The following is a 72,089-nucleotide window of genomic DNA, read 5'->3' as shown; positions in this document are numbered from 1 at the left end:
TGTTTTCCCAAAACCTCAATATATATTCACAAAATCCTGATAGAAGATAGACCTTCCATAAACTTAGTCAATTTTATCGAATCATATGCACCTCTCTCTCTGTCTTGATTCCAAAACAACTATTTCCACCCATACTCATCCCGATAGGACTTAATATGTCTAATATGCTGCATTAATACTCATTTAACACATCCACACCTAGTTCGAATTTGCAAAGTATTACATATACTAACGGCAAAAACTGATCCCACTGACCCCCGAAATCAATGACATGTGATCGTAACATGTCCTCCAATATCTTACTAGCATGATTGGACTGCCCATCCGTTTGGAGATGAAATGTCGTACTCAGCTCGACCTATGTGCCCAACTCATGTAGCACTACTCTCCAAAATTGCGATGTAAACTGAGTGCCTCGATCCGAGATAATTTACACAGGCATGCCATGAAGGCGAACAATCTCTAGAAGAAAAATCTGAGCTAGGTGCTCTCAAGTGTAGGTAGTCATGACTAGAATGAAGTGTGCAAACTTGGTCAGTCTATCCACGATGACCCAACCTTTTCAAATCTCCTTAAGGTTCGTGGCAGCCCAACCACAAAATCTATAGTGATATACTCCCACCTCCACTCTGGTATATCTAGCTTCGGAAGCAAACCACAAGGTCTCTAATTATCATAGTGAACCTACTAACAATTCAAACTCCGAGCAACATACTCCACAATATCCTTCTTCATCCTCCGCCACCAATAATGTGGCCTCAGATCCCGGTACATCATCGCGGCACCTGGATGAATGGAATACCACGAACTATGGGTCTCCTTAAGAATCAACTCTCTCAAGCTATCCACATTAGACTCACCAATCCGGCCCTAAGGCCTCAATACCCCATCATCACCTATAGTCACCTCTTTAGCATCGCCGTGTTGCACCATGTCCTTTAGGACAAGCAAGTGTGGATCATCACAGTGACGCACCTTCAAGCGCTCAAACAAGGATGACAGTGATACAACACAAGCAAGAACCTTGTTGGGCTCTAAAATATCCAACCTCGCAAACCCTTTGGCCAAATCCTGAACATCCAAAGCTAACGGTCTCTCCCCGGCTAGAATAAAAGCAAGACTCCCAATGCTCTCCGCCTTCCTACTCTAGGCATCGTCTACCATATTGGTCTTTCTCAGATGATAGATAATGGTGATATTATAGTCCTTCAGTAGTTCTAACCACCCCCGATGCCTCAAGTTCAAATCTGTTTGCCTGAATAGATGTTGGAGACTCATGCGGTCCTTGAACACCTCGCAAGACACACCATAAAGATAATGCCTCCAAATCTTGAGCGCGTGAATAATGGTTGCTAACTCAAAATTATGTACTGGGTAGTTCTTCTCAAGGGGCTTCCACTGACGTAAAGCATAAGCAATCACCCTACCATCTTGCATCAACACACACCCAATGACAACCTGTTAAGCATTAAAATAGACGGTATAAGAACCTGATCCCGAAGACAAAACAAGAACTAGAGTTGTAGTCAAGGCAGTCTTGAGCTTCTAAAAGCTCTCCTCACACTCATCAGACTACCTGAATAGGGCACCCTTTCCGTCAATCTAGTAAAAGGAACGGTGATATATGAAAACCCCTCCATAAAATAATGATAATACCCAGCCAACCCTAGGAAACTCCAGATCGTTGTAGCGGTAGAAGGTTTGGTCCAACTCTATACTACCTCGATCTTCTTCGGGTCCACCTTAATCCCCTCAACACCACGTGACCCAAGAACTCCACTGTGTCTAACTAGAATCACAATTGGAGAATTTAGCATATAGTTTCTTCTCCAACAAATTCTAGAGCACGATCCTAAAGTGTTGCTCATACTCCTCCCGGCTGTGAGAATACAACAATATATCATCAACAAATACAATAACGAAGAAATCTAGATAAGTCTGAAATATGTTGTTCATCATGTGCATGAAAGTTGTTGGGGTATTGGCCAACCCAAAGACATCACCAGGAACTCATAATGCTCATAACGGGTCCTGAAAGTAGCCTTGGGAATATTTGGAGCCCTGATGTTCAACTGATGGTATCCCAATCTCAAGTCAATCTTTGAGAATACCCTATCACCCTAAAGCAGGTTGAATAAATCATCGATACACAGTAATTGATACTTGTTCTTGATAGTAACCTTATTCAACTACCATTAGTCAATGCATATCCTCATAAAACCATATTTCTTCTTCACAAATAGTACCGGTGCACCCCAAGGTGACACACTAGGACTGATAAAACCCTTATCAAGCAATTCCTGTAACTATTCCTTCAACTCCATTGGTGCCATGCGATATGGTGGAATAGAGGTAGGTTGATTACCCGACACCAAATTCAATATCCCTGTTGAGTGGAATACCTAGAAGGTCTGCAAGAAATACATCTAAGAACTCCCTCACTATCAGAACTGACTCAACAGTAGGAGTATCAGCACTAACATCTCTCACAAAGGCCAAATACGCCAAATAAACCTTCTCAACCATCCGTTGAGCCTTCAAATATGAAATCACTCTACTGGGGGTGTGACATAGCAAACCTCTCCACTCTAGCCTCAGCAACCCCGGCATAGCCAGCATCACAATCTTAGCGTGACAATCACGAATAGCGTGGTATGGAGATAACCAATCCATACCCAAAATCACCTCACAATCAACCATACTGAGCAATAAAAGATCAACTCTAGTTGAATAACCCCTAATAGTAACCATACATGATCGATATACACGATCCACCATAATAGAATCACCCACTGGGGTAGCTACATAAACAAGAATATCAAGAGAATCATACGGCATATCCAAACAACGAGAAAAGTACAATGACATATAAGAATAAGAGGAACCGGGGTCACATAATACTCAAGAGTCCCTGTGACACATTAAAACAATTCTTGTGATCACGGTGTCGGAAGCAATTGCTTCTGGCCTAGCTGAAAATGCATAGCAAAGGGCATGTCTTCCATCTTACTGACCTCCCCTCTATTAAGTTTGGAATTTTAACAATGATCAATAATCCAAAAGAAGCTTTGACTAATGATATATTCTTGTATGCAGGAAAGAAGGAAACACTGTTGATAGAAGGAAAGAAGATCGTACTCAACAGCTATGTATTTTGAACTTGGCTCTTCATGGAAAATAAATCAATCAACCTAAGAACAAAGAAGGAAAGTCAATCAACTAGCATTTTCAAAGATTTTCAAATATGCAAGAATGGGAAGAGAGCTAATCACTGCCGGAGATCAAATCCAGAGGATTCTGCAAAAGCTCAAGTCAAGGAGAAATGAAGGAAGCAATTCGTCAAGATTATCTCAAATCAAGGGGGAATGAAGGAAGCAATTCTTTAAGAATAAAGATGAATCTAGCTATAATTTCAAGCTAGATTCATGAGGCTACCCTTGGGTCTTTCTCTTAGATGTATATGCCTCGCAAGTAAAGGACTACTAGAATTGTTGCAATATAATCCCAGAAGACAAGAAAGCAGAAGACTCAACAAGCTATAAAGGAAGAAGTAGAAAACCATTCAAAGGCATGCAACTACATCATCTATGTCTAAGCGTTTCTAGTTCTTAGTACAAATAATGTATTCTTAAGTCTACAAGTGTCACAAAAGATAGGAAGAGTTAGAACACAAGACGAGAGTTGTGTCAACATTGAAAATCATTGTTGTTGTATATCATTAGTGGTAAATGTACTAAAACCATCATTGTTGTAAAAATTTATCAAAGATCTAAGAGAACCCTTGTGACCCAAGGGAACTGGACGTAGGTACCACACCGGTATGGAACCAGTATAAAAACTGTTAGGTTTTCTTTACCTTTCTGTTCATTTAGTTCATTTACTCTGAAATCATTCGCGGTGCAAATTCTAGTCAACTAAACTTACACTTAGTCAACTAAGATTTTTAAAATCGGTTACAATTCACCCCCACCCCATGTACTTTCAATTGGTATCAGATCAAGGCTCGCGAACTTTGCTTAATGATAAGTGATGAAAGGATCATGGGATCAAATACAGTTGTTGGAGCATTATTTCAAGAAGGAACCTCTTAGGTACGACCCCCATACTTCAACGGCCATGTAACGACTCGGCCGGTCATTTTGAGAATTTAAGTCGCGTTCGGCGGCATAAGACCCTGAGCAACTTTGTATTATGTGTATTGACTTGCGTGCGTGGTCGAATTCAGTTACCGGATGATTCAGAGTGATTTGGGACACTTAGTCCCTAAAACGGAAGCTTAAGTCTTAGGATTTTTTTACCGTAGTTGGAACTGTAGGAAGATGACTTTGGAATGGAGTTTCGTTGATTCCGTTAGCTCCGTTAGGTAATTTTGTACTTAGGAGCATGTCCGAACTGTGAATTTGAGGTCCGTAGCTTATTTAGGCTTGAAATGGCGAAAGTTAATTTTTTTGGAGATTTGGATCGGTAGTGGAAATTTTGATATCGGGGTCGGATTCTAATTCCGGAAGTTGGAGTAGGCCCATAATGTTGAATATGTCTTTTGTGCAAAATTTGAGGTCATTCGGACGTGGTTTGATAGGTTTCGTCATCGGTTGTAGGAATATGAAGTTTCAAATTCTTTAAGCTTGAATTGGAGGGTGATTCGTGATTTTAGTGTTAGTTGACGTGATTTGCGGGCTCGACTAAGTTCGTATGGTATTTTAGGATTGGTTGGTATGTTTGGTTGAGGTCCCGGAGGTCTCGGGTGAGTTTTGGGTGCTTAACGGATCAAAAGTTAGATTTGTGTTGTTGCTGAAGTCTTCAGGCATCTGGTATTTTCGCACCTGCGGTGGAGAGACCGCAGGTGCGGGATCGCACGTGCGGAGAGGAAAGGGCAGAAGTAGAAAAGTGGAGGAGTGACATGGGTCGCAGGTGCGAGGTAAATCCCGCATCTGCGATGCCCACAGATGCGATGGAGCAATCGCAGGAGCGGTGAAGGACCGCAGAAGCGGACATGGGTCCGCAGGTGCGCACACGCGGGTGCGACCCTTGGATCGCAGAAGCGGACACTGATATTTGAGTGTAATCCGCACCTGTGATGGAAATTCCGCAGGTGCGGTGATGCATGTGCTAAAGCAGGTCCGCAAATGCGGTTTAACTAGGAGAAAAGGGGCCAAATCGAGGGTTTGATTCATTTCTTCATTCTTGGACTTGGGAGCTCGGGAATTGGCTATCTTTCAAGGGATTTTCATAGGAAGCTTTGGGTTAATGATTCCTAACTCATTTTTGGTTGTTTTCCCCATTTAATTTCAGATTTGGGTTGAGAAGTTGGGAAAATGGGGAAAAAGTTCTTCAATCGAATTTCTGAGTTTTGATTGGGATTTAGACATCGGATTTGGATAATTGTGGTACGAGTGAACTAGTGAGTGAATGGGTGTTCGTATTTTTTGACCTTTACCCGATTCCGAGACGTGGGCCGGGGTCGACTTTTTAGGGTGCATTTCAGGATTTTTGTTAAAGTATTGATTTCATTAATTAGCTGAGTCTATTATGGTTGTATTCATGATATGCAATTGTGTTTGGCTAGATTTGGATCATTCGGAGTCGGATAATTGAGAAAAGGGCATTCTTACGGCCTGATTGAGCTTGGTTCGAGGTAAGTATCTTGCCTAACCTTGTTGGGGGGGGGGGGTTTCCCACTTAGGATTTGAGTCTTCTATGTTGATTGTAGTCCATGTACGCGAGGTGACGAGTGCATGCTCGAACTTATTTGTAGAAAGTTGGCCTTTTAGGATTCTTAGGTCCTTATATTCACTGAGTATGAAGTTGTTCTTAATATGATTAAGTTCCTATTTACTAGTTTCACCTCTACATGCTTTAATTAGAATTAATTGCTTCAGGATTCACTCTTATTTGACTTAACTGAAGATTTTACCTCTTCTATTGCCATGCTATCTTTTAATATCTGCTTATCTTTATTTGGAATCATTATTATCTCATCCTATAATTGTTCAGTCTTAATTAAGGTTATGATTATCTTTACGCTACTTATCCTTAATTGAATTGTTGAATATCCTTCGTAATTTTTCAACCTTAAATGAAGTTTAGATATCCTATATCTTAGTCAACTTGTTTTATTTGGAATTATTTGACTCGTGTTAGCTTCTCTGTTGTTGAAATGTATATTGTGGGATCGTTGCTATATATTCGTTTTCCATTGTTGAGCTGATCTCTTTACGCCTAGCATTCTTTACTGTAGTTATTCCTTGCAAACTGGTTCTACCGTTTCTTGTGATTTAAAGTTCTTGAGTTGATTTACTTGTCGTACTTTGTATTATTTCCATTGTTGTTGTTGTACTTGTTGTTGTGATGCACGAAGTTTCTGTCGTGCGGTTGTAGTTATTGTGATGCACAGGGTTTCTGCCGTGCAGTTATTATTATGGGGTTGCACGAGGCTTCTGTCGTGCTAATGTTACTATTGATATTTGCACATGCGGCGTGACAAGGCGGGATATGTACGTGTGTGTATATATATATGGGGGGGTTGTGCATATGGCGAGACAAGGTGGGAACATTGTTATGCACGTGTGGCGAGACAAGGCGGGCACTTACTTTATTACTGCACACGCGGCGAGACAAGGTGGGCTGTGTCTGGGATTGAATTGTGATGATTTGTGGCCTGGGGGCATTCTTGTTGTTGATATTTGTGTAGTGGTATACGTACCTGTGTGAGCTTTATCTTGTGAAGGTTGTGAGAAAATATTCTACGTGATGTCCGTTCTTTTTCCTAATGCTTAATTTGCTGATATGGACTATGGTAGGACACTTGCACAAGCATACACGTAGTTAAGCACTCTTATTGGATAAGAGGTGTTCTTGACATTGTTGAGCATAGATGCTCACCCTTGTTTACTTGCCTTCTATGTGAGAATGGCTCTATTGGCACGTGAGTCGTCAGTGTGGTTATGAGGTATTATGAGGGCACAGGATGCCAAGTGTTAGGGTTCAGGTATTGAGACCCGTGAGTTTTGATTTGTCCGAGGTTCGGTACCTCGTGGAGTTGTTGACTAAAACCTGATGTAAAAGCAGTTGTAGTCGCTGAGTTATTACTTGTCCTTGCTGTATTTGTGATTCCGAATTTAGGTTGTGTTCCATTCACTTTGTTTGTGTCATTTTCATGATATTCCGCCGATACTTGTTGTTTCAATCCTTATTGCCACTACTGTATTGTGAGCCATATTGCATAGTCTTTATGTAGACACCATACTTCTATTGTTCATATACTTATATCAATTCAGTTTATTAGACCAGTGGGTATCTTGACTGTTCCTCGTCACTACTCCACCGAGGTTAGTCTTGATACTTACTGGGCACCGCTGTGGTGTGCTCATTCTACACTTCTGCATATTTTGTGCAGATCCAGGTACTTGTTCGTTAGCTAGTTGTGTGGACTGTTACTGTGGAGACTCAAGGTAAACCTGCTGCTGCGTTCGCAAGCTTTGGAGTCACCTTCAAGTTTTCATTTTGCACTGTTTATTCCTATTTCTGGACAGTTGTATTTAGAGGTTTTCTAGAAAATACTCTGTAGAGCTTATGATTTGTACTACCGATTTTGGAAATTGTAAGAGATTCTATTTAAATAATGTTGTTATTTCAATTAATGGTAGGCTTACCTAGTCCCTAAGACTAGGTGCCATCACGATACCCAAACGGAGGGGAAATTGGGTCGTAACAGGTCAGCATTTTTCTCACTGGAAAGTGCGCATGAAGACTTACACTATGTCATATGACATTAATGTTTCGCGCGTGATCAAAAAGGGAAATCTTCCAATTCCGCCAAAGAAAGATGACAATGGTTAAGTCATACTATTATCTGATCCTCTTGATTTAGATGATTACACTGAAGAACAATCAGTTGTTATAATAGTGAATTCTAAGGCAAAACATCTGTTGTACAATGCTATCAGTGGAGAAAAATATGAAAAGATATCAAGCTGTGAAACTGCAAAGGACATGTGGGATAAATTAGAGGTCACATATGAACGAACCAACAAAGTAAAAGAAACAACCATAAATCTCCTAGTTCGAGACTATGAACTATTTCAAAATAAGGATGGAGAATCAGTAGAGGAAATGTTCTCCAGGTTCAGCAAAATTCTTGGAGACTTAAAATCATTTGGTAGACCAATCAAAAGCGAAGAACAGGCTAGACAAATTCTGAGAAGTCTTCCCACAATTTGGCAACCCAAAGCCATTGCCTTGGAATGTCAGGATCTTGACAAAATATCCTATGATGAACTCAGAGGTAATCTAATTGCATTTGAGAAAACACACTTAAATAGGCAGATTCAACAAGAATACAGTTGCATTCAAAGAAACTGTGGCAGAACCAGAAAATGAGGAACAAGAGGAAGGAGGAGAACAAGATGAAAACATGGCTATGCTGTCCAAAGTTATGATAAGCATGATGAGGAAAACCAGAAATAGCAGCAGAGGTAAATCAAACTTCAGAAAATGTAAGATGAACAATGATAATGATAAAATGATGGAAGATGCTATGAATGTGGAAAACATGGACACATTCAAGCCGAATGCCTTGAACTGAAAAAGAAACTAAGCAAAAACTTTCAAAAGAAGAAGTCTTTTGGAGCTTGGAGTGATGAAGAAGAATCTGATCATGAAGAAACTGCAAATATATGTTTCATGGCCATAAAAGAAGACAGCAATGAGGACTCGGGTTAACTTGGGCTCATGGAAGACGAAGGAACCGGTGAGGAAGAGGACTCAGGTGAACTTGATCTTACGGCAGACGAAGGAACTAGTGAGGTACATCTTCCTACATGTCCTAATTGTTATAAACTCCAAGAATTTATTGATATTGCTCTTGAAAATATTGAGAGAGTTCTAAATAAACTTAGAAAAATCAAAAGAGAAAAGAAAGACTAGCTTTAAACTTGGAAGTATGTGAAATTGGGCGAGATATGCTTCAAGATGAAGTTAATGAACTTCAACTTCAACTGAATGGATTGCGAAAATCCACCAGTCATAGTTCTGTTAGATCTAATCAGACTGCTCCTCATACATCTTTGACTAGAACTAGAAACTTTACTGTATGTACTTATTGTGGTAAAATGGTCACAACACTAACCAATGCAGGATTAGAATCAGAGGAGAAAAAGGATCTGAAAATCCCAATAATCCCTCTTATTTTTATTGCGGAAAAATTGGCCACACTTCTAACCATTGCAGGTTCAAGAACAACAGCAAATGGGTCTGGCGACCTAAGTCTTCTAGTCAATCTAATACTCATATCTCTAATCATTCAGGACCCAAGTAGGATTGGGTACCTAAAAACAAGTAATCCTTTTTTGCAGGAACACCGCAAGAAGAATCAAAAAATGTTATCTTGACAACGCGTGTTTCAGACATATGACTGGTGACAAATAATTATTCAAAACGGTCACCAAACTAGATGGAGGAACACTCACCTTTGGAGATAAATCAAAAGGAAGTGTGATTGGAGTTGGAAGAGTTCCTCTCAGCTCAACATGTGATGTAGACGAAGTATATTTGGTTGATGAACTTGGTTATAATCTTATCAGTATCAGTCAACTATGTGACAATGACTATGAGGTTCATTTCAAAAAAATGGTTGGTTTATTGAAGATGAATCAGGTAAAGTTATTCTCTCTGGAAATAGGGACAGAAATGTCTATACTATCAGTAACTTAGATAGTTTTGGTAATCAAATCTGTTTGGATTCTATGATTGATGATCCTTGGGTATGTCATAGAAAACTTGGTCATGCCAGCATGCATACTATTCATAAACTTTCCAAAAATGATCTTGTCATTGGTCGTCCAAAACTAGATTTTTCAAAAGATCAAATTTGTGATGCATGTCAACTGGGAAAACAAGTCAGGTCCTCTTTTAAAGTCAAAAATATTGTTTCTACTAGAAAGCCTCTTCAAATCCTGCATATGGATCTTTTTGGTCCTACTAGAACTGCTAGCATATGTGGTAGAAAGTATGACTTCGTTATGGCAGATGATTTTTCTCGATTCACCTAGGTTATCTTTCTAAGTCATAAGGATGAGGCATTAAGGAATTTTGAAGTCTTTTGCAAGAGGTGCAGGGGGAAAGGGTTACTACATATCCTCCATAAGAAGTGATCATGGAGGGGAATTTGAAAGCAAAGCATTTGAGAACTTCTGCAATGATCAAAGGATCTCTCACAATTTTTCATCTCCAAGATCGCCACAACAAAATGGAGTGGTGGAACATAAAAACAGAACCTTGCAAGATATGGAAAGAACCATGATTGTGGAAAACTCTCTTCCACACCACTTTTGGGTAAAAGTTGTAAGCACAGCATGTCACATCATCAACAGATGCCTAATTCGACCTATTCTCAAGAAGACTCCATATGAACTATGGAGAGGAAAAAGACCAGCATCAGTTATTTTCATCTTTTTGGCTGCAAATGCTTTATACACAACAATGGAAAAGACACTCTTGGTAAGTTTGATCCCAAAAGCGATGAAGGTATTTTTCTTGGATACTCTCTCTCTAGTATAGCATATAGAGTTTTTAACAAGCGTACTTTATCTATTGAAGAATCTATACATGTTGTTTTTGTGGATACTAATCCTCACTTAAGGAATGAACAACTTCCTGAAGATGAGGAAATTTCCATAGTTCCAAAGTCTATCAATACAGGTGAAAACACTCATGATGAAATGGCTAATCAGCAAGATCAGTCGACTAATAGTCCTACAGAAAATCAGGGATCTTCTACGGCTGATCCAACAAATTCTGTTGAAAAGTAGCTAGCATTAGTTGTCCCAAATAAATGGAAAAGTGAGCCTGGATATCCACATAAGTACATCATTGGAGATCCTCAGGAGGGAATGAAAACAAGAAGATCTCTAAAGCAGACATTGAACATTGCTCTCATATCCCAGTTCAAACCAAAAAGGGTGGATGAGGCACTTGGGGGACAAAAGCTGGATAGCTACAATGAAGGATTAGCATGATTAATTTGAGAAAAATAAGGTATGGGAACTCATTCCTAAACCACCAAATGCATCCATTGTTGGAACAAAATGGGTATATAGAAATAAGTTGAATAAATCTGGACAAGTCGTGTGAAATAAAGCTAGACTAGTCGCACAAGGTTATTCACAACATGAGGGAATTGATTACGAGGAGACCTTTGCCCCCGTTGCCATGTTAGAATCAATTCACATTCTATTAGCTTGTGCTGCTCACAAATGTTTCAGACTATTTCAGATGGATATGAACAGTGCTTTTCTAAATGGATTCATCTCTGAGGAAGTTTTTGTTAAGCAACCTCCAGGATTTGTAAATGAATCCTTTCCAAATCATGTCTATAAATTGTCCAAAGCATTGTACGGCCTAAAGCAATCTCCTAGAGCTTGGTATGAAAGGCTGAGCTCATTTTTGGTCACATATGGATTCGACAGAGGTAATATTGATATCACTCTTTTTATCAAACGATCATCTTTAGGTAATTTAATTGTACAAATCTACGTAGATAATATTATTTTTGGTAGTACTAACCTTGTGTTGTGCAAGGACTTTTCAAACATCATGAAAGGAGAATTTTAAATGTGTATGATGGGGGAACTAACTTTCTTCCTTGGGCTTCAAATCAAGAAAGTACATAAAGGGATCTTCATTAGTCAAACAAAATACACAAAAGAACTCATCAAAAAGTTTGGCGTGTCTAATGCAAAGGCCATAGGAACACCTATGAGTCCATCAACTACCTTGGATAAATACAAAGGCAGTATGAGCGTTGATGAAACAATGTATCGAGGTATGATTGGCTCCCTACTCTATCTTATAGCTAGTCGACCAGATATTATGCTCAGCGTTTGCAAATGTGCAAGATACCAGTCAGCTCCTAAACAATCTTACTTGATTGTTGTTAAACGTATTATCATATATTTGATAGGGACAGTCGACTATGGTTTATGGTATGAAAGTTTAGAAAGTTTTGATCTCAAAGGCTTTTCAGATGCAGATTTTGTAGGAGATAAAATTGATAGAAAAAGCAAAAGTGGAACGTGCCAATTACTTGGAAAATCTCTTATATCCTGGCACAACAAGAAACAAAGTTGTGTAGCTCTATCTACCACTGAAGCGGAATATTTGGTAGTAGGCAATTGATGCACACAAGTACTATGGATTATGCATCAACTATTAGATTATGATTTATGTCTTAATTGTGTTCCTATTATGTGTAATAATACCAGTCCTATTTATCTATCAAAAAATTTAGTGCATCATTCTAGGGATAAGCATATTGAGATTAAGTATCATTTTATACGTGATCATGTTGCTAAAGTAGATATTGTGTTAGAATTTGTTAATACTGAAAATCAGTTAGCGGATATTTTTACAAAACCTTTACTTGAAAAAGGATTTTGTTTCCTTCGTAACAAAATTGGTATTTGTACAATTCCCGCATAACTGTGTTTAATGTTTTCCATAATTGTCTAAGTTTATTTTTTTACCATATATTTTCTTGTGATTTTCGCCCCAAAAATCTTTTAAGTACTTGATTAGTCTGTACATGCATTTATTGTGAGCCGACGGCAGGCTTGCATAAGGTAACTTTTCAGTTGTCCTTCACACGTCTCTCTGAGAATCGAGGCGACCTCTCTGATCCTTTTTAACCCATTTTCCCTCGATCATATTTTCCATTCTCTCAAAGAACCCAAATTCCTATCTCTTTGGTTTCTTCTACTCATGGCCAAAACCAAACCCTCTCCTTCTTCCTCCACACCCAGAAGAAGCCATCGCTTCAAGAAAATCAAAGATGAACATGTTGATATAGAATCCTCAGAAAGCACATATCATCTACTGGCCAAAGAAGATTCAAGTGACTCTCAAGAAAACATACTCATTTCCCAAAAGAGGGCAGGAAAACGACCAATGGAGTCAATCCCCAAACAATCTTCTCAGAAAAAGGGAAAAACTAAAAATGTAGAGTTTGGTCCCGAAGACAAGATGAACTTCTATGGCCGTGAGGAGAAGGCTAGGTTTGTTGCCTTCAAAATAAAGTCGATTGCTTTTGGACTCACTGTAAGTTTAATGTCTATGCAAAACTCTCACTGTGATGTTATGCCTGTTTTCAAAACTCAAAAACTTGTCTCTCTATTTGCTACTGTCAATGATGTTGTCAATGAAGAGCCTGTGAGTATGTTTTATGCAAATTTATTTGTGAATGATAAATATGATCTACAATCCATGGTCTTAGGAACTCGTATTATTCTTGACTCTTATCAGTTTGAGAAAATCTTTGCAACAAAGTTTGTTGGGTATAGTTTTTTTGTGCAATATTCCTGGCCAGATATTTTTGAAGTGTCGTTTGAGGAAGCCAAGAGTGTGTTGTATGAAAATCCCCCTGATATAGGACCAAAGAATTTGAAATTTGAACATCGTGTTCTAGCTCACATTATTGCGACTACTTTGCTACCCTATACTAGTTCACTAAGTACTCTGTCTCTCAGAGATGTATTTGTGCTGTAATTTTTTGTAAATGGTAAAGTTATCAACTGATTTGCTTGGGTACGTCAGTACATGCTTGAAAGTATCATGGAAGTTTCATCTTCTGCAAACATCTTTCCCTATGGTTTACTAATCTCTCACATATTGAAAGTTATGAAATTGGATCTGTCTCTCTATGCCCCTAAAACTATCTCCAGCACCTATGACAAGACTGCCTTTGCCATGATGGGGTATACCTTAATTGAGGGAACATGGCATAAGAAATATAAAGCACGGGAGTTCATTCCTACTGAGAGCACTAGGGGGATCAAATCTGAAGCCAACAAATCATCTTCCTCAAATTAGCTGATGTTAATGCAGCAAATATTGTAGGTATCAAGGAAATACTAACCTCTTTGCAGGAGCAGGTGGATAAAATCAGGGAAGTAACCAAGGAAACTAGAGCAGGCGTGGCTAAGCTAAGGATCAATCTCCAAGCGACAAGGAGGAAATGGATCACGGGCAAGCATGATGTCACTGAGAAGCTGGCCAAAGTCACCAAAGATATTAATGCCTCTTATGACAGCTTCTGCACTAAAGTGATCAATACCTCGAAGTACTTCCTTGGAAGGAATTAAGTGTCTGGGATGCTTAAGATAATCTTTTATTTTGTTTTGTATGGTGGTTTTAAGACTATTTCTTTTGGTTGTATTTTGGTTTAGCATGTTAGTGTAAATAATTTTTGCTTGCTTAGCTAGTTCTATTACTGCAAATTGTTTCTCTTGCTCTTTTTGATTGATGTCAAAGGGGGAGAAGAAAAAAAAATAGTACAGGTTCAAGATAGGGGGAGCACACTTGCAGGGGGGCACACTTGAAAAAGGCAAGTAACCATACAAGAACCAGCTTCAAGACAGGGGGATCACACTTGAAAAAGGGAAGTACCCATAAATTAGTCAACCCTTTTTAGATTATTGTCATGATAAAAAAGGGGGAGATTGTTAAGTTTAAAATTTTAATAATGATCAATAATCCAAAAGAAGCTTTGACTGGTGATATATTCTTGTGTGCTAAAAAGAAGGAAACAATGTTGATAGAAGGAAAGAAGATCCTACTCAACGGCTTTGTATTTTAAATTTGGCTCTACATGGAAAATAAATCAATCAGCCTAAGAACAAAGAAGGAAAGTCAATCAATTAGAATTTTCAAAGATTTTCAAATATGCAAGAATGGGAAGAGAGTTATCACGGCCGGAGATCAAATCCAGAAGATTCTGCAGAAGCTCAAGTCAAGGAGGAATGAAGGAAGCAATTCATCAAGATTAATCTTAAATCAAGGAGGAATGAAGGAAGCAATTCGTTAAGAATAAAGATGAATCTAGCTACCATTTCAAGCTAGATTCATGAGGGTACCCTTGGGTCTTTCTCTTAGATGTATATGCCTCACAAAGAAAGGACTCCTAGAATTGCTTCAATACAATCCCAGAAGACAAGGAAGCAGAAGACTCATCAAGCTATAAAGGAAGAAGTAGAAAAGCACTCAAAGACACACAACAAATCATCAATTTCTAAGCCTTTCTAGTTTTTAGTACAAACACTGTATTCTTGAGTCTAAAAGTGTCACAAAAGATAGGAAGAGTTAGAATACAAAACAAGAGTTATGTCAACATTAAAAATCACTGTTGTTGTATATCGTTGGTGGTGAACGTACTAAAACCATCACTGCTGTAAACATTTATTAAATATCTAAGAAAACCCTTGTGACCTAAGGGAACTGGACACAGGTACCTGGGCCAGTTCCCTTAGGTATATCTAAAAGGTATATTTGAACCCAAATTATAGCGGTAGGGGTATATTTGGACTCATAGTATAACGAAAGGTATATTTAAACTTTTTTCGAAAGTACAGGGATATATTTGGCCCTTTACCGTAAAATAAAAAGAAAAGAAATGTATGGTAAAATAAGAAAAACAAAATAAAAATATTAAATTGATGAAATAATATGAAAATTAATGTAAGGATATTTTTGTCTTGAATAAATTAAATTTTCTGACTCTGCTTCTGCTTCTTGGCAGAAGCTAGAATTTATAACTTCTCCCCAAAAACATAAAAACTACTTCTGTTTTTGCTCAAAAACACTTTTTCATTTTGGCCAAACATCTCAAATTTTCAACAAAATACTTTTTTTACCCAAAAAAATATACTTTTTACCTTGGCCAAACAGGCTCTTAATCAATGGTTTAATTTCGCATTCAAGCCTTGTGTGGAGTTCTCTTAAACATAGAGCATCAACACCCCAATAGTAAACTTTTCACAATGGAAATCGTATTAGGCGGACCAATAATTCCGAATGTAAGATTGTTCAAGAAAAAATGGCTACCCCTAGCAAGAAAGGTGAAAGTTCAGCTGATACGACCTTCCACGTGTGAAAGTGGACAAAACTAATATGCCATTTGGTACTTTGAAAGATCGATGAAAGATTTTGTTTCTGTGTTTGTTTGGGCAAGGGGAATAATCTCAGTAAACACTATAATGAGAAAAGTTGAAAAGCTAAAGTTGTGTCTTTCTTGTAATCCAAAATAAATAAAATCCAAGATACATGCCAGCTTAAAAGTGTTCAAATTTTGGGTGTGCATCTTCTCTCTGTTAATCCACTATCTTCTTCTTTAGCTTTAGCTTCATGTAATGTCTTGACAGCCCTTATTTTTTTCCTCTGCCCTATCTACCACGTCTTTCACATTATTCATGTTAGTTTGAATGCAACCATACAATCATGAGAGAGGTATGAAGTAGGTAGTTCTAGGTTGAAATGTTGGTTGAGGATATCTCAAATTATTAGATTTGAGAAACAATGGTAGTTAGTAGACAGAATAAACTCTCAACCGATGAGAGTTCGCCAACATAGTCTGTGACCGTGATGTCCAAGTCGAAATAAAGGAGGCGGATCGTTGTATGTTAACCGTCAACGTAAAATTAGTCAAATTATGACGAATCCTCTAAATATTGAAGTAACGCATTACCACCAAGGCAGCCAGAGGCGGATCCAGTATGAGAGTTACGGATTCAATTAAATCCATAACTTTCGATGCGGAGTAGAAATTTGGGAAACTACCAGCTATGTCCATTTATAAGTAGCTCGTTACAAAAATTGGCCAATTCATAAAATATTACTAATATTAGCCAAATATTACTAAGATTAGCCAATTAGCTATTTGTAATAAAAAAAATTAAATTTTTATTTTCTTTTGAGTGGGTGTTATTAGAATAGATTGGGTATATCTTAAAGAGCTTGAATCTCAGTTTTGGGATGATTTGGTGAAGTTTTGAGGTGGTTTGAATTAAAGATTCGAAGTAAAAACTGAACATGAAAAAAAAAAAATAGGTGTATTATACTATGTATCATTTGTGTATCACATATGTATCATATTTGTATCAATTGTGTATCACATGTATATCCATATATATCTGTGTGTGAGATACATGCGTGATACATGTTTGATACATGTGTTGTAGAAGAATTTTTTGAACTCGATTTAATTACGAATTTTGATACAAAACCAGCCCAAATCACCTCCAATCTTCCTCAAATTTTGTATATTGACTTATTTATATGTTTTCAATGAATTTCAACTATACCCACTGAAAAAGTTCCTTTTTTGCTTAGATTTTTGGAATATTGTATATATTTTTTTTTTGTATTTCATCACCTTATTTGCTACCTCATCCATGAAATTTCCTTTCCCTCTTGCATCTAATATTGCTAATCACGCTTAAAAATATGAAAGGAGATTTTTGCATTTGATTCTTTGAGAGAAAGAACCTTATTTATTTGGTTTTCAATTTTTATATGTGTTTGGCTAGTTTTTGTTATCCCCGCCAATATTGTTGTATTTGTAAATAATAATTCTGCAAAATAATAAGTTATCGTAATGAAACATTAAATAATTCGAGCCCACTGAATTCACAGTGTTTCCTTAAGGAATTTAATCCCCTCCTAGTACCCAAGGTAATGAATTATTTTCTCCCAGGATAGAACGAATCACACACTGGTGTAGCGGTACTTCAAACCCCAGTATTTCAGCGAACACAAAGTTCGGTAGCAAATCACACTTACAATTGCTTTGTTTGAAGTTAAAACAATGCAGAACGAAGGAGTAGAAACTCAGAAAATCGTATGGAAATACTGAGAGGAAGCAGTGCAATGTATAGCCAAATATGTTGAGCGATTTTCAGTTTGTTTCTTGTGCGTTGTATGTTGAGTGTCTTTCTTCAACATCTGCTGCACATATATATATATATATCAGCCAGTGTTGAAGAAGACCAAATGTCCACCCTCCATGGTGGAGCAAGCACATTCATGTTTGTGGAGCAAGCACATTCATGGTGGGAAGAGCATTAGGCGGCTGCCAAATGGTCAATACACGGATTGAAAAATATCTGTTACAAATGCGGATAATCTTACGTTAATATTTACTATTAACAAATAAATTTGGTCCAAAAAATTAATCAATCAATCATTTGACCAAAGCCGTAGCCGTAGCCGAAGCCGAGCCGAGCGAGCGACGACGACGACGGCACGAGGCTTGCTTTCTTCTTAACTCTTTAAGAGCTACAAGAAGAGCAATTATATATATACCCACCAAAAATCTCTTCCTCTTCCAATATGGGACAATGTCTCATTGTCAAGAGAGGGAAACTTAAAATTTTACTCAAAAATTTCATTTTCCCTCCATTTCCCATTCACCCTCATTTTAAGACTATTTCATCTTAAAAAATAAAAAACTCAATAGTTTTGGTAAGTCTATGACTAATGGCTAGAGGTTGGTAAGTTGAGACTTATTTGGGATATTTGTGTAAGTTTCCCTAGAAATTTATGTGTAAAAATCATTAAAATTACAAAAATAATAGATTTGAATCCATAATTTTAAATATATAATGGGTTCAATGATAAAAATCTTAAAAATTGAACTTATAGAATTTAAATTTTGGATCCGCCTCTAAAGACAGATCCATGTAGTCAGTTTAACTACTTAGAGTACCAGCAATCACTAAGATTGTATTACATACATTATCTATCATGGAACACAATGGTGTACTTGTACGTGTGTAGGTTTTTGAACGTCAATTAGAAAATATATATTGTAATATATAAATCTTATTTAATAGATCATAGATGCATTTAATTCATCATGTGTGGAAGAAGAGAGGAGTTTGTAGATGACCTTGTCGTTGTCTCATGGATTACGTAGTATAAAAAGCATTCACCATTTGAATTCCAATTTCCATAACCCTAACACGAAAACAATGATAATGATATATTAAACAGAGAAGAAAGCGGATTGAAGTAATATTTTTTCTTATAACAGTGGCAAGATTAGCTTGTGCCCACAGGGGCGGTGCTAGCCTTCTACTTACGGGTTCGGCAGAACCCAGTAGCTTTTGTGCAGACTCTGTATTTGTCTTGAAAAACTCATGAAATATGTATAAATTATTATTATAGAACTCAGTAACTTAAAAAAACTAGAATCCCGAACCCATAAGTTTCAAATCCTGGCTCCGCCTCTGTATGCCCACATGGATAATTTAATATGTAGTAACTTCCACTAACATAGGTATCAAGGAATTTTTTCTACCAAAATTTAGACACATGATAATAAATCACAGTAATGGTTGAATTGAAACCTTAATTTTTCACGATTTTAACCTATTTTATTGACAATCTGTTATGCCACGCCCTTGGACGTGGGAGTAACAACAATAAAACAAAAGAATAATAATAATAATAATAATAATAATAATAATAATAATAATAATAATAATAATAAAGGAGAAAGAGGTAGCAGCTAAAGTGATCTGAACTAGAACCATGCTCACCCACAAAAAAGAAAGAAAACGCTCGACTACCTGCTAGAGGCGGATCCAGGATTCGGAGGTTACGAGTGCCACTACTTTATGCATACAGTATATTCAGGGGCAGATATATATAACATCAAGCGGTGTCATGAGACACCGCTCCACCGATTTATTTTACTAGATATGTATATATAATAAATAAATAAAATAAAAATATTGAGTATAAATACAAAAATTAAAAAAATATTTCACTATAGTAATTTGTTTGGTTCACTTCTTCAAATATTGACACCACTCAGGAAAATTTATGCGTACACCACAAAGTATACCTACAACTAGCTATAAAGACCGAATAGGAAGAATTGGCCGATTCAGTTAGTTTATGGTAAACTCGAATAGGTCTTTCATTCACAAAGAAATAAGTTTGATTTAGATTCAGTATTTTTATACTTAATTTATATATATATATATATATATATATATATATATATATATATATATATATATATATATATTTGAAAAAATTACAAAAATAAAATAAAAAATCATGAAAGAGTGCCTCCCATTAAAAAATTTGCTTAAAGAGTAACTTAATACTATATATTCTTTGTTTTACTAGATTAATTTACCTTTATTATTCTTGGGTTAATTTTTTCATATTAATTGTCTAATATATATATGACAAATATTTTAAAGCAAAACCTTCAACGTTCAACCTATGATAATAAACTATTAATCAAGTTTTTTTTTCAAAAGCCAATAAAAAATACGGTTCAAATTACATTCTAATATATAAATTAATATTGTGTCATAAAAATAAGTTCAATGCTAACTAAATCAATTCAAATTACCTATCGCAAAAAGTTTCTCACGGTGTAAGGTATAAAGATAAAAAAATAGAAACAAAATGAGGATTGATATACAAAAGTTTAAAAAATAAAGAAGAAGAGAGAAATTAGCAAATATAAGGAAGAAACAAGGAAAAGAAAACGAAGAAAAAGAAAAGAGTGAAGCCTTAGGGCCCAACTGAGAATAAAGAAAAATCTTAAAAAGTTGGGAAAGGAATGAGGAAAAAAAGGTAAAAAGCAAAGATGCTGCTCCGAGAATCGAACTTGCATTCGTGAGAACACAACAAAAGGCTTAAGAATGGACGTTGAACCACGGGCACCCGCGTCAACTTTGGGTATTTTGGGTGCCACTACTTTTATATATCCCGTTTTTCACAGATATCTCACATAAATAGTAAGAATTTTAGTAAAGCGAGCGGGTGGCGTGGCACCCCTACCTAATTATGTTGTACCAAAATAATGGCTATTTTTCAATTACTTTAAAAACGCTGACTATTTTTCATGTCCTCAGTGAGTTGGAGATGTGTCATGTCCTCAGTGAGCTGGAGATGCGTCCTGTCCTGTCTAATCACCTCTCCCCAATTCTTATTCGGTCTACCCCTACCTCTCCTTGGACCAATCGCTGCCAACCTATCGCACATCCTCACTCGGACATCTATACTCATCTTATTCACATGCCCAAACCATCTCACTGGGACATATCAGTCTACCCCTACCTCTCCTTAGACCAATCACTGTCAACCTATCGCACATTCTCACGGGGACATCTATGTTCCTCTTCTTCACATGCCTAAACCATCTCAATGGGACATATCGGTCTACCCCTATCTCTCCTTAGATATATCACTAGTTAGAAACTTAAGTAAAAAATTATTTTTAAACCTATATTTTCCGGCTACAACAGTCGAAAGGTTTAATAAATAATATTTTTGTATATACCTTTCCGACTACCGTGGTCGGCATTATTTTTACAAATAAATTAATTTTAAATTAATATTCTGACTACGGTGGTCGAAATTGTTTTCAAAAATAAATAATTATTTAATTAATATTCTGACTACTTTAATCGGAAACACCAACCTTTTCGATCTTTGGCAAAATAAATTTTCTAACTACAGTAGTCGGACATGTTTTTCCAACGTACCATTTTTCGGCTACGTGAAACCAGTCGGAAAGTAGTCGGAATAGATACTTTTTCAACTACTCTCCAGCTATTTTGGTAGTCGAAAAGAAGCTATTTTCTTGTAATGAGTTTTCTGTATCTTGTCCACCACAAAAGTCACCCCCCACCTTGCCTCGTATATTTTAATTCCTAATCATATCTCTCTTGGACGTGGGAGTAAAAGAATAATATTACATACTAGTTTGAAACCGACATCAATCCAAATTGGAAAAAGGGCCAAATATACCCTTTTACTTTAAGATATTGTCTACATTTACCTACTGTTATACTATTGGGCCAAATTTACCCCTACTGTTATACTATGGGTCAAATTTACCCCTACAATTAGTAAACTTTTAAAAATTACTCATCGGTCTGTCAGGTAACCCAAAATCTCCCAAATCATTTTAATTAAGTTACTGATTCTGCTTCTTGGTCCACTATTTTCAAAATAATTGGCATTTACCTACAATCTGCATTGGAGAAAAAATAAGAGAAAAAAATATTAAATAATACAATCGTTAATAAACAAAGTATAGTTCTTTAAAAAATCTAAATTAGGTAGCTTGTCTAAATTCTAAAAGTATTTACAACATCCCAATTTTAATGAATTAGTCACACCAAATGGATGAGGAATGTGCAAGTATTAGTGATTGAAGTTGAAGTTACTAAGAGACTTTACATTGTCGAATTCAACTTTACTTTAATCATTTGCGCACTCTTAAGTTAGTCGATCGAATTATATACTAACCAGACAATGACAAAATATATTTGAATATAATACATGTACATACATGATGATCAGCTGTATATAATTCACAATAAATAGATCTACTAAATTTTACAGTGTGTATATGGCTGAAAAATAAATAAAAAAATAAACCAATTCCAAACCATTATTACAAGAAGTGGGTGCTTTGGTAATTAAAAATATTTATGAATAATTTGTATAGTCCAGTACCTTTAGCATTCACATCAATAGTAATTTCTAAAAATAGTGGAGCAAGAAGAACAACAAGTGATTTAAATAAAAGGAATTTTGGAGATTTTGAATTACTTAACACATCAAAGGATAATTTTTAAATGTTTGCTGATGATAGGGATAAATTTGGCCAGATAATATAACGGTAGGGATAAATTTGATCGGATAGTATAAAGAAGATTAAATGTAGACAATATTCAAAGGTAGATGGATTTATTTGCCCTTTTCCCATCCAAATTTATGGAATGATACCCAAGAGGGCACTAAGAGTTCAATCGACAACAGTGTTCAAGGCGCTTTAAGTTTCATGATTGGCGCATTATGCTCTGATATGTTCAATCATTTTCACTTTTGGCAGTCAGTGATAACCTTTTAGAATTGTCCTATGACCCATGCCTGTGTTCTTCCATGTGTTTTTCCCTTCTTCCAAGATCATTATACCAGGGATAAATCTTTGGTTCGTATTGTGGGAAGCAATACTCTTCAAGATTTTGAGCTGGCATCTAAGAATTATTTGTATCTGCCAAAGAACTATGACCTACATGTGTGCTTGTGGCCGATATATTTGAACTTTTTTCATCAATGACAAGGAGCAATGCATTTACTCTGGGATATATCTTTACATAGTTATAGAAAACATTTTGGTTGCTAGACACTCCATGAACTTTAGTAGAAGACTCGCAAATATAAGGCGGACCATTAAAGCAATAAGGTAATTATCCTCTCTTGGATTAAATATTCTCATTAAGCTATATAATTTCTACTAATTAAGAGAGAACATACGCATGATGCCTACCAGGAGTGTGTATAGATCGGGTTGGTTCGAATTTTCTAATTACCAAACCAAACCAATTGTATCGGGTTATTAAATCTAAATACCAAACCAAACCAATAAAAGTCGGTTTTTTCAATCTCAATTTTCTCTGATTTTTTGGGTTTACGGGTTTTCGTTTTTTTTTTCCATAAAGTCTCCATAGCACAAAACGTAAAATTTGTGCTCCAGATATTTCTTTAATCCTAGTAAGACAGAACTATATAAGGTATTTTTTAATAAAATAATATAAATATGAGATGAGTCATGGCAGTGTACTAAAATATTCAACAATAAAAATAATAAAATCGCATAAAATAAATATTATTAATAAGCCATAATGAAAACAAACATAATTTAAAATTATCACTAATAAGTACTATTGTTTACATGACTAACCACTAAAAGAAAAATAAAGTTATGCATTTCATCTAAACCATGAAAAAACTAAAAAATAGATATCCAACACTATTTTCATTCATAGTACAATTGAATATCTTTTATTAGTATTAGTATTGATTTAATTTTGGTTTAGGATTTATTTGAGTTACTAACATTTATGGACTATAAAACTTATTGGAGCATCCAAAAATTATAAGCTCAAACTTGAAATAATACGTTAAAGATAAAACTATGAAAAAACTTAAGAAATATTTATAAACTGCACGACAATATATTTTTATGTTTTGAAATATATTTAAAACTTCTATACATATAATGTCGGGTTGATTTGGTTTCGGTTTGATTTTTTTTAGTTAAAATCGAACCAAATATGGTCGGTTTCTTTTTTCAACACCAAACCAAATCAAACCAAACCATAGTCAGTTTTTTTTTTCTCGGTTTGACTCGAATTATCGGGTTGGTGCGGTTTATCGATTTCATTTGTACACCTCTACCTACCAGTGTTGGGAGGTCAGGGAACGATGTAACATTACTACCAAGACGTGCTAGGAAAGTAAACAATAATGCAATCATTAGTTTTTCTAATTCCTTAATGAAAAGTCACGAAAACAGCGGTAAAAGAAAGTCATAAGTCTCATGTGACAATTGAAGTGTCGAGGATCATAAACATCTGAAACTATGAACAAGAATGAATTAAGCCATCAATTATTAGGTTTTTTCTAATTCCATAATAAGAAGTCATAAAGCACGTGTGAAAAAATAGCTAAAGGTATCATGTGACACAATTGAAGTGTCATAATTACTCTAAATCTATACAGGGAAAAACACCAAATTTAATTACAAATATTGTTGGTTGTGACAAGAAGTCTTAAACGCTATCAGAAAACTTTAGACTTCACAATCAGATGCGCTTAACATTAACAACTGGAATCGGAGTAATAACGCTATAAAGTAAGGGAATGTACAAGAAAACTTTCTAAAGCAAATACTCAAAATGCTCCATGACTAATTCACACTCACTTTTGGTGCCATACTATCCTTAAAATGTGCGAATGAAACCCTAAATATATCCAGCAAAAAGGAATATGATATAATATTGAAAGTCATTTATTTTCTGTTTTTTATCGCAATATGATTATATGCTTGAGTAATGCACGTAAATTAAAGTAACGAGAATAGACTGTTCAAAGTCTACTAACTTTTCATATACAGAAACCACATATAAAATTAGGTTATGCAATGCACCCAAAACAAAAATTGAACAAAATAATAAAGTAAAGTAAAAAGTTCCCCCTCCTCCCACGGAGGGCTTGAGAAAAGGTAATACCCAGATGAGCTAGCATTTTTTTGAATGGCTTTTAGTGGGATGAAAGTGGAGCACACAGAAGGGCTTTCAATGTCAGGTAGTACAAAAGAAAGCAAAATATGAATCCACATTGAGGGCCCTCAGTTCAATTATCTGATAACATCCAACACACAGTAATCCAAAAGTGACGAATTTTAAATTCCATCATCATTGTTTTAGGAGTAAGACACATGTCTAACCCCACACCCTCAATCTCAACTTTTTAACTATATATTTGAGTACCACTCATTTCCTATTTTACTACACAAAAAATTAACAGAGAGAGGAAGAGAAAAAAGTGCAATGAAGGATAAAGAATTTAAAACAAGAATGAAGAGAGGATTTTGGAAACCTGAAGAGGACTTGATATTGAAAAATTGTGTGGAGACTCATGGAGAGGGAAACTGGGCCACCATTTCTGAGAAGTCAGGTATACTTGTAATCACTTAGCCTATAGCTAGTTGTAACTTAGTAATATTTGGGCAATGGTCTACTAGAATGCCGATATCAAAGAGTTTAACGTTTCAATATCTGTCGTAGGCTTAATGAGGAGTGGTAAGAGCTGCAGACTAAGGTGGAAAAATTACCTGAGGCCAAACATCAAGCGAGGAATGATGTCAGAAGATGAAAAGGACCTCATCATCAGACTCCATAAGCTTCTTGGCAACCGGTCGCTGCTTTCCCCTCTGCACCTGATTTCCTGTTATACAATAATATTGGTGAATTGATTCTTCTAGCTACACTTACTTACCTCAAATCTTCTTTGCTACAGATGGTCGCTCATTGCAGGTAGGCTTCCTGGAAGAACAGACAATGAAGTAAAGAACTTCTGGAACACACATTTGAACAAGAGGTCTTGCAGAGGCAAAAAGAAACATGTCAAGTCCAAGGAGGCGAACAATCGCAGCCCACTGGGCAAAGAGAGTCAAGAATTTCCTGCTGAGACAGTAAGCAATAAAGAAGTGGCGGCCAATTCAGTTTTAGATTCATGGATAGAAGAAATGCAGGATTTCAACTGCAGCTTACTATCACCTCTGTCAATGAATAACGTGCCATTCCTTGAAGACGAGCCTTTTATCCCCATACTGGATGACATTGTCTTGCTTGAAGCATTTACAAGCACTGGCAAAGAAGCGTGGAATGAGATTCAGCCATTCCTTTAGAAATTTGTGGTAGTTACTCTATTGCATCCTTCACATAAGAGCACAATTTCCAGTAGTGCCAAAACAAGGTAACAACTCCCATGCTAGGGGTTTCGGATCTGAGCTTGTGCTTCATCCTCTTGGAAAAGTGCATGAGCTTACTTGCGAAACCAATTTATGCATGTATCAAGAGTTCAAAACTATAAATCTCCCTTTTTCTAGGTATCAGCTTCCTCTACTACTGCCAATTCCAACAAGTGAAAGAAAAGTAATGAACTAGCTATAAGCATTCCTAATTCAAAAGATAGCTATCTGGTTTTCAATTCTTATTCGCATTGGTGAAGCAACAACACTTAAAAAAAGAAAAGAAATCAATTTAAAGAACCATGAAATAAGATTTCAATGTAAGGGTTTAAACATGGTGAAAAGGTGAGAGGAGCTAGTGAGTTCTAGCAAAAGAAATTTAATTCTGATTTTCTGAATCCATATATACTCTGTGGAAAGAATATCACACTGATAACCAAGGTCATATGTCAATCTAAGAAATTTGAATCCATAAGAAGCGGTTACAATACATCATCATCGTCCTGTTGGTAATACATTGAAGTACCCTCAAATGGAAATGAAGGTGGAGTTCCAGGAGGAATGCAAGCTTCACCATTTTCACCGGCGCATATAAACAAAGCCTCAGCTTCCCTGAGGGTAGCATCCAGGTCAATCTGACCACTTAACTCATTGATAAATTTCAGCAGTGTGTCGAAATCCATCTCTTCTCCTATTATTTTACTGCGATATCTTCTCAGAATTGCAACACAGACATACAGATGTAGATGTTCACTCAAATAATGTGTCCATAAGACTTCCCACAACCGCATTGTCTTCTCCAAGTCAAATTCCCTGCAAAAGACAAGGTATCAACTAAAATGAAATCAAAGTGTCCGTTTAGTGCAATTTGAAGTAAGACGGTCTAAACAGAAAGTAACACAAGAATTGAGAAAGGATAGCTGCATCAACGACATTCAAATTACTAAAACATGCTAAAACTATAACATTTTTGCCAATGTGCAATCAAGCATTCTTTTCTCTCTATCTTCTCTTTTCTCCCCATCCACAGAGAGAGGGATGCTGGGAAGAAACGGTGCACATCCATAAAGATTAATGCTTTATGGGACCATATATCGTGCTTTCTTCAGAGAGAAATGTAAATATGGATTTATACAAGTCAACAAAGGAACCTAGCAATGCCATTGTCTTGTAGTTCTGAGAAATATTCACAAATGAAGGCCTTCTTTTTGGGAGGCGTTAAATGAACGGACGATATCTAATAAAGTTAACTTAGTTGAACCTCTAGACATGTTTCTTTAATAATCGTGAAATCCCGGGTCACTGGCGCACGGTTCACAGCTCCGTGGATAATGAGTCTGCCCTTCTACCCTTCTTCACTTAAATACCATGGCCTTGGCTGCAACAGAGTTTGAACCCACACATCACATGTTACGCTCTTACCACTAGATCAAAGCTCTAGACAATAATAGGTGCAATAGAACATTCATATGTGTGATTAAGGTCCAAGAAGAAAGGTGAACAAGAGAAAGGATCTTTCACTTCAGCTCCCTAGGTATCAAGTGGATGGTTGAAGGATCAATGGACAAAAAGAACAAGCTGTCATGTACACGCCTAAGTTGATCCGACATGGCAGTTTAGGTGCCGCACCCGTGTCGACACGACACTAGTATGGGTGTGGGTATGGGATCCGTACCGGATCCGGTCAAACAATTTTGGGTACATTGACTACGACGGATGGAAAAATTTGAGACGAGATACAATTTGATTTCCGAAAACAGAACCAAAACTAGGGTAAATTTGAAGAAAATAGCATACCTTATCTAGGAAATCAATCTTTTACTTATTTACAACTTGAGAATAAAAAAGAAATCTACACTCTACAAGCTATACGTAAGTATTCCACAAAATTTCTCATAATTTAGAAATATTTTTATTATTTTGAATTATTTTTAGCCGGATTCTTGCACCCATATCCGTTCTAGGATCCGCATCCCCGAATCTTAGAATTTACATCTCGAAGGATCCGACCTCTAGATCCGCACCGTGTCCGAGCAACTTAGGTACACGCTACACCAACACCGTAATATACTAGCATGGGAGTAAGCACTCAACAGGGAGACGACAGCTCATACTTCCCAGCATGAAATAAAAGAGAATTAAGTCTTGGATTTGGCTTTTAATCCACGTATCTCAAAATCTCACAATGGTCAGAAATATTTCAACAGTATTAGTCATATTCATCAGCAAAATCAAACTCTTTTTTTCTTATATAAGTGCATTAGCATAGTCTAACAGAAAAATGAAAACAGTACAAGTTTGTTTATAAGTAGGACGCAGAGAAAATCTATCATACACATGCGCATCATATGCTGGATGCAATCAGGGCACAAAATTTTCAGGAGTAGAACTGCTTGCCTTTTGAATTGTATAAGAACCCAGCGAAAGCAAAAGAAATAATTCAAGCAGTCCTTCTGTTTGAAGTAATCATGCAAAGGGTTGTCCAATAACTCCACCAACTGCATAGCCCAGTAATTTTGCATTAGACTTTTGACAGCAGACATATGCTTATCAACCAGATACTGTGAAATTTACAAATAAAAAATCTCTTACAACAGAAAAAAGGGTATGAGGGGATGGAAACGTCAGAGCTTTTAAGGAAAACATTATGCGGCACTGTCACACATTAGCCATAAAATGATTCATTTCTTAAATAGTCAGGCATGTTTAGGTGGTCACTGGAAGGATAGTATTTGTCTGACACCTAATTCTACAATCCCGAAATTTTTCCTGCCCCAAAAGGAGTCTTACATTGCTTCATGGCCTACCATAGAGGTTATAGCAACCGTATGGATTTCGTCAGCAGTTAATGGTGGATCATTTGATGTTCTATTCGCAACAAGAAAGAGCTTTTTCTGTTTAGCACGTATCATGGCATACTATAGTTGTGTTAATAACCTCAGAATAAGGAAGGAAACAAAAAACTACGATACTTTTATGCAGAAACAACATCCTCTCTTGCATTGTCCCATTAAAGTGAGTTGTGGTCATGTATTCAATTGAATTCTATATTCTGCATATTTTTGGTGTTAATGCTTTAATTGACTTCTTCGAGCCTTTTAAGCCTTGTGTAGCTTTTATTTTTTGAGCACCTTAATGTAGCTACTAATAGACGGTTTTATCCATGAAACAATAATAAAAGAAAAATATTGAAGAAAGGCAGTGTATTCTATACCCAAGAAGGCAAGAACGAAGCATCGCTGAGGTACACAAAGTACAAAACTGAATAGTGAATACACAAAAGCTGGGGATGGGATGGGAGTTGAGAAAATGACAAGGGAAACGAAAGAGGAGTTGAGAAAATGGCAAGGGAAACGATGGAACCACACACACACACACACACACAGAGAGAGAACCTTTGACAATGCAAAAAGCTGAGAATGCACTCCGTTCTGGTCACGGTTAAAATTTGGTCCAAGCCGCTCCATCAATGCCACAGCACCAAAATGATTCTGGTTCATCTTCCATCACATACAGTATTGGTGAAAGAAAATCACTCATACCCTACAAGTCAATAGAATACAAAGGTTCATCTAAAGTGAGAAACCAAGAAAGGAAAGGAACTGACACTAAGTTGTAAAGAGAACAATGGATCATAAAGGTAACAAGAACATGGATCAAAAGCATGTTTCCACCAATATCATCCACCAAAAATTGAATTCTCCATAGAGATATGACAGTCAAATGGGAAACTGAGTAATCTCAGAATGGTAATATTAGATATTGTGATTTATATTAAATGAGATCATTTGTTCACTGATAGTGTGACAATCCCTTCCAAAAAGATCCAATTGAAGGTAAACTATCAGGACATTGGATAGTAATAATGTTAGGTACCAAAAACGACATGCATAAAAGCAGCATTATTACGTTGTTACCTTTTTTTAAAATAACTGTGGTGCCCCGACCAACTCTCACGCGCCTCAACTTATCTAGCGGGTATCTACTACCTCCCATCAACATATGTACTGGGTAACTCTGCACACCATGGCTTAGGCAAATGGGGTGAGATCACCTAAAGTTTTTTTGTCTCTACTGGGATTTGAAGCCTGGTCTTCTAGGGCCTTTCCACTTCCATGACCGCTAGGTCACAACCTTGAATGCTTTTATTTTCTTGCTACTTTATTATGCCAAAACTCTATCCTGGTTATAGTAAAAGCTTCAGATTGGAGAAAAGTTAAATCTTGAAGCAGATTTTTGCAATGAAGAAAAAAAAGTTTCTCAGTAAGAATGAAGAGTCTGTTAAAATATTCAAGCTTCTGAATCTTATTCTTTTATTTCACAAAATTACACTACCAAAAAGTTGGGATTTATTTCTGCAGAAAAGTAACAGTAGTATTGAACATAGTGCTGCCTAGATATACATTGTTTCAAGTTCAAGTCTCTCTATGGTGAAACAACAGATCTAAGAGAAAGAGAAAGGGCGGCAAGAAGCCTGAATAATTTAAATGTTTAGAAATCTGAAAATCATGCATGTAGCAGATTTGCATGAGCATATTATTAGCAAAAACACACCAATTAAGTTATCGCAGTTACCTGGCAGTAACCCAGGTCAAAGTTGTAGAATGAGTAAGTGAGCAGTATGTCACGCATACACTTCACATTAGAATTATCATCCCCCTCATAGAATGGAATCGACCTATCAGTCCTGACCTTCAAGATCAATTCAAAAAAGAATTAGGAAAGAAGAAAAATATGAAGTGTCATAATTTTATAAACGAAAATAATACTATGTTATAGCAGTAACACTGGTAGTTAATGGCTCGGATGTGAAGAACTGCATATTGCCTCTCAACCTCTCATATACAAATCATTTGTAGGCCAAAAAGGCTGGACTAATAAAATACTTACCACATCTTTTTCAATAAGACCCTTTCTTTCTCGAAATTTTGTAAATCTTTTAGCCTGCTCTTTAGAGATGCTCTGCATAAAAAGATCCAATATGAACATTAAATTTGAAAGCTTAATTTTACCAAAAAGGATCTCAAAGCCATTGTCTCATCATTGGTCCTCTCTGGAGGAAAGAAATATAGGGGAGTTGATTTCCCTCATAGAACATGAAAAGCATAACGCCCCATCAAAAATGCTTAATTCTTTTGACCCTGAAAATGCTTTTGTCCTCTTTGGAGGAAAGAAAAATAGGGCGTTGACTACCCTAGTTCATCATAAGTCAAAGTCCCAAAGACATGTGATTATTTCCAAGCTCCTCGGTGTCCTATTTCACGAAAACAAAAGGAAACACATAAAAAATGACTATTACTATCTCTATGAATATGCATTCCTCCTTTCAATATTAATTTACCATTGGCATCATTTAATCTAGTAGAGAAAGGGGAATGGAGTAATGACATGAAAATCTGAGATGATATCATACTGGGTCAATTGAAAGACAAACCGTGAGATACTCAAAGAGAAAACAGAGACATCGCAATCCAGCAGCATCATAATGATGGTCACAAGAATCTCATCAGATTGCAAGTGAATTAAACATAAGATGCAGCTTATTCAACAATGCTAGTCATGAAAGACATTTTAGCAATTAAACGAAATATACTAACAGGGTTTTAGAAAGAATCAGAAACTCTCTCCTTCCCCCGCTCCCCCCCCCCAAAAAAAAGGGTGGAAGAGAGCTAGACAAACCTTCCACTGGTTCTTTAATGTTTCATACTCCGACTTTTTTATAGATGCAATGTATTTCCTCTCAGCATACGTTGAATCATACGAATGATATCCCAGTAGAAATCTCCAGACCTGGAAGCACAATGACCAATGGAAGTACATTATGCCTGCTTAGACAGACAGTGAGAAGGACAAATCTCCACAAGAACATACCTCTTTCCTCAGACCTTTCTCCACTCCTCCATAAAAGATCCTCTTTCTTAGTGCCTGCGAGTCTATGATCCTCCCTTCAGAGTCCAAAAAGGTGGACCACTGAGGAAAAACTTAATGAAGTAAGGAATGAGGAACTTAGCTGCGAATGCCAGACACAACATTACACTATATAACCACAGGCTAGAATGTTAAATTGGGATAATTGTGTACGCACACACGTATGTTTCGTGCGTGTATTTATGTATATATACACACACAGACACACTCATAATGTAGGAATTTCTCATCTAAGGCCGACCAGATGTGCAGTATTTTGACAAATAACCTTTTGAACTAAGTTGTTAAACCTACAAGTTGGATTATGTGGCATACTCAGAATGTCATGTTAATCAAATTACCTTGAACACAATAACAAAATCATATTGGGGCACATTAATGACCTATTAAAAATAATCTTGGCCATTATAGTCTTCATGGAAATGGTATTTGGTCTTCAGAAACCAATTTAACTCAAAAAAGTAACAATGCGTGAACTATCTAAAGTCACAAGAACCAGCATTTTTTTTACCTCTTCTATTTGGAAGGATCACAAATCATAGAAAAGAAGACATTGACTCGCCACTAGGCGCTAATTAATTATCTTACTCAACTTTAGTCAAGTACTCCTTATCTACATTTGAAACACAAATGTTGAATATGGAAAACATTGCCTCATCAGATTTCATCAAGTATAACAGATTACAAACTCACTAGTCACTCCACTTATGTTCAAGAGCACAGTCAGTTTTGTGTCTAAATGTGGGAATCATTGTAGGTTGATGGAGAGCGTAAAAATAGTAAAATTACGATAAATCCTTTTAGTAACAATTTCGTTGATGCTCTCTTAGGTACATGCTACAATTTCACCTTGCTGTAGTATTAAATAGGTAACGGTTTACCCCATAAAGGAACTTGGGTGAGAGGGACCTTAATAAAGCTGAATGGTACAGAAGATTAATATAGCCGACCCTAATAGAACATCATGGTATAGAGGACTCATTAACCAACCCAACTAATCTAGGATTGAGATGTAGTTGGTTGATTAATTTATTGATAAAGATTAGGCACTAATGAAACAACAATATTAGGGCTTCCAATGTAGGAATACATTCTCTCAAGAGAAAGTTTAACTTGAAGAAGTTAATGTTCAAATGCAGAGTATTTAACGCCAATTACTTACTAACTCTCACAAAAAAAATTGAAGTGGTATGCAAAAGCGAGCAAGTCTATGATAATTTGGGACAGACAATGTCCCTGAACCTATTCGTGAGACATTTTATGTTGGGAACTGCAACATTCTTCCTTTCAATTAAACGTCCCTCAAAGAAGTTCCAAAAAGCAACATTCAGTTAAGTTATAGAGCACCTTAAAATAAAAATTTCTGGGACATCCATAAACATAGTTGACTTCCACTTCTCAACAAATAATTTCTGATCTGAAAAACTTTCACTGTGATAAATAGAAAAAGCTAAACATGAAGTAGCTTGCAACTGATTCAGCTAACCAAATAGAACCTCTTCTAATACAATGATAACAACAACGATGTAGAACTGGAGAATGAGTGGCCTTGTGATTTATTGTATGTTTTGACATGTGCATCAATACTCTTTGACTAAACAAATGAACCCAACGACACATTTAACGAAGTGTACGAAGCCTTTGCTTACCCCTAAACGATTTAGTTGTTTTGACAACAGATACAAATGATAATTATCACAATTACAGCTATGAATCATCGGAAAGTGTAAATTTTTTACAGAATGGACATTTTATTTGTATTTAGGTCTGCAATACACCTCCACATGTACGGCCTAATTCTTTTCTTGAGTCAAGTACGTGGAAATTTGATAATAGGTTGCAGTGAAACTAAAAATCAGGACCCCTGCCTACTCTGTTGCCATGTTGAATTATGTGACAACCTCATTTCCAAACACAAGTTTTTAAAAAGGGAGCAATTTTATTTAGTTATTTACGTCTGCAACAGCAATCGAATGAGACGGACCTGAGCTTCTGGCGGAAAAAACTTACTCTTGACCTAGAACTGGCATGATGCCAATTGCCAACAGCTCAAAAAATGCTACCTTACAATTACACAGATAGACAAGCCTTATACCTCTTTTGATCCCAACGGAGGCTGGCGCGGTTTTCCCCATACTAATGACAATTTGTCATACTGCATCATAAAGAAAAGACGTAGATGAATCACAGAAAGACCACTACATGCACTTATTAACTTCAAGGAAGCGGTAAAGAGAGGGGGGGGGGGATTGTTCCAGAATAACTCATGCTACCAAGCTAGATATGAATAAGTAGCCTAGATAATAAGTGGTAATTTGAAAAACTTTTCTCAAGCATACTAGTTCATTGATTTTCCTCTAAATTTCAACTGTTAATGAGGACATCTGTCATTACAGCTGCTGAAGGGAAAGTAGCTCTGAAATAAAGATCATTAATCAGTAACCATGTTAAATACTTCATCCACTCATACAATCTGAACTGGGTTTCAATAAAAATTAATTTCTCTGCTTTTACCTTCAAGTAAAAATAAATTAATGTGCAGCTAAAATAATAAGGAAGTGAACTATGAACTTTATAACAATATAAAGAAAAGATGATACAGTCCAGTCTACATCTACAGGTAGGATTCAGATAGTGCAACTTTATTCATTGTTTCTCAAATTGATTTGTTTACAAAAATTTAGTCTTCAGTTCCATGGAGTAACCCCTTTATCTCCTTTCCAACAAAAGAAAAAAATTAACTTTTTGACCAACAAAAAGGGAAAAGAAAAGGTAAAAACTTCAGTTTATCCATGAATTGGAGCAACTAGATAACTATAATCATATTATTGGAGGGATTTTTTATATCACCAAGAAAGCTGAAAACTAAAACAGGTTTTTATTTACTAGTAGGTTTTCATTTACATGCTCAGCAAGTCAAATGGCTCCTCAAGTATGGACATACCTCAAAAGTTTCATCACGCAATGCCGCTTCTTCATTGTGACTATGTTTCTCACTAGAACGTTTCTGTTTAAGGATAAAGAAATACATCAGAACAGTCCTGTTTATGGAGTTGATATTATATCCAAAAATGCCATTTTGCAGGATCATTCTTATAGTTTTCAGTACAGTAGATAATAAACTGAAGCGGTACATTCATTCTTTGGACCCAAGGATAAATCATGTTAACAGCCTTGCCACTTCTCCATCGGAGCATCAGCAGTATTAAACCAAGAAATTGTCTGACTTCTTATTCACTTGTCGTTTTTCGTATATTACTAAATCTTCTTAAGCATAAGTGCAGAATTCTCGTTGTTGACTAACCAAATCAAATTCCCAGTTCCAAAAAAATTAAATGCACAAATAACAACGGAAGTGATGAACAGCATTCTTGTAAGCCAGGAGCTGTAAAGGCAATGAAACTAAGAAGAGAAGTGGAGTACATGAGAGGTTCTTACCTCCAAAGAATCTGCAGGCACAGGAACATTTTCAAGCGGCTCATGAACATCATTAGATTCAACAACAAAAGAATAATTATTTGGCTTTTTGTCATGCTTCCTCCTTGCATTAGAAATGAAACCATCACCATGAGCTTCACGAAGAAGTTGAGATTTTGTTTCACGAGCAAATCTGGTGACAAGAGAAAATTTCTCCAGTACTTGAATAGAAAAATGTCGAGGATCATTATGTTTTTGTCTTTGACTGCCATTTTGTTGAACATATGTGGAGCTCTTATCAGGGGCTCCTCCGTCTGTCCAACTGGGTGAAGATTCACTGGATGCAATGGATGAAAGTGGACTGTTTGCAACAGAAACGGCCCCCGGAAGCTCCAAGGAAGAGAGAGTTCTCTATAAAAATCATATCAAAGTATGAAGTGGAAGTGTGAATTTGTGAAAGAGCAATAGATTAAAAACAATGTTAAATGACATTAGCCGCACCTGGAGCGGATCTTGGAAGTCATTGACAAGAAATATATTTGCATCTTCAGCAGACCTGAAAATACCCTTAACTAGTGAGTGACAGGAAATCCTCCAGTAATCTAGTTACTCTCTGTCAGTACTAGGTCAATGCACGACAAATTAGATACCAAAATCAACCAATATCCCAACTTTCCAGTACTACAAGTATCTTTGCCTTCTGAAACGTGAAATAATAGTTCGTAGCTATCCATAAAGAAGGTGAACCAGCCAACTTCCAGTACAATTAGTTACTATACCAGAATTTCAGCTAGCATAAACATCATATATCAATTGATAGGTGGCACTCAAACTAGTATTTGCTAGTAACTTACACTCACATCTGCCACTTCCAGAGATCATGTTCTTTCAAATTATCTCCCATCCACCAAAGAACCTCCCTATGTTTTCAAATAATATTACTGATAATTTGTTTATCGTTATTTGTATGTTACACTAGCATCAAACTGCAATCCATGTGTGAGCTGTCTTGTTCTAATTTCTACTTTCTCATTCTTTCCATCTCAAAATAAAAGGTAAAACGGAAACATAAAGGGATTTTGGTCCCAAACTGCAATGAAGAATCAACAAGAAAGAAAAAGAAAAGGAAAACACATAAATCTGTGAATTTTTTTTAATAGTCCATTTAGCTAGTTATAGAATCATAAAAAGCCGATGCCCAAAAGAAGATTAAGTAACCAATTTACCTCACAAGAAAAGCATGTTGCTTAATCGTTGCAAGAAATTCCTTGAGACCACCATTGTAAAAATAAAGTGGAGGAAATGCTAGTCCTGCATAAGACATGACAGTTGCACAATCAACAAATTGGTACTGTGGGAAGTATGAAAAAGATCTACCAAAAATGGCAGGGAAAATGAAGCCAGAATGTAACTTATCAAAAAAATATACATATAAAGCTATGCATGTAAGTTTTAAAGCTAGATAGAATAAAAGATGTCTATCCATCAAGAATGCATATATGCTTATATACAATGGTATACAAGTTAAATGCATTGACTTCAAACATCATGATATATTGATAAAAAGGGCAGCCCGGCGCACTAAGCTCCCGCTATGCGCGGGTCCGGGGAAGAGCCGGACCACAAGGGTCTATTGTACGCAGCCTTACCCTGCATTTCTGCAAGAGGTTATTTCCATGGCTCGAACCCGTGACCTCCTGGTCACATGGCAGCAACTTTACCAGTTACGCCAAGGCTCCCTTTCATCATGATATATTGATAAGCAGAATAATTATGCCTAAATCAATCAAGTGGATTACCAAAGAGGGACCTGAAACATCATGATATTATAAGACATTTGAAACAAGGAGGACCAGCAACTAAGATTTTCCAAAGAATTTTGATTTACGGAAGGCTTGTCATGAAACTTAAACCTATTCAGAAACAATAGAAAACACGGAGCTAAAATGAACTAATATTCCATTCATTGACAACCCTTTTAGAAAATGTTGCTGGCTCCGCATCTTTTGTACATAGGTTGAACAAATTGGAGCCACATTGAGAAAAAGGAAGCTAGTTTTACCACCGAAACAAACAGTAAGACAATTGTGCAAAATTGGCACATACTGGAGAAAATATCCATTTTTTTCCTTATAGGTACTGGAGAAAATAAGAAATCCTTTGATACTTTGTCAAAAAAATTTGCTGTTTCAGAAGAGGTATCATATCTTGGTGACCCAAAATTTAATTGAACACGAAGGATAACAGGGAGAGATCTTAAGTTCAGCTAGCAAGTTGAGTTTCGAGCAACATTCCACTTTAAGTTCAGCTAGCAATGTCCTCACCACTAGCAAATTTTCACTTTTTCAGTTAGCAAATTGAATTTCTGATCATTCTCAATGAATTAAAGCCAGCCATGTCCTTAGCCTTTATAGGAGCAACTTTGATCCCGCTCCAGCTTCAAAATTATTGCCAATAGTTGCCGATTTTGCTTTGGAAATTCTCCTACAGTCCTATCCACGAGTCCTAAGATTGCCATAAAATGAACTAAAACTTACCATGGATTTAGGAGCAATTTTGACTCCAACCCTAGCTTCCAAAGTATTGTCTGTAGTTCTTGTCTTATGCTTCGCAAAATTTGCCTACCACAGGTCATAACATTGCCATGAATCATAATGTGTTCCAAATCTTGCTCGATGAACTAAATTTAACCATGTATCTAGGAGCAATTGATTCCTAGCCTAGCTTCTAAAGTATTCCCAAATAGGAGTTGTCTTAGCCTCGAACTGCCCAAAAGTCATAACATTGCCATGATATCAAAATGCTTATATTCATGGAAATCCATTCGAGAAAGCATAAATCAAAATGAAACATATTTTAAGAGTCTTAGGGCTTGTTTGGCAAAACTTCCAAAACCTACTTATGTTAAATGACTTCTTCTTAGATGGAGCTTTAGAAGAAGAACTTTCGGAGAGTAGTAGTCTTTTTTTGGCACACATCTGAGAAGCACTTTTATATGTATTAGAAAATTAATTTTTGTTTGACCAATCTTATGAAAAAATGCTTATGAGTGTCACAATACGAAAATGGACATGCAAAGATTCAATCTATTGCTTGTCAAAAAGAAAGAATCACTTTTCTATTAGTATAACTTACATAAATAAATGATTTTTAACAATTTATTATGAGAGACTTTAATTAAAAATTTTAATTTTATTTATTTAAATTGTTGAAAAAAATAAGAAATAAATCAAAATATTTATTAGTATTAAATATACTTAAGCCAGATGGATTAAACTTAGGAGGGATAATTTAGTAAATACAAATTTTTGATAAGGATGTTTTCTTAATAACAAATTTTATGTTTCGGATTCTACTTCCGAGGAGATGCTACAAATTTCTACTTTCTTTCACAGTAGAAAACTGCTTCTCATGATGCTCAATCACGTTTTTCCCCACAGGCTCAGCAAAATAACTTAACTCTCCAAAATAAGAAAAAAGAAAAAGAGCTTTCCAAAAAGTTGACCAAATAGGCTATTGATCATGCCAAATGAAGAACATAGATGGATTATCTCAGAAAACAATAGCATTGGACTTTCTACTTCCTAAATTCTCAAGAAATTATATCAAGTGACAGCTGAGAAATTGAGTACTGATTACTGAAGCCACAGCAGGCATGCAAGGAATGATAACACTGATAATTTAGAAAGTAAAAGTGATTTATTTCCAACAGAGACAAATAGAGTAGCAAGTAAACTAACTTCTCACAACAGAAAAGGTTAAACCATTCTATGGAAACAACAGTTAAAAAATCACTGGTATAGAACAGAAAGGTTTGGGAAACTATAGTACATGACCACGTACCTGACGACAAAACTATAATAGCATACTGCCAACCCAATGTAGGAGTGTGTCTACGGATTGACCTAATATCCGAGAAAGGCACTGCTCTTATTGTATAGAGACTCTTATCTGAACCAAGATATAGAAAAGATAACATTATGGAACAGCTAACGGAACTTTTTATGTGCATAAAATCATTACTCTTTTTTGAGTCACAATACAGATAACCTAAGTCCAACCTTTTTCAGACAGCCTTGCACTTGAGCTTTGCCCTTTATATGGAATCCAAGTCTGTCACAAAAGCACTTCGATGGCTCAGTTAAATAGGCAGAACCAATTGATATTTGCAACAAAAGTGAGCCACCACCACCACCACCACCACCCCCCCCCACTCTTTTTTGAGTCACAATACAGATAACCTAAGTCCAACCTTTTTCAGACAGCCTTGCACTTGAGCTTTGCCCTTTATATGGAATCCAAGTCTGTCACAAAAGCACTTCGATGGCTCAGTTAAATAGGCAGAACCAATTGATATTTGCAACAAAAGTGAGCCACCACCACCACCACCAAAAACACACACACACACACACAACAACATAAAGGCGTCATCCTTGTTTAATGGGAAGGATAGGAAGAAAACCAAATTTAAGTTAGAAAGAGGAAGGCAAAGGGGGTACTTGGTGAATGTACTAGACTGCGTTCGTTTGAACTTTGAAAGGAGAACTCGTTCCGTTTTCACCCATTACTCCAAGAGGTTATCAGTATATACTACAAGCCAAAAAATAAGGGACACCTCATATATTTAACCCCTTATATTTATTGTTTTAATAAATTATATTAAGCCCTGTTATGCATACTCGTCTTTCACTCTTTGAACCAACTGTTATATAAAGAAATTTCCAAACAGTAGAGCTTTTGCAGATCCAGTTGCATTTGAACTTTAACACCACCTCAAACCTATACTTTGGTACGAAAATTATGGGAGGCAGGGATGTAGCAAACTTCAGAAATCATGTATGCCACAAAAGAGCAAATGATCCAATAGCAATTATCAAAGACTATATTTGAAATTGGTCATACATAAAAATGAGTCTAACGATGCATGAAATCTACTTACCATTAACAGAGAACTTCCTTGCTTGATCAGCTTCAGCCGACCTCTGATCCTCTCCCATGCATGTTGAGTCGGGTGTATTGCCACATTATCTTTCAAATACACTATTTCAACACCAACTTGTTCACTGGATGAACTCGGCTTACTGCTACCACTCGTAGTCATGCTCGTCGAACCCTAGTACACACCACAAACATAAAAAACTTTAAATCCATTTTACCAAATCACAACAAAGCAGGACAATAATCAGCTTCATAAACTTCTGGAGGAATAACTAAAATACTCCCTCGGTCCCAATTAATACGAGACACTTTCCTCTTAAGTCTATCCCAAAAAGAATGATCATTTCTACATTTAGAAACCATTTAACTTTAAACTTCCCATTTTAACCATAATGAGATTATTTATAGCCACAGAAATGTCTATGACTGATTTTAGACCACAAACGTCAAATGTCGTTCTTCCTTAAACTCCTTGCTCAGTCAAGGACTTCCACATAAATTGGGAGAAAGTCCAAATGGAGTATCTTAAACAAAATCAACAAGCTCAACGGCTAGAATCAAGCTCCGGAGTAAATCACACATCATAAGCACAAATTAACTTCATCAAAATATACAGTAAATTCTGCTATTTAAACTCGAGATAATTACGTATAATATAAAAATAAATAGATAATTACTCAATATAGTAGCTATATTTGTGTGTGTGTGTGTGTGTGTGTGTGAGAGAGAGATCAAACGTAATTTGTGTATGCTGATAAGATAATTCGCGATAAAAGTTGCTCAACAATATACATAAATTCGCGAATCAATAATTAGCATATACTATTAAATAAAAGCAAGGATCCCAAAAATTACAATCAAGCATCGAAAAATCACAAAATCACAAGCACAAATTAAGTTAACCTAATATATATTAGCATTCCGTTTTCAAGAGATGAATCAATAAATAAATGGACAAAAGGAGCAATTGAATCAAAATGCGAAGAAACCGTGATAAGTAAGTGATCATAAAAGATTGTGAAAATGGCGAAGAGGTAAATTAATGCTGACTTGATGCATAGAAGCAGCGTAATCGGCGTCGTCGGAGAGATCGTGGAGGTCTATTTCGTGCATCGATGGCGAATGACTGCTGCTGAAGTAGACAAGCTGCTAGTCTTGGTGACTAAGGAAGAAGAAGATTCAATAGACGGAGCAGGTAACGGTATACGCGTGTATTTTGACCCGTTTTGAAACATAAATTACTGAGTGATTTACGTCACCGTAAATTTAACCGGGTCCAACAAATTATTTCTTTTATTCATAGCTTTAAAGCCAATTTCCTTACACTCCAATAAATTTAAATTCCTCGCATCAACACATGGTATTAGTCTCAACCGGCGGTAGCAAATTACGCCTACGCACTCATCATACGTATGTCCATAATCACATCTCTGGTCATAATATATGTTTATAATTAATTTCAGCATCCTCAATTAATCTCATCTTAAACAAAATCTCAAATCTAATTCTTCACAACACTGATGGCAACACGCTAGGCATGAAGACCTCATAATTACTTACTCAGATTAATGAGTCACATTTAATGCCACATGGGCACTCACCTCATAGGCTAAAACTCAATGTTTATAACACGAAAATGGCTAAATATGCACAGAAAAATATACAAGAATTATCAAATAAGCCTAACAAGCATGACTCCCTATTAATACTATAGTACAAATTAAATTTCACAAAATGTAAACTCATAAAATTTTTACCCCAAGGACCTCGTCCTTACATAACTTCCACTGCGGCTCGTAGCCCAATTTAAATATTTTATCTCATATAAAAATGCGAGGATCTCGTCCTCAACGCCGAATAACAAGTATTTTGCAAATTGTGCCAACTGAATTTTTTTTCAATTTCCTTTCTTTCTTCTTTTCAATAAATTTCGTAAATAATTTTTCACAATACATAATGAACCCCCATACCAATAGGGCATATAATTCATAAAACTGAGATCAATTATTCCGAAATCACATCGAATCCCACTGAGTAATAAAAAGTCACATTTGGACTTATAGCCCTCAATAGTATACATAAATAAAAATGATAGATACGGGCTAATATCATCAAATCTCCCAACAAGGATAAACATATAAATGGGTCATAAAATTATGAAGCTCACCCATAAGCGGAGCATAATAAGAGGACTCGCCTCAATATTCAAAACCGAATCAAATTAAGGAAAAATATCCTTTTTATAACAACCGGGATCGTACCTGTAACGACATCATCTGGTGTAGTGGCCTCAGCCACACCATAGCAAATATATCAACGGGTTGGGCCTCCCCCTCTAGGGCACCCTCTACCCACCTGTCATGCACCTCTATCTGGCTGTGCACGTGGAATATTAATTGGAATAAAGCTTGTAGCCTGAGCGTTTTGATAAATTCGCCTCTCCCAAGTATGGGACAATCTCTCATGATGTGCCTAGTATCACCACACTCATAACAACCTATCTGAGGTCGCGGGTGCTCGTGCTAAGTCTGTGCCGGATAACTAAAATAACCACTTTAAGAATCTTGTGTCGGTGGTGCACTAAAAGTATTAACTGGAGCACTACGAGTACTCTGAATTGTGTACTAGGCTGACCGACTATCCGAGCCTCCGCCATGATGAGTCATAAGTGCATAGTAGAATCTACTAAATCCTCCAAAGTTCCGAGACCTTTTGGCCTCCTTAGACTCCTTCTCCTCACTTCGAACATGTTCTAACATCCTGGCAGTCTCTACTACTTGCTGAAATGGAATGTCAGTCTGCAACTCTCGAGTTGTACATATTTTAAAATCATAATAGAGCCCTTTAATGAATCTGCGGACTCGCTCTCTAACTGTAGGAACCAAGATAGGTCCATGGCGGGCTAACTCACTGAACCTAATAGCATATTCTAACATTGTCATGGTGCCCTGACGCAACCGTTCAAACTCTGTGTGCCATACATCCCGGAGAGTCTGGGGAACAAACTCTTTCAAAAATATCTCCAGAAAAATAAGCCCAAGTTGGTGGTATGGTATCGGCTAGTCTACCTTCTTCATAAACGTGCCACCATTGATACGCTGCTCCTGACAGCTGAAATATAGTAAAGGCAACTCCGCTCACTTCCACATTACCCATAGTGCAGAGAATATTGTGACACATTTCTAGAAATCACTGGGCATCCTTGTTAGTTGTGTCACTGAAGGTAGGTGGACTATACCTCTTAAATCTCTCAAGTCTCTTTTGTTCTTCTTCTGATACTTCTGGCCTGAACTCAGGATGAACCGAAATAACAGGATGTACCGGTACTATACCCGAAACCTGACCAATATGAACCTGCTGCTCTGGAGTACGGGCGGTAGGAGTCTGAGCTACTCCCCAATCTGTAAAATATTTGGCGAAACGGAGATCAATCCCGCTTGAGTTATTGTACCAAACATGTTCATGAACTGTGCTAAGGTTTCCTGAAATTCCGGGGGTAACAATAGGTGCTTCTGGTACTTGTCCCCCAACTGGAGCTACTGGCGGCTCCTCAACTGTTGCTCTGATAGGTGCTTTAGTCGCGACACGTGCCCTTTCTCAGCCTCTACCTCTGCTCGGGCCTCTTGCGGCCCTAGCAGAACGCGCGGGTGCCTGCTCAATTGACCCGGTAGCTCGTCTCCTCACCATCAGTGAGAGAATAGAGATACAAAAGGCTCAAATTCCAAATTATACAAATTTCTCACGACAGGAAATGAAAGAAGTGAAAGTTTCCTAACAGTTCGGTAGCCTCTCGAAGATAAGTACAGACGTCTCCGTACCGATCCGGAAGACTCTACTAAGCTCGCTTATGACTCGTAGCACCTATGAACCTAGAGCTGTGATACCAACTTGTCACGACCCAATTTTTCCTCCGTTGGATATCATGATGGCACCTAGTCTTAGGGACTAGGTAAGCCTAACATTTACTGAAGTAATAATAATATTTATTTAACGACTGACATATACGAAATATGAATCTCTATACAATACCTACAATCCCCAAAACTGGTAGTACAAGTCATAAGCTCTACAGAGTTTGCTATAATTTTCTAAATACAACTATTTGAAATAAAGTAAAAATTTGTGAATACAAATAAGAAGGTGACTCCAAAGCCTGCGAACGCGGCAACATGTCTTGGGTCTCCACAGCAAGATCTGTACAACTAGCTAGCGATCAACTGACTCCAATTTACCTGGCTCTGCACAAAAATATGTAGAAGTATAGTATGAGTACACCACAGTCGGTACCCAGTAAGTATCAAGACTAACCTCAGTGGAGTAGTGACGAGGTACAATCAAGACACTCACTAGTCAAATAACCCGTGCCATGCTAAAATAATCAAAAACAAATAGCAGTGATAGCAACAATAATCAACTAGTAATATAAACAGTAAGGCAGCAAGAACTCCATAGATATTGCTCAAACGATTTAAGGAAACACAAGTACAACATAGTAATCAAGTCCTTCAAATATAATTCTTTCACCTATAAGTTTTTCGAATAAAAATCTTTAAAATATAATTCTTTAATTAAAAGTCACCCTGTGACACCTCATTTCATAATCATAAAAATATGGGTCTCAGACCAACTTCATATTTCTGCGGCACCTCGTGCCCATATTTCTTTCACAACTGCATGGACTACTCACGTTCCAATAATATCAATGTAAATAAGATCCACATGATTAATTTATTTTCAATAAAGTAAGTTTAAAAGTTTTAAATCAAGTAAGGAATCAACAAAGAAATGAATTTATTTTAGAAATTATTTGGGTGAAGAAAATAACATTTCAATTAAAAAGAAGCACCCGATAGTTACTGATTTGGATGTAAAACTTATAAGAATTAAAGCATCTAGTCATTTCTTTTATTTAAAACAACTTAACCTTGAAAACTAGTAAAACTAGAAACACAAATCCTCAAAGTCTCGTACAAGAGCCAAAGCCAACATATTACAACAAGGAATACAACACACATAATAAAATTAAATATTACATCACGGAAGAACACAAGGATTTACCTATCACGGAAAAACAAAATAACCAAAGACAAGTGCAACCATAGAGAATATCAACAAAGGCACTCCCGAGATACCATCTCGTAGTCCCAAAATTAAATGCTCAATAGGGGATCTCCCGAGGTACCAGCTTGTAGTCCCAAAAGTAAATATGCATGACAGGAGGATCTCCCTAGGTACCACCTCGTAGTCCCAAAAGTAAATATACAAGACAGGGGGATCTCCCGAGGTACCGCCTCGTAGTCCCAAAAGTAAATATGCAAGATAGAGGGATTTTTTGAGGTACCGCCTCGTAGTCCCAAAAGTAAATATGCAACAACAACAATGCCCCCAGGCCATCACATGTCATCACAATTCAATCCTCGACATAGACCACCTGGTCTCTCCACGTGCGCTATAATAAAGTAAATGCCCGCCTCGTCTCGCCGCATGCACATAATAATATTTCTACCTTGCCCGCCTTGTCACACCGCATGTGCATAAATCAATAGTAACAATAGCATGGTAGAAACCTCATGCAAACACCGGAACAAAAACTTTCCAACAATATAACATGCCAATATCACATCTCATAAATTGCACCTCAAGTGCTCAAATATTACAACATATCACAGATTGCACATTAAGTGCTCAAATATTACAACTTATCACAGATTGCACATTAAGTGCTCAAATATTACAACTTGCCACAAAAATCAACAATATCTTATTTTCTATAATAAGGAGCCCATGGCTCGACCATAATGTGCATAAAATCTTAACAAAATATCCGTAGGTGAACAACTCAACAAAATAATATTTCATATAAAAATAAAGGTGGCAATCACACCAAATCATCGTATAAAAATAATTTCAACAAACAAAGATCTTGCCATGACAAATAGAGGATTTAATAAGTGCCAATAAATTTTCAATTTAATACATAAGGGCATCTAACAATTCTAACCGATATAATTTGCCCATATAAACCAAGTACGTACTCGTCACCTCGCGTATATAATTTTCAATTACACAATTTTCACATAAGACTCAATGCCTAAGGGTTAATTCCCCCACTCAAGGTTAGGCAAGATACTTACCTTTTTGAAGTTATGCCGAAATTCCAAAGTCTCCTTCTTGCTTTAATTGACCTCCAAACGCCTCGAATCTAGCCACAAATAATTAGATTCAGTCAATAAAATTTATTGAAATTAATTCCATAAGAAAATATTAATTTTCCATCAAAATCCGAAATTTAGCTCAAAAATTGCCCGTGGAACCCACGTCTCGGAACCCGACAAAACTCACAAAATCCAAAAGCCCATTCAACCACAAGTCAAACCATACCAATTTTACCAAAATCCGACCTCAACTCGACCCTCAAATCTTCAAATTAAACCAAGAGGGTTTTCTAAATTTTTCAACTTAATTCACTCATTAAATTTTAAAACAACCATGGATACGGGTAATTTAACTAATATTGAGTTAAGAATACTTACCCCGTTATTTTCTCTGAAAATCTTCCAAAAATCGCCTCAATCCGAGCTCCAAATCGGTAAAAATAGAAAATGGGACTATTTTCAGAACTTAAACTCACTGCCTAGGCTTTTCTTCTTCGAACGCAGTTAGTGCCTCGCGTTCACGAAGCACAAAATTTTTTCCGTCCAAATTCCTCCTTCGCGAACACGACATCCCCCTCGCGTTCGCGAAGTACAAAGTTCCTCTACCTCAATGCCTTCTACGCAAACGCGTTCAACTAATCGTGAATGTGGTGCTTCGTTTCCCCCTCACTACGCGAACACGACACCCCCTACGCGAACGCGTAGACCAATTGCCTGGGGTCCCCAACTGCTTCCTCACTTCTTCACGAATGCGTAACACCTCTTGCATTCGCGATGCACACCCTGTCCACCCTTCGTGAACGCGTCCTTATCTCCGCGAACGCGAAGAGCAAATATTGCCAGCCTCTCAGTTCCTCTTCGCGAATGCGAGGCTTCACTTGCAAACGCGATGAAGGAAACCAGATGGTGCATCAGAAAAATTCCAGCGGAGTTCCAAGTCCAAAATCCAACTCGTTAACCATCCAAAACTTACCCGAAGCCCCCGCCACCTCAACCAAATACACCAATAAGTCCGAAAATATCATACGAACTTAGTCGAATCCTCAAATCACATCAAACAACATCAAAATGACGAATCACACCTCAAATTAAAATCTATGAACTTTGAACTTTCAAATTCAATATCTTGTGCCGAAACATATCAAATCAATCCGGAATGACCTCAAATTTTTGCACACAAGTCATAATTGACATAATGAAGCTATAAAAATTTTCAGAACTGGATTCCGACTCCTATATCAAAAATTCAACTCCCCGGTCAAACATTCCAAAAATTCAACTTTCGCATTCGTGAAACACAAAATTATTCCCTTCCAAATTCCTCCTTCGCGAACACGACATCCCCCTCGCGTTCGCGAAGCACAAAGTGCCTCTGCCTCAATACCTTCTACGCAAACGCGTTCAACCAATCGCGAATGCGGTGCTTCGTTTCCCCCTCACTACGCGAACATGAAACCCCCTGCGCGAACATGTAGACCAATTGCCTGGGGTCCCCAGTTGCTTCCTCTCTTCTTCGCGAATGCGTAACACCTCTAGCGTTCGCGATACACACCCTGTCCACTCTTCGCGAACACTTCCTTATCTTCACGAACGCGAAGAGCAAATATTGCCAGCCTCTCAGTTCCTCTTCGCGAAAGCGAGGCTCCACTCGCGAACGCAATGAAGGAAACCAGATGGTACATCAGAAAAATTCCATCAGAGTTCCAAGTCCAAAATCCAACACGTTAACTATCCGAAACTTACTCGAGGCCCCCGGGACCTCAAACAAATACACCAACAGGTCTTAAAACATCATACGAACTTAGACTAATCCTCAAATCACATCAAACAACATCAAAATGATGAATCACACCTCAAATCAAAATTTATGAACTTTGAACATTAAAATTCTATATCTTGTGCCGAAACACATCAAATCAATCCGGAATGACTTTAAATTTTTGCACACAAGTCATAATTGACATAACGAAGTTATGAAAATTTTCAGAACTGGATTCCGACTCCGATATCAAAAAGTCATCTCCCCGGTCAAACTTCCCAAAAATTTAACTTTCTCCATTTCAAGCAAACTTTTACTACGAACCTCCAAATAATTTTACGGACACGCTCCTAAATCCAAAATCACCATACGGAGCTATTGGAATTATCAAAATTTTAATCCGAGATCGTTTACATATAAGTCAATATTTGGTCAACTTTTCCAACTTAAGTTTTAAATTATGACAATTATTCTTTTAATTAAATTCTGAATCTTCCGAAAATCAAACTCGACCATACCCGCGGGTCATAATACATATTACGAAGCTGCTCGATACCTTTAGTCGCTAAACGATGCGTTAATTCTAAAAATAATAACTTGGGTCATTACACCTTGTACGGGACCGCATGTGCGGTCGTTTTCTCTGCAGAAGCGGGCTCGCAGGTGCGGATATTTGTCCGCAGAAGCAAAACCTTTGGGCTTAAGTTGGAACCGTACCTGCGATAGTTTTTTCACAGGTGCGACATAGCAGATGCGACTGAGGTTCCCGTAAAAATGAAATCGCTGGGCAGAAATAGGAAATTTTTGAGGGTTTGATCTCATTTTCATTTTTGGACCTAGAGAGCTCGTTTGGTGGCGAATTTTCGAGAGTTTTGCAAAGAAATCATTGGACTAAGTACTTCTAACCCGGATTTAACTATATTCTATAAATCTATTATTATTTTCATCATCTAATTAGTGATTTGAGTTAAAAATTTGGGGAAACATTGCGGAAACTTCTTAGGCTAAATTTTGGGGATTTGAAAGATGATTTGAGGTCGGATTTGAGTAATTCTTATATAGTTGGACTCTTTATTGAATGGGTGTTTTGTAATTTTTGTCAGGTTTTGAGATGCGAGCTCGGGTTGACCTTTTGAGTTGACTTTTTGTTTCTTTGTAAAGATCGTAACTTTATTATTTGAAATAGTTTTCTATAGTTTATATTTATGGTATGAAGTTGTTTTGACTAGATTGGAGTCATTCAAAGTTGGATAATTGAGGGAATGGCTTACTAATGGATTGAGTTAGCGTGTTGTGAGATAAGAGGCTTGTCTAACTTTGTATGGGGAAATTACTCCTTAGTATTGGTGTTGTTTGTGATAATTGTGATGTGTGAAAGCCGTGTATGCAAGGTGACGAGTGTGTACATGGGCTAAATGTGAAAAATTACCGGTTTTAGCTATGTAGATTCCTTTCATGCCTTAATTGAGTTACCTTAACATGCTATAATCATCATTACTAGTTTATCTTTACATGCTCTTCTTGCCTTATCTCTTACTTGTTAATTGCCTTTGCATGTTTAGTTGAAGTATTATTTCCTCTATTCCTTATTCATTATTTAACCGTTGAGTTCTTTACTTGAAGTTGTTATTTTTGGAGTATCTTGTCGTTGGAATTTGTATTGAGTTATAAAGGTCGTGATTTACATTGAGGCAAAGTTATAAAGTTGTGAAAATACTATTGTTTTTGGTTTCTTGGCAAGTTGTGATATTGGGCACTTGAGGTGCAATTTGTGATACGTTGTGATATTGATACGCATGCGGTGGAATAAGGTTTTGGGAATGAAACACATGCGGTGAGATAAGGTGGGCTTGATACATGTGTTGCTAGTAGGGGAACTACTTGAAGCCACGCGGTGTGATAATGTGGGCTAAAACGCGGGAAGTTATTTCGGGAAAAATAATTTTCAAAACTAAATGCAAGGCTCCTGTAGTGGTATAAGGAAAGATTGTGAATTGTTTTGTGATTTGAGACTACAAGGCGGTATCTCGGTAGTGACTCTTGTTGATACTTCTCTATTACTTTAGTTGTGTTTGGTTATTTCGTTTCCTTGGCATAACATTCCTTGTTTTCTTCTGTGATGCATTATTTGCCTTAGTTCAATGTAGTTAATCTTGATATATTTCTTATTTGTTTCATTTCCATTGTTATTATTATTAAACTGCTTTCCCTCATTTTCTCCCATTTTGTTTGTTTAAATACGCCTTCTATTCACCTCGAACCAAAAATCTCCAGCGGTCTCCTATCAAAATCACCGTCAATTCCCGGTGATATTGCGAGAAAGATTCGCCGGCAAGAATACATACATTACATTGATACATTGATACAGAGATAAAGATTAGTTGATTAATTCCCGCCGATTACTTGTTATATTCTGTAAAAGAGAGGCTTCAAATACATTTGTGATTTCTTCCTGCCGATTACTTAGGTATATTCTGTAACAGAGAGGAGTCACATTCGTTTGTTGATTACTTCCGTCATTCTGAAGATTGTTGGATATATTCTTTATAGGAGAGGCTTCATATTCTTGTTGGGTATTACAACTTCGCTTCAGCTTCTTAGCCGATTCCGATTCTGATTCCGGCCAATTCTCGCCGATTTCTTGGTTGGTCTAAATTCTCTAGAAAGCACAAAAATATTTGAAGCTTCTTATTCCTATTTAAACGAGAAATACATAGAGTATTGCTCCAGGTCGTCGCAATCCATTACCGCCGGCCATATTTCCGTTAATTTCAAAGGTTGCAATCCAGGTTCTATTATTCCTCTCTTGTCTTGATAATTTAATAGTTTGATATTTTAGCCTAATTGTATCTCCTTGCCTGCCTATTTTGTTCTTAAATCTTTAGTTAGTATTTGCCCTAGTATTATCAAATTAATTGCATTAGTGATAGCTTTGCCTACTTGTTTATATTGTTATCTACATGTTTACATCTTTATTTTGAATCTTTATTTCAAATATCCCATAGTAGTTTTGTTCTAATTTTGCACATTTTCTTTGTGACCTTTAGTTGTAGATTATAGCCCTCTTTAGCTCTTGTATTGTATTTCTTCACCTATTTTTCTATCCTTTAGTTGTAGATTATAGTTCCTTTACTTCCTTTTTTTTTATTCACCTATTTATCTACCTTTAGTTGTAGATTATAGTTCTTTTAGTTCATTTATTTTATTTCTTCACCTATTTTTCTGACCTTTAGCTGTAGATTATAGTTCCCATTAGTTCTTTTATTTTATTTCTTCACCTGTTTTGCGACCTTTAGTGGTAGATTATATTTTGGTAACTCATTTTATTTTGTCACTTATTTTCGGGATACTACTTGCGTAGTGACTCCTAGATTATAGTGTCTTTGGTGAATGATGGTAGGGTAAGATCTTGTCCTCGGAGGTATCAACACAGGGGAGGGGTGCGGGGGGTGAGGGGGTAAGAGGGCTAAGGGAGCTACTAGGCTGAGAGTGGGGTCTTGGAACATAGGAACTTTGACTGAAAAATCTGTAGAGTTAGCAAAGATTCTCGAGAAAAGGAAGATTAATATAGCTTGTGTACAGGAGACTGGGTGGGTGGGAGATAAGGCGCGGGATGTGGGCAATTTCAAACTTTGGTATTCTGGGATGGTGGGGGTAGGAACGGGGTAGGTATCTTGGTTGATAAGGACCTCTGTGAACTAGTGGTGGGGGTTAGGAGGATGAATGACATGCTGATGACTATTAAGCTAGTTGTGGGAGATTTTACTTAGAACATATCAGTGCGTACGCACCCCAAGCAGGCTTGGATGAGGAAGTCAAAAGGCATTTCTGGGAGGATTTGGATGAGATGGTGCATGGTATCCCGCATACCAATAAGATTTTCATAGGAGGAGATTTCAACAGCCACATTTGAGCGACGTCTGGGGGGTATGATGATGTGCATGTTGGATTTAGTTTTAGAGATAGAAACGGAGGAGGAACGTCTCTGTTGGACTTTTCTAGAGCATTTGATTTGGTGATAGCAAACTCGAGTTTCCCAAAGAAGATGGAGCAATTGGTCACCTTCTGGAGTTCGGTGGCCGAGACTCAGATTGATTATTTACTCTGCAGGAAATCCGATAGAGGTCTTTGCATGGATTGCAAGGTCATCCCGAGTGAGAACCTCTTGACCCTTCATAGGCTCCTAGTCATGGACCTTGAGATCACGAGGAAGAGGAAGAAGAGGGTGATGTATAGCCAACATAAGATCAAGTTGGGAGCCTTTACGGAAGCTAAAGCGCATGAGTTGGGGGTCAAGTTGGTAACTATGGGGGATTGGAGGAGTAGTGGGGACACAAATGCTATGTGGACCACGACTGCGCAGTGCATATTGGAAGCCGTGAGAGAGATATTAAGGGTCTCAAAGGGTTACTCTAGTGGTCACAAGGGAAACTAGTGGTGGAATGGAGAGGTGCAAGGAAAAGTGGAAACGAAGAAAGCAGCGTATTTGAAGCTAGTGGAAAGTGTAGATGAGGAGGAGAAGAGGGCGAATAGGGAGCATTATAAGTTGGCTAATAAAGAGGCAAAGATAGCAGTTACGGTGACCAAGACTGCAGCTTTTAGTCGTTTGTATGAGGAACTCGAGGCCAAGGTAGGGATAAGAGGTTGTTCAAGTTAGCCAAGGCACGATAAAGGAAGGCGCGTGACTTGGACCAAGTAAAGTGCATCAAAGACGAAGAAGGTAGAGTTTTGTTGGATGAGTGGCTTATCCATCGAAGATGGAAGACCTACTTCCATAGTCTCTTGAACGAGGAGGGGGACAGAAGCATTGTACTGGGTGATTCGAAACTATCCGGGAGTCGTTGTAACTTTGAGTATTGTAGGAGGATTAGAGTTGATAAAGTTGAGGGGGCTATGCATAAGATGAGCAGGGGAAAAGAGACCGGGCCGGGTGAAATCTAGGTGGAGTTTTGGAAGAGTGCGGGCAAGGCAGACTTGGAGTGGCTCACTAGATTATTTAATGCCATTTTTAGAACGAAGAAGATGTCCGAAGAGTGGAGGTGGAGCACGATGGTTCCTGTGTACAAGAACAAGGGTGATATCCAAAATTACAATAACTATCGGGTATCAAGCTACTTAGCCATACTATGAAAGTCTGGGAGAGAATGGTAGAGCTAAGGGTGGGGAAAAGTATGTCTATTTCCGAGAACTAGTTTGGGTTTATGCCGGGGCATTAGACTACAGAAGCCATCCACCTTGTTAGGATATTGATGGAGCAGTATATGGAGAGAAAGAAAGATTTGCATATGGTGTTCATCGACTTTGAAAAGGCGTACGATAAAGTTCCGAGGGAGGTTTTGTGGAAATGTTTGGAGGCTAGAGGTGTACTTGTTGTCTACATTAGGTTGATTAAGGACATGTATGATGGAGCAAAGACCGAGTGAGGATGGTGGGTGGGGACTCGGACCATTTTCCGATTATGATGGGGTTGCATTAGGGGTCGGCCCTCAGCCCTTTTTTGTTTGCTCTGGTGATGGACGTACTCACGCGCCACATCCAAGGGGAGGTACCGCAGTGCATGCTATTTGCAAATAATATTGTATTGATTGACGAGATGCAAGATGGTGTGAACACGCAATTAGAGGTATGGAGGCAGATCCTGGAATCTAAAGGTTTCAAGTTGAGAAGGAGCAAGACATAATACTTGGAGTGTAAGTTCAGTGGCGAGACTCAAGGAAGGCAAGGGGAGGTAAGGCTGGACTTGCATGTCATCCCTAGGAGAGGGAGTTTTAAGTATCTTGGGTCAATTATTTAGGGGTATGGGGAGATTGATGAAGATGTCACACATCGTATTGGGGTGGGATGGATGAAATAGAGACTCGCTTCCGGTGTTTTGTGTGACAAAAAGGTGTAACCGAAATTTAACGGTAAGTTCTACAAAATAGTGGTTAGACCAACGATGTTGTATGTGGCTGAGTGTGGGCCAGTCAAGATCGCTCATGTACAGAAGATGAAGGTAGCAAAGATGAGGATGCTGAGATAGATGTGTGGGCACACCAGGTTAGATAGGATCAGAAATGTGGTTATTCACGACAAGGTGGGTGTGGCCCCTATTGAGGACACGATGCGGGAAGCGCGACTTAGGTAGTTTGATCATGTGAGAAGGAGGAGCACAGATGCCCCAGTGAGGAGGTGTGAGAGGTTGACATTGGAGGGCCTATGGAGAGGTAGAGGTAGGCCAAAGAAGAGGTGCAGAGAGGTGATTAGGCAAGACATGACACAACTTCATCTGACTGAGGACATGATCCTTGATAGGAAGGTATGAAGATCGAGGACTAGGGTAGTAGAGTAGGTAGTCTAGAGTGTTCATAATAGTAGTATTGACACGCAATCTCACTTTATGTTGGTAGTAGATTTTTATGCCTAACTGTTGTTTTCTTTCATTGTTGATCACCTTACTGTCCTGTTATTTTTATTATGCTTTTAAATGGCTTTTTGGTATTGTCCCTTCTTGTCTATATTTTTATTAATGTGGTGCTTATACTTTCCTGAGCCTAGGGTCTATTGGAAACAGTCTCTCTATCCTCATAAGGTAGGGGTAAGGAATGCATACACACTACCCTCCCCAGACCCCACGGTGTGGGATAATATTGGGTATCTTGTTGTTTCTTATTTACTCCAGTATGGCCTTGAATTGAACTCCTCACTATTCTATCGAGGTTAGGCTTGACACTTACTGGGTACCGTTGTGGTATACACATGCTACGTTTCTGCACATCTTTGTGCAGATCCAGGTAACTCCTAGCAGTCCAGGCACTAGTGAGACGAGTTCAGCTTCGGAGACTTCAAGGTATACCTGCCGGCGTCCGCAGGTCTCAGTGGTTTATTTTATTTCTTTCCTTTTTGTAGACACATAGTTGTATAGGGATGATCAGTACTTATTCATAGAGCTTGTGACTTGTTATCATCGGGTTCTGGAAAGTTGTATATGCTGAGTTGCAGAGTTTATTTTATATTAGTTGTTGAGTTATTGAGACTTTAATTATTATGTTCGTTATATTCTGCATGAATGTTAGGCTTATCTAGTCTTAGAGACTAGGTGTCATACAACATCCTACAAAGGAAAATTGGGGTCGTGACAGTAGGGAGAGGAATTTTTTGACTAAACTTATGCTACATACTACTCAAAAGCTCAAGAACATTTTATTTTTTGTTCATTAACATTGTTGTTACTGCCTCGGGAAGCTCTACTCCCGGAACCAAGCTACTTGATATCTTATTTCAATTTTAACGCTAAGTCTTGCATCCTTATTCAATTTTTTTATCATTTTGGGAACAAATCAATTCGATTGTCTATAAATTACGTATAAATTTAACTATACCGTTTTAGAGGTAAACAATAACCTAACTAATAGTTCAACCGAAGATAAAAAAAATACGATGAGAAAGTCGGCAACTAAGGCTAGTGTTTCGCATTGCTATATTTTTTCTCGTTCAAATGTCAGAGAGTTTAGAAGCTTCAAAGCAAACCACCTTTTCATGATTAGTAATATCAGTCACAATTTAAATAAAGAAAATGATCGTATAAAAGATTTTTGTATTTTACTTATATTATTATCTACTGATCTGCCAATCATGTAGAGAATAATCATTGGTACCTTATTTAGGATTGGAATTGAGACAATATGATTGATTAATATGGTTATTTAACAGCTTGTTTGATGGTTATTATGTGTTGTTTTATAATGTATCGTATAACATTGTATTGTATTGTACTGTATCGTTTTGATGTATACAAGGTTTGAATAGATTGTATTATTTGCCGTAGTTTCATGACGTCATGCACCAATAATATAAAGAATTAATTTGCAATATTATAAAGAAAAAATAAGCTACAAAGTAGAATTATTATATTAAAAGGTAGAGTAAAGGATAAAATAGAATTATTTAATTATAAGGATGGACAAGATAAAAGAAAAAAATAAGGTAATAATGTGACCACACCAAATCGATCGTTCCATAAAGTAATATTTTTCGTCGTTACGTAATGACGTATTTAATTATACGATACAATAAAATTTAAATAATAATTAAAATAAATATTATATATAAAACAATACGATACAATAAAATAGGTAACAACCGTTACAAGTCAAACTAAGCCTAAATGTTTTTCTTTATAAAAGAAAAAAGAGAAAAATTTAAAGAGCAAACAAGAATAATTCTTGGCACGTTCGAGGACAAACATATGTTTAAGACGGGGAGAATGTAATGACCAGACTTGTCGTTTTAAGAATTAACGCACCGTTCAGCGATTAAAGGTCTCGAGCAGTTTCGTAATATGTATTATGACCTGCGGGTGTAGTCGAGTTTGATTTTCAGAAGATTCAGGATTTAATTAAAAGAACAATTCTCATAATTTAAAACTTAAGTTGGAAAAGTTGACGAGATATTGACTTATGTATAAACGACCTCGGATTCGAATTCTGATAATTCCAATAGCTCCGTATGGTGATTTTGGACTTAGGAACGTGTCCGAAAAATTATTTGGAGGTCCGTAGTGAAAATTTGCTTGAAATGGCGAAAGTTGAATTTTTGGAAAGTTTGACGGGGGAGTTGACTTTTTGATATGCGAGTCGGAATCCAGTTCTGAAAATTTCCATAGCTTCGTTATGTCAATTATGACTTGTGTGCAAATATTTGAGGTCATTCCGGATTGATTTGATGTGTTTCGGCACAAGATATTGAATTTGAAAGTTTAAAGTTCATAGATTTTGATTTGAGGTGTGATTCATTATTTTGATGTTGTTTGATGTAATTTGAGGATTCGATTAAGTTCGTAAGATATTTTCAGACCTGTTGGTGTATTTGGTTGAGGTCCCAGGGGCCTCGGGTAAGTTTTGGATGGTTAACGATTTGGATTTTGGACTTGGAACTCTACTTGAATTTTTCTGATGCACCATCTGGTTTCCTTCATCACGTTTGCAAGTGGAGCCTCGCATTCGCGATGAGGAACTGAGAGGCTGGCAATATTTGCTCTTCGCGTTCGTGAAGATAAGGACGCGTTCGCGAAGGGTGGACAGGGTGTGCATCGCGAATGCGAGAGGTGTTACGCGTTCGCGAAGAAGTGAGGAAGCAACTGGGGACCCCAGGCAATTGGTCTACGCGTTCACGTAGGGGGTGTCGTGTTCGCGTAGTGAGGGGGAAACGAAGCACCGCGTTTGCGATTAGTTGAACGCGTTCGCGTAGAAGACATTGAGGCAGAGGAACTTTGTGCTTCGCGAAGGGGGATGTCGTGTTCGCGAAGGAGAAATTTGGACGGGAATAATTTTGTGCTTCGCAAACGCGAGGCACTGACTGCGTTCGCGAAGAAGAAAAGCCTGGGCATTGAGTTTAAGTTCTAAAAATGGGACTTCGTCCCATTTTCTATTTTTACCGATTTGGAGCTCGGATTGAGGCGATGTTTGGGAGATTTTCAGAAAAAATAACGGGGTAAGTGTTCTTAACTCAATATTGGTTAAATTACCCGTATCCATGGTTGTTTTAATATTTAACAGGTGAATTAAGTTAAAAAATTTAGAAAATCCTCTTGGTTTAATTTGAAGATTTGAGGGTCGAGTTGAGGTTGGATTTTGGTAAAATTGGTATGGTTAGAATTGTGGTTGAATGAGCTTTTGGATTTTGTGAGTTTTGTCGGATTCCGATACGTGGGTCCCACGGGCAATTTTTGAGCTAAATTTCGGATTTTGATGGAAAATTAATATTTTTTTATGGAATTAATTACAATAAATTTTATTGACTGAATCTAATTATTTGTGGCTAGATTCGAGGCATTTGGAGGTCAATTAAAGCAAGAAGGAGACTTTGGAATTTCGGCATAACTTCAAAAAGGTAAGTATCTTGCCTAACCTTGAGTGGGGGAATTACCCCTTAGGCATTGAGTCTTATGTGAAAATTATGTAATTAAAAATCATGTACGCGAGGTGAAGAGTACGTACTTGATTTATATGGGCAAATTATATCGGTTAGAATTGTTAGATGCCCTTATGTATTAAATAGGAAATTTATCGGTACTTATTAAATCCTCTATTTGTCATGGCTAGATCCTTGTTTGTTGAAATTATTTTTATACGATGATTTGGTTTGATTGCCACCTTGATTTTTATGTGAAATATTATTTTGTTGAGTTGTTCACCTACGGATATTTTGTTAAGATTTTGTGCACATTATGGTCGAGCCATGGGCTCCTTATTGTGGAAAATAAGGTATTGTTGATTTTTGTGGCAAGTTGTAATATTTGTGCACTTGATGTGCAATCTGTGATAAGTTATAATATTTGAGCACTTAATGTGCAATCTGTGATATGTTGTAATATTTGAGCACTTGAGGTGCAATTTATGAGATGTGATATTGCACGTCATATTGTTGGGAGGTTTGTTCGGGTGTTTGCACGAGGTTTCTCTCTCTCTCTCTCTCTCTCTCTCTCTCTCTCTCTCTCTCTCTCTCTCTCTCTCTCTCTCTCTCTCTCTATATATATATATATATATATATATATATATATATATATATATATATATATATATATATATATATATATGGGTTTGCGCATGTGGCGAGACAAGGTGGGAATATTATTATGCGCATGCGGCGAGACAAAGCGGGCATTTACTTTATTATAGCACACATGGCGAGACAAGGTGGGCTATATCGGGGATTGAATTGTGATGACTTGTGATGGCCTGGGGCATTGTTGTTGTTGTTGCATATCTACTTTTGGGACTACGAGATGGTACCTCGGAAAATCCCCATGTCTTGCATATTTACTTTTGGGACTACGAGGTGGTACCTCGGGAGATCCCCTGTTGAGCATTTAATTTTGGGACTACGAGACGGTATCTCGGGAGTGCCTTTGTTGACATTCTCTATAGTTGCACTTGTCTTTGGTTATTTTGTATTTTCGTGATAGGTAAATCCTTGTGTTCTTCTGTAATGTAATATTTAATTTTATTATGTGTTTGTATTCCTTGTTGTAATGTGTTGGCTTTGGCTCTTGTACGAGACTTTGAGGATTTGTGTTTCTAGTTTTACTAGTTTTCAAGGTTAAGTTATTTTAAATAAAAGAAATGGCTGTATGCTTTAATTTTTATAAGTTTGATATCCAAATCAGCAACTATCGTGTGCTTCATTTTAATTGAAATATTATTTTCTTCATCCAAATAATTTTTAAAATAAATTCATTTCTTTGTTGATTTCCTACTTGATTTAAAAATTTTAAAGTTACTTTATTGGAAATAAATTGATCATGTGGATCTTATATACATTGATATTATTGACACGCGAGTAGTTCGTGCAGTTGTGAAAGAAATATGGGCACGAGGTGCCGCGAAAATATGAAGGTGTGCTGAGACCCGTATTTTTATATTTATGAAATGAGGTGTCACACGGTGACTTTTAATTGAAGAATTATATTTTAAATATTTTTATTTGAAAAACTTATAAGTGAAAGAATTATATTTGAAGGATTTGATTACTATGTTGTACTTGTGTTTCCTTAAATCGTTTGAGCAATATCTATCGAGTTCTTGCCGCCTTACTGTTTATATCACTAGTTGATTATTGTTACTATCACTGCTATTTATTTTCGATTATTTTAGCATGTCACAGTTTATTTGACTAGTGAGTATCTTGATTATACTTTGTCACTACTCCACTGAGGTTAGTCTTGATACTTACTAGGTACAGACTGTGGTGTACTCATACTACACTTTTGCACATTTTTGTGCAGAGCCAGGTAAATTGGAGTTAGTCGATCGCTAGCTAGTTGTACAGATCTTGCTGTGGAGACTCAAGGAAAACCTGTTGCCGCGTTCGCAGGCTTTGGAGTCACCTTCTTATTTGTATTTACACTGTTTACTTTATTTCAAACAGTTGTATTTAGAAAATTATAGCAAACTCTGTAGAGCTTATGACTTGTACTACCAGTTTTGGGGATTGTAGGTATTGTATAGAGATTCATATTTTGTATATGTCAGTCATTAAATAAATATTATTATTACTTCAGTAAATGTTAGGCTTACCTAGTCCCTAAGACTAGGTGCCATCACGATATCCAATGGAGGGAAAATTGGGTCGTGATAAGTGCCTCCCTTCAAATCCCACTTCTGCGAAAGCTAGTCCGCGCCTGCTGAGGCGCACCTGTGCCCAGGTGATCGCACATGTGACCCCAGACCTAGGCTGCCTCTTTTTGCTTCCGCGCTTCACCACTCGCACCCGCGAGTCCACACCTGCGGCCAATCCCTCCCCAGGTGCGATGACACCAAAAGGCTAGAGCTTCAGTAACAAAACTAAGTCTAATTTTGTTTCGGATTCAATCCGAATCACACCCGGGGCCCCCGGGACCCTGTCCGAATATACCAACAAGTCCCATAACACATAATGGACCTATTCGAGGCCAAAAATCATAGCAAACAACATCTATTCTATGAATCGCAACCCAATTCAAGCCTATTGAAACTATGAATTTTCGAGTTTCAAAACTAATGCTGATTCATACCAAAACAATTCCAATTGACTTCAAATTTTGCACTCAAGTCATAAATGACATGACGGACTCTATTCCAACTCCCGGAATTAGTATCCGACCCCTATATCAATAAATTCAACTCCCGGTCAAACTTTCCAACCTTCCAAATCTTCAACTTTCTAACTTTCGCCAATTCAAGTCGAAACGCCCTACGGACCTCAAAATCAATATCCGGACACGCTCCTAAGTCTAAAATCACCATACAAAGCTATTAGAACCATCAAAAATCTATTTTGGAGTCGTCTATACAAACGTCAAACTACGGTCAACTCTATCAACTTAAGACTCCAACTTAGGGACTATGCGTCCCATTTCACTACGAAACTCCCGAAAGAAAATCAAATACCCCCGGCAAGTCACATAACCATAATACAATATAGAGTAGGCAATAAATAGTGAATCATGGCTAAAATACTCAAAACGACCGGCCGGGTTGTTGCATCCCCCTTCTTAAAATAAACGTTCATCCTCAAACGAGTATAGAAACATACCTGAAGATGCGAAAAGATGAGGATAACGGCTACGCATATCATGATCGGTCTCCCAAGTCGCCTCCTCAACTTGTTGACCCCTCCACTGAACCTTCACTGAAGCAATGTTCTTCGACCTTAACTTTCGGACCCGCCTCTCCAAAATGACCACCGGCTCCTTCACTGGACCACTAGAGTAACTTTTTAAGACCCCTAATACCTCTCTCGCGGCTTCCCTAATGCACTGCACATTCGTGGTCCACATAGCGCTTGCGTCCCCACTACTCCTCCAACCCCCATAGTTACCAACTTGACCCCCAACTCGTGTGTTTGAGCTTCCGTAAAGGCTCCCAACTTGATCCTATATTGGTTATACATCACCCTCTTCCTCCTCTTCCTCGTGATATCAAGGTACATGACCAGGAGCCTATGAAGGGTTAAGAGGTTCTTACTCGGGATGACCTTGCAATCCATGCAAAGACCTCTGTCGGACTTCCTGCAGAGTAAATAATCAATCTGAGTCTCGGCCACTGAACTCCGGAAGGTGGCCAATTTCACCCTCTTCTTCGAGAAACTAGAGTTTCCTATCACCAAATAAAATGCTCTAGAAAAGTCCAACAGAGATGTTCCTCCTCCGTTTCTATCTCCAAAACTAAATCTACCATGAACATCATCATACCCCCCAAAAGTTGCTCCAATGTGGTCATCGAAATATCCTCATATGAAAAGCTTCTTGGTATGCGGGATACCACACACCATCTCATCCAAATCCTCCCAGAAATGCCTTTTGACTTCCTCATCCAAGCCTGCTTGGGGTGCGTACGCACTGATTATGTTCAAAGTAAAACCTCTAATAACTAGCTTAATAGTCATCAGCATGTCATTCACCCTCCTAACCTCCACCACTAGTTCACATAGGTCCTTATCAACCAAGATACCTACCCCGTTCCTGCCCCTCCACCCTCCCAGAATACCAAAGTTTGAAACTTCCCACATCTCGTGCCTTATCTCCTACCCACCTAGTCTCCTATACACAAGCTATATTAATCTTCCTTTTCTCGAGAATCTTTGCTAACTCTACAGAGTCTGATATACCTAGGGCTAAACTTGCCCTTCTTTCCGAACCTCATAACACCCTTCATGGACGAAACTTGGAGCAAGACCCGCTCCCCAACCATGAACACAACATCACGAACCTTCTGATCCGCATAACTCTTCTGTCTCGATTGGGCTGTACGAAGCCAATCTTGAATCAATTTAACCTTTTCCAAAGCATCCTGAACCAAGTATGTACCCAATAGCCTAGCCTCACCCGGCTCAAACCAACCCACCGTAGACCGACACCATCTCCCATACAAGGCCTCATATGGGGCCATTTAAATCCTCATCTGGTAACTGTTATTGTAGGAAAATTCTGCAAGTGGCAAGAATTTATCCCAAGAACCCTGAACTCCATCACACATGCACGAAGTATATCCTCCAATATTTGAATAGAGCGTTCGGACTGTCCGTCTGTCTGAGGGTGGAATGTTGTTCCCAACTTAACCCGTATGCCCAATTGTCACTGTACGGCCTTCCAGAATCATGATGTACCCCGGTTAGGGATGATAGTTACCGGCATGCCATGAAGTCGTATAATCTCGTGAATATAAACCTGAGCCAGCTGCTCTGAAGAGTAAGTAGTCACCACTGTAATGAAATGAGCCGACTTGGTCAACTTATCCACAATCACCCATACTGCATCGAACTTCTTCTGAGTCAATGGGATCCCAACAACAAAATCCATAGCCACTCACTCCCATTTCCCACTCTGGAATCTTTAGCCTCTGAAGTAATCCACTTGGTCGTTGATGTTCATACTTCACCTGCTGGCAATTTAGGCACCGAGCTACATACTCCATTATGTCTTTCTTCATTCTCCTCCACCAATAGTGCTGCCTCAAGTCCTGATACATCTTGGCGGCACCCGGATGAATGGAGTACCACAAACTATGGGCCTCCTAAAGAATCAACTCACACAAACCATCTACATTGGGCACACATAGCCGGCCCTACATCTGTAACACACTGTCATCCCTAATAGTAACCTCTTTGGCATCATCGTATTGAACCATGTCCTTGAGGACAAGCAAATGGGGGTCGTCATACTGATTCTCTCTGATACGATCATATAGAGAAGACAGAGAAACCACACAAGCCAAAATTCGACTTGACTCCGAAACATCCATTCTAACAAACTAGTTGGCCAAGGCCTGAATCCAATGCTAATGGCTTCTCCGCTTCCGATAGATATGCTAAACTGCCCAAGCTCTCCGCCTTACGACTCAAGGAATTGGCCACCACACAGGCCTTCCCGGGATGATTCAGAATAGTGATATCATAGTCCTTAAGCAACTCTAACCATCTCCGCTGATGCAAGTTAAGATCCTTCTATTTGAACAGATGTTGTAGACTCCGATGGTCGGTATAGACCTCACAAGGGACGCCATGTAAATAGTGCTGCCAAATCTTCAAGACATGAACAATAGCTGCTAACTCAAGGTTGTGGACAGGATAATTCTTCTCATGTACCTTCAGCTGTCTAGACGCGTAGGAAATCACCCTACCGTCTTGCATCAACACCATGTCGAGGCCAACACGCGGCGCATCACAGTACACAATGTAAGACCCCGAACCCGTATGTAATACCACCACTGGGGTTGTAGTCAAAGTAGTCTTGAGATTTTGAAAGCTCTCCTCACACTCCTTGGTCCACCTGAACGCATCACCTTTCTGGGTCAATCTGGTCATAGGTGCATCAATAGATGAGAAACCCTCTATGAATCGACCATAATACCCCGTCAAACAAAGAAAACTCTGGATCTTGGTATTTGAAGATGGTCTGGGATAACTCTGTACTGCTCCAATTTTCTTTGGATCTACCTTGATCCCCTCACTCGACACTACATGCCCCAAAAATGCCACCGAATTAAGCTAGAATTCAAACTTTGAAAATTTTGCATACAACTTCTTTACTCTCTAGGTGTGGAGCACAGTCCTCAAATGTTGCTCATGATCCTCCCGGGTCCGGGAGTACACCAAGATGTCGTCAATAAACACAATAACGAATGAGTCAAGGTAGGGCTGGAATACATTGTTCATCAAGTGCATGGATGTTGCTGGGGCATTGGTCAGCCCAAATGACGTCACAAGGAAATCGTAATGACCATACAGAGTCCTTAAGGCAGTCTTTGGGAATGTCCAGATCCCGAATCCTCAACTGGTGATTGCCTAACCATAAATCAATCTTTGAGAACACTCTGGCACCCTATAGCTGATCAAATAGGTCATCAATGTGTGGTAGTAGATACCTATTCTTCATTGTAACCTTATTCAACTGCCGATAATCAATACACATGCACATAGAACCATCCTTCTTCTTTACAAACAAGATCGGAGCACCCCAAGGTGAAACACTGGGCCGAATGAAACCCTTATCAAGCAACTCTTGTAACTACTCCTTTAACTCCTTCAACTTCGCTGGGGCCATGCGATATAGTGGAATAGAAATGGGCTGAGTGCCTGGCAATAAATCAATACCAAAATCGATATCCCTTTCGGGCGGCATGCCCTGATGATCTACCGGAAATACATCTAGATAACCCCTCACTATCGGAACTGACTCAACAGTAGGATTATCAACACTGACATCTCTCACAAAGGCTATATATGCCTCACACCCCTTCCTAACCATCCACTGCGCCTTAAGGAAAGACACCACCCTACTAGAAACATAATCCAAAGTAGCCCTCCACTTCAACCACGAAAAACCTAGCACAGCCAAAGTCACTGTCTTAGCGTGACAATCAAGAATAGCATGATAGGGCGACAACCAGTCCATACACAAGATAACATCAAATTTTACCATACTAAGCAACAATAGATCAACTCTGGTATCAAAACCACCAAGAACAACTAAACATGACCGATACACACAGTCAACAATAATGGAATCTCCCACAGGCGTGGACACATAGACAACAGAATTTAAAGAATCACGAGATATACCAAGTATGGAGCAAAGTAAGAGGATACATAGGAATAAGTGGAGTATGGATCAAATAAGACTGATGCATCTCTATCACAAACCGGAACAATACCTGTGATAGCTGAGTCGGATGCAACCGCCTCCGTCCTAGTCGAAAAAGCATAACATCTTGCCTGGTCTCCCCCTGTAGGGCCACCCCTACCCGCCCGACCTCCACATCTAGGGCCACCCCTATTCGGACCTAGTTGGCTGGGCTAACCGCTGAAAGCACCCCGTGCAGGAGGTGTACTAGATAGTGAAGGTGCATAATGGGCAACCTGAGACCTGGGAGCGGCCGGAAGTGCTGAATGAACATGATGACTCACATAGCCTCTAACATGATGGGCTGCAACTGGAGCACATGCACCAATATATGTGCCAGAATTGTGAGGCCTCTTGGCCTCCCTCTCCTCTCTCTCTCTCCCGGCCTCACATACCCTCCAATCTCCGAGCGATCTCTACCACCTAATGGTATGGGGTATCAGTCTCAACTCTCGACCCATGCTGAATCTAATTCTATGGTTGAGCCCCTCAATAGTTCGACAGACTCACTCCCTGACATTGGAAACTAATGCAGGTCATGCCTGGACAACTCGTTGAACCTGACAGAATACTCTGACACGGTCATAGCACCCTGACGCAACTTCTCAAACTCTGCGCGCCAGCATCCCTAAGCCCTAGGGAACAAACTCCCTCATGAACATCTCTAAAAACTTAGCCCAGGTAAGTGATACTTCCTCGGCCGAGCTACCCAACTTATACCCTCGCCACCACTGATAAGTCGCTCCCTTAAGATGGAACGTAGTAAAAGCAATCCCACTCGACTCCACAATACCCATAGTACGGAGGATACAGTGGAACTCCTCAAGAAAACATGGTGCGTCCTCTGTAGCTAGGCCGCTGAATATAAGAGGATGGTACTTTTTGTACCTCCCGGGCCTGATCTGCTCTTCCTCAGAAGCTGCTTCCCTAACCTCGAGTTGTATTGGGATAACCGGGTGCACTAGTATGACCTTTGGAAACTAGTCAACCTGACCCGTTGCTCTAGGGTACGGGCTGCGGGAGTCTGTGCTCCTCCCCCAGCCTGAGATGTGGTAGGAGCAAGTGGAATCAACCCCGCCTGAGCTAGAGTGCCAAACATGCTCAAGAACTGGGCGAGAGTCTCCTGAAGTGCATGGATAGTAACAGGCATCTCAGGTGCCTGCCCTCCAACTGGAGCTACTGGTGGCTCATCTGTAGCAGCTCAGGTAGGTGCTCTGGATGCACCACATACCCGTCCTTGGCTTATGCCCTGGCTCCGGTCTCTTGCGGCTCTAGCAATGGGCGCGATTGTTTGATCATCAGATCCAGTTGTGCGTGTCCTCATCATCTGTGAAAGAATAGAAAGAAAAACATTTAGAATTTCGAAGTCAACAAGTTCGCACGATAAGGAATCAAAGAAGTGGACTTTTCCTAACAGTTCCATAGCCTCCCGAAGATAAGAACAGACGTCTCCGTACCGATCAGCGAGACTCTACTAAACTTGTTTGTGACCCATAACACTTATGAACCTACAGCTCTGAAACCAACTTGTCACAACCCCAATTTCTCTCCGTAGGATGTCCTGATGGCACCTAGTCTCTAAGACTAGGTAAGCCTAATATTTTTGCAGACGATAACGAAAATAATAATTAAATCATAATAACTCAACAACTAATATAAAATAAACTCCGCAACTCAGCATATACAACTTCCCAAAACCCAGTGATAGCAAGTCACAAGCTCTACAAATAAATACTGATCATCCCTATACAATGATATGTCTACAAAAATGAAAGAAATGAAATAAACTAGATAGAGGGGAACTCCGAGGCCAGCAGATGTCGGCAGGTATACCTTGAAGTCTCTGAAGCTGAACTCGTCTCACTAGTGCCTGGACTAGTATGAGGTACCTGGATCTGCCCAAAAGATGTGTAGAAGCATAGCATGAGTACACCATAACAATATCCGGTAAGTGCTAAGCCTAACCTCGGTAGAGTAGTGACAAGGTCAGGTCAAGGCCCTACAGGAATAAATAAGAAACATAACGAGTAATTAACAGTGTAATAATAATAATAATGGGAATGAAACAAGTAAGAGATATAACAATATTAATAACACTAAACTAAGGCAAATAATGTATCACGGAAGAAAACAAGGAATGTTATGCCAAGGAAACGAAACAACCAAACACGAGTAAATTAATAGAGAAGTATCAACAAGAGTCACTACCGAGGTACCGTCTCGTAGTCTCAAATCACAAAACAATTCACAATCTTTCCTTATACCATAGGGGAGCCTTGCATATAGTTTTGAAAATCATTTTTCGCGAAATATCTTCTAGCGTTTTAGCACACCTTATCACACCGCATGGGTTCAAGTAGTTCCCCTACTAGCAACACGCGTATCAAGCCCACCTTATCTCACCGCATGCGTTTTATTCCCAAAACCTTATACCACCGCATGCGTATCAATATCACAACGTATCACAAATTGCATCTCAAGTGCCCAATATCACAACTTGCAAACAAACCAACAACAATAGTGTTTTCACAACAAATAGCCCATGGATCAACCACAATATGCATAAGAGTCTCACAATACAACCGGAAGTGAATAACTGAACAAGAATAGTATTTCACAACTTTACAACTTTGCCTCAATGTAAATCACAACCTTTATAACTCAATACAAATTTCAATGACAAAATACTCCAAAAATAACAACTTCAAGTAAATAACTCAACGGTTAAATCATGAATAAGGAATAGAGGAAACAATACTTCAACTAAACATGTAAAGTCAATTAACAAGTAAGAGATAAGACAAGTAGAGCATGTAAATATAGACTAGTAATGATGATTATAACATGTTAAGGTAACTCAATTAAGGCATGAAAGGAATCTACATAGCTAAAACCGATAAATTTTCACATTTAGCCTGTGTACACACTCGTCACCTTTCATACACGGCTTTCACACATCATAATTATCACAAACAACACCAATCATAAGGGGTAATTTTCCCACACAAAGTTAGGCAAGCCAGTTACCTCAAAACACGCTAACTCAATACACTAGTAAGCCTTTACCTCGATTATCCAACTCCGAACGGCTCAAATCTAGCCAAAACAACTTTATACCATAAATATAATCTATAGAAAATTATTTTGAACAATAAAGTTACGATCTTTACAAAGAAACAAAAAGTTAACTCAAAAGGTCAACCTAGGCCAGCATCTTGGAACCCGGCCAAAATTATAAAATTCAACACCCATTCGATAACGAGTCCAATCTTATAAGAATTACTCAAATCCGACCTCAAATCGTATTTCAAATCCCCAAAATTTAGCCTAAAAAGTTTCCATAATTTCCCCCAAATTTTCAACTCAAATCACTAATTAGATGATGAAAATAACAATAGATTCATGGAATATAGTCAAATCCGGTTAGAATCACTTACCCCAATAATTTCTTTGAAAAATGCTCGAAATATCGCCACCAATCAAACTCTCTAGATCCAAACTAAATATGAGATCAAACCCTCGAAAAATCCCTATTTCTCACCAGTGATTTCGCTATTGCGGGCACTCAGTCGCATTTACGATGCCGCATCTGTAGAAAAACCATCGCAGGTGCGGTTCCAACTTAAGCCCATAGTTTTCGCTTCTGCAGACAAATGCTTGTACCTACGAGCCCGCTTCTGTGGAGAAAATGATCGCACATGCGGTCCCGTCCAAGGCCTCCCTCCAAATCTCGCTTCTGCGAAAGCTAGTCCGCGCCTGCAGAGGCGCACCTACGAGCCCAGACCTGGGCTGCCTCTTTTCGCTTCCGCGCTTCACCACTCACACCTGCGGCCAATCCCTCCGCAGGTGCGATGATACCAGAAGGCTAGAGCTTCAGCAACAAGACTAAGTCCAATTTTGTTCTAGATTCAATTTGAATCACACCCGGGGCCCCCGGGACCCCGTCCGAATATATCAACAAGTCCTAAAACACATAACGGACATACTCGAGGCCAAAAATCACATCAAACAACATCGATTCTATGAATCGCAACCTAATTCAAGCCTGTTGAAACTATGAACTTCTGAACTCCAAAACTAATGCCGATTCATACCAAAACAACTCCAATTGACTTCAAATTTTGCACACAAGTCATAAATGACATGATGGACCTATTCCAATTTCCAAAATTGAAATCTGACCCAAATATCAATAAAGTCAACTTCCAGTCAAACTTTCCAACCTTCCAAACCTTCAACTTTCTAACTTTTGCCAATTCAAGCCGAAATGACCTACGGACCTCCAAATCAATATTCGGACATGCTCCTAAGTCTAAAATCACCATACGGAGCTATTGGAACCTTAAAAACTCCATTCTAGAATCGTCTACACAAAATTCAAACTACGGTTAACTCTATCAACTTAAGGCTCTAACTTAGGGACTATGTGTCCCATTTCACTATGAAACTCACCTGAAACAAAAACAAACACCTCCGAAAAGTCACATAACCATAATACAACATAGATGAGGCAATATATAGGGGATCAGGGCTAAAATACTCAAAATGACCGATCGGGCCATTACATCTACAATGGCTATTAAACTAATTATTTATAGTTGCATCTAGGGAATGAGGTCCTAAGATCAAGCCCCTCTTGAATGATAATTATGAGGGCTATGAAAGAATGTGTAATGGCAGGCTATGAATGCCATATTCTCTATAACAGATTATGTATTTAATACTGCAAAATATTTTTCATTGAATGCTATCAGGTGACAGATATTTATGGGGGGTTATCTAGATTGCTACCCTCGGTTTTGATTTCCACCTATCTAGTTCTTCATGTGTCTCCAGTTCCAATGTCACCCTATTATGCGAGTATTTAATATGAACATATTTTGCCTACATAGGGTATTTTTTTTGCCTTACCGGAGGGATGTTAGGATCTAGGCTTAGCTTGTGCATGGGCACCTCTGGCAGAATACATATCATATCCGCATGCAACCACGCAAAACAGTCAGCATTAGATTTAAGAAATTCAATAAATCCTTACCTGAGCTCGGGGTTTAGTCTTGTCCTCAAGTGGAACTTCCTCTCCAAACATTCTTCAAACAATGCGACTTCCTCAAGTTCTTCTGCTGTGGACTTGGTTACGTCTATTTCTTCGGGCATCTGGAAGTACCTTGGTGCCTGATAGTATTCCGATGACTCTTCTCCACTGTTCATTTCATTTAGCTCGAGAGTAGGAGTCGGTTCCTATAATTGCTATGCCGCATGCTCCTTCCATTTGCTACTATAAACTGAGATCGTGTTCATCTCCCTTGCCACCGGTTGATCTCCTCTTATTTGCTTAATTCCCTCAGAAGTTGGGAATTTCAGAAGTTGATGATATGTTGAAGGCACAACCTTCATCTCATGCAGCCATGGTCTTCTAAGAACAACATTGTAGCCCATATCACTGTCCACTACTTCAAAAAGGGTCGTCTTCATTACCCCTTCAGCATTTGTGGGCAACAGAATTTTCCCTCGGGTTGTCACGCTTTCTAAATTGCACCCAGTGAGGAGCTTTGTACCTGAAATAATGCTTTCGGTTAGCTTGGCTTATTCCAGCACTCTCCACTAAATAATATTGGCTGAACTCCATGGGTCTACCAAAACATGTTTAATTTTAAAATCTAAGACATTAAGAGAGATTACCAGGGCATCGTTGTGCGGTAGTAAGAGTTCATCTGTGTCTTCCTCTATGAAGGTAATGTTATCCTCAGTAATTTCCCAGAATCTCTTACAGTGAGTAACTGATACCTTCGTCTTTTTTGCTGCCGAAAAGGTTATACCGTTAATTTTGTTCCCCCTGAAAATAATGTTGATTGTTAGACGATGGGGATCTTCTCCTGCTTTTGAGGGTCTCGCGTTATCCCGGTTGCGACCGTAGTTGTTTTTAGCCCTGTCACTTAAGAATTTCCTGAGATGGCCATTTTTCAGCAACACCGCCACCTCCTCGCACATATGTCAGCATCCCTCAGTTCTGTGGTCGTTGGTCCCATAGTACTTGCACCATAGACTAGGGTCCCTTTGACTTGGGTCAGATCTCATCGGCCTCGGGAACCGTGCTTCCTTAATTTTTCTATAGTCAATACTATTCCACTACGCTGACGTTGAAATTATATTCTGACAGCCAAGGATAGGTGGAGTCCCAAGGGCCCAATACCTCTTTGTCCTGCAATGATCTATTATTCCGACTGCGACTCTTATCAGTAGAGAATCTATCCGCCGGCCAAAAACCTCTACTACGTCCCTCGACCCTTTCGTAGGGCAAAAACCGACCTCTAGAAGACTGACGGTTTGTGTCAAAATCATCCTTCAACTTTTTCCTATTCTTTTCTAGGTCCCGACCCTTGGTTGATGTTAGGAAACTGATCTGTTCGTCTTCTATCCTTATCTTTGACTCGTAGCGGCTTTGTACATCTACCCATGTTATTGTTTGGAACTCGAGCAGACTTTTTTTTAGTTTTTGGGAAGCATCAGAAGTTCGCGGATTTAGTCTTTTAGTAAATGCCTCAGCTGTCCATTCGTCTGGCATGTCTGATAGCAATATCATTTTCTTTTGGAATCTTGTCACGAACTCCCGCAACAATCCGTACTCTCCTT

At 38.1% G+C, this 72,089-nt stretch overlaps 1 protein-coding gene and 1 pseudogene across 1 annotated transcript; one reads left to right on the top strand and one right to left on the bottom strand.

Moving 5' to 3' along the window:
- Nucleotides 1-25,086: 25,086 nt before the first annotated feature.
- On the top strand, nt 25,087-26,261 carry LOC107775214 (transcription factor MYB114-like). The gene is made up of 3 exons (XM_016594927.2): nt 25,087-25,326; nt 25,437-25,566; nt 25,669-26,261. Exons 1-3 carry the CDS (start codon nt 25,200-25,202, stop codon nt 26,057-26,059), a joined length of 648 nt encoding a protein of 215 aa, XP_016450413.1. The 5' UTR covers nt 25,087-25,199; the 3' UTR covers nt 26,060-26,261.
- Nucleotides 26,262-26,508: 247 nt separating this feature from the next.
- LOC107775209 (uncharacterized) lies at nt 26,509-41,626 on the bottom strand (annotated as a pseudogene).
- Nucleotides 41,627-72,089: the final 30,463 nt, after the last annotated feature.

Source organism: Nicotiana tabacum, chromosome 9 (genome assembly GCF_000715075.1).
Source record: "Nicotiana tabacum cultivar K326 chromosome 9, ASM71507v2, whole genome shotgun sequence".
Classification (NCBI taxonomy): domain Eukaryota; kingdom Viridiplantae; phylum Streptophyta; class Magnoliopsida; order Solanales; family Solanaceae; genus Nicotiana; species Nicotiana tabacum.
This window is presented reverse-complemented; position numbering and strand designations above follow the sequence as displayed.

Bases quoted from the DNA above. Each gene is read 5' to 3' on its own strand.
- LOC107775214 (XM_016594927.2), top strand. From the start codon at position 25,200: ATGAAGGATAAAGAATTTAAAACAAGAATGAAGAGAGGATTTTGGAAA. The intron at 25,327-25,436 runs GTATACTTGTAA...TATCTGTCGTAG, and splicing joins CACCATTTCTGAGAAGTCAG to GCTTAATGAGGAGTGGTAAG. The intron at 25,567-25,668 runs GTCGCTGCTTTC...TCTTTGCTACAG, and splicing joins CATAAGCTTCTTGGCAACCG to ATGGTCGCTCATTGCAGGTA.